This window comes from Manacus vitellinus, unplaced genomic scaffold (genome assembly GCF_001715985.3).
Source record: "Manacus vitellinus isolate BGI_N305 unplaced genomic scaffold, ASM171598v3 scaffold_1_pilon, whole genome shotgun sequence".
NCBI classification, from domain to species: domain Eukaryota; kingdom Metazoa; phylum Chordata; class Aves; order Passeriformes; family Pipridae; genus Manacus; species Manacus vitellinus.
Window position 1 is genome coordinate 23,655,001 of NW_021939396.1, and position 72,089 is coordinate 23,727,089.

Below are 72,089 nucleotides of genomic sequence, written 5' to 3' on the forward strand. Positions count from 1 at the left end.
AAGAACTTAAAGAGTTCTATCTTAAATACACCAGGTGAATAATCAGAAGATAATGCCACAATGCAACATACAGGAAAGCAAATCAATGATTCAGTCTGTGTTAAAAAATCAGTGTCCCTTCCAGAATGGTCATACTGTGGTATGACATCCACTGTGGTAAGCTTCTTCTTTGAATATATACAAACAATCCCCAAGGAGGACCAGCACATCTCTTTGAGATAATTTAAAGCAAACAAATAGCTCTTTGAGAAATCACAGGGGAAAATGTTGAAATTAAAAAAAATTTAAATAAAAAGACAGCTACGTTTTGTAAGAAAGTCATTAAAAGAAAGACCTATGATAATTTTTCCTCACATCTTACAGTTCAAAAAGAAACATAATATTGTCTTCAACAAAGAATGCCTACAGCTAAGAAGAAATTATTCTGCTGCATCCATCTCAGTACTTGAAGGGAAGAAGCAGCCCCTGTGATATGTAGTAATGAAGTCCAACCACAGAGCTGTGAATATGGGACAAGGGCCAGTCTTCATATAATGAGTCCCAAGATTATTTAGGCAGGAATATGGAACACTTACTCATAGAATCAATAGGTCATTACGGTAGCAAAGGCAGACAAAGAAAATAATTTGGGGAGAGGTATTTTTTTATTATTATGTCTTCCGTACTGGGAAATTTTATTTAGAGGAGGGATTGGCATTTATTACCTTGCCCTGGATGAAATTACTTCAAAGTGGTGAGTTTTGTTGAAGAATTGAATTAGGACAAAATTTCCTTGGTGGTATGTGATTATGGACATTTAGGGAAAAGAAGATTTTGTAATATTCAGATAAATATACAATAATGGTAATACTGCAAAACCTCCATTGATAGAAATATTTCAGCTCTCTCATTTAGACCATATATAGCTTCTTTCCTTCTCTAAATATACTTGTGATATAATAGCTGGAAAAGATTACTTTTCAAAGACATGTGGAGGAATGTCTTTCAAAAGTTGTTTCAGTTTCCAGTGTAGCATTTTGTTCAAAAAACCTGAAGGAAAATTGGCAGCAGTGATGGTTTCTCCTTGGAATCCTCAGTCAATGAGTGAGAATGGATATGCCATTTGAACTGTACTGATACTTAGCTTACATGCTGCTTATTAAATAAATGCCATACAATGCCTACAAAGGGTTACAAAATTAGAAAGAGAAATTATATGATGAATGTTTTAGGAAAAAAAATTGTTCTTTCTTTTTGTGTGTGTGTGAAAAGATGCAAACAGAATTATATGGTTAATTATTCAAATAGCTTTAATAAGGTTAGCAATTCTAAATTCGGAGGAAATGCCTACAGTATTTCAACAGCAAGATTAAGAAGCATCCATCAAATACGAAACTGGCTGTAAGTATAATTAGCTCCTACTTTAATTTGACATTAAATTGGTTCAAAGGACCCAGGATTCAGCCTGTAGTGAGCAATGGCAACTTTTCCTTGGTTCTTTGCGTGACAGACTAAGCACCAAGCAGAAGTGACCACCACAAAATGTTTTTGTTCTAACTACAGGTAAGAGATAATTAAGCAGTGACTGCTGTTATCAGAGTTTTCCATGCAAAAGATTCAGCATGCTCTAAAAAGGTATCTGTCGTGTGACTACAATGTCGCTAAGTTATGACAAGGAAATATCTGTGATGTGACAGTGGCATCGTGCAACTGTCAATATAAAGTAAGTGCGATGGGATTGCTCTGTGCTCTGAAGCAACTGTCATGTAATGGGGGCTGTGACTAGGCTGTAATAGCAGTGTGACTGCAACGTGCCAGCACAGTGACTGATAGGTAACTCCTGGAAGAGATGGCTCACAAGTAAAATTGGCTCTAATAGTTTTGAAGTGCTGTGGACCCCATTTGCAGTGACAGCACTGCCCATCAACTTTGGTGAGCTTTTAGTCAGTATCTCATGAGACACCAAGCCAGCTTATTGCTGTGTGTCTGGCAGCCTTAAAGTCATCCTGAATAAAATATTATGATACCTGATCAGATTTGCACTGCTGTAAGGGAGCTGACTCTAGGTATAGCCTCATGAATAAATGCTCCCCAAGCCAAAGGTGGGCAGCCCTCTCAGGTGGCCAAAACATAGGATCACACTGGGCTCCCTGGATGTCATGGTAAGAAGTCTTACCCCCAGGAATCCCTGGGATGCTGTTATCCTTTGGTAAGCAGAACAGAGACCTCACTCTCAGCACGGTCCCCACTCTCTGTGAATGCTTTGGACCTCTCTGTCTGTGAGGTTATGGCCTCTCTGCTGGTCAGCCCCCCCAGCTCCCTGGAATTAGACCTCAGCAATAAATGTTATGGGCACTTGGCAAGTAAGGAGAGAGAATATTGCAAATTAATTAAGAAAAAGGAAGAATTATTATATTCATATCACAGATGGAGATATTGATGTTCAGATTAATTGATTTGCCCTGAAGCTGTGCAGCATGTCATTAGCAGCCTTGTGATTACAGTAGTGTTGGTTGAAAAATGATTTCTGTGGATAGTCTTCAGCTTTCCAGTATATCAAAGGAGAAACCTGATTCTCTAAAGGATGAATATATTTTTTGCAAAATGTAAGCTGTTAGAGACTTTCTATTACTTTTAGCTTTTTGAAATTCTATGTCTCCTCCCCTCCCTCAGATTTCATTATCTTTTAGTTTGCCTCAAATAAGATTTGGAACATTACAACTAAAATGAGATTAAAACAAAACAAAAACACGAAACCAAAAAATCCACCAAACTAAAAAAACAATTAAACAAAAAGAAAATGAAAAAAGAAAAAAAACAAAAACAACAAAAAACCCAGAAGAAAAGTTAAGAATGCTTTTAATTTCCTTTTATCTTTTGAAAGTGCAATGGCCATCTTTGCTTTGAAAAAAATTCCAGACAGAAAATTAAAAGCTGCTTTAGAATGCCAAGTCTGCCTTATTTAAGACAAAGGTATGGACAATTTTACATCAGTGACACTGAAGAAAAAGTCAGTGATGCTATGAGAGGCCAGATAACTAATTTGAATCCCCCTCTTGATAGTTATCGTTTAAGATATAGCCAGCAAACTTATTCTTGTCTTATAATGTAGTCATCATAAGAAAAGTAAAATAATCTATATTAAAGGTAACAGTCATTAGCCCAAAATAATATTATAATGTGAATTATGAACTATATCCTGTGTATCACTTGACTCAGATTTGGCCAATATCTCAAGTGAATACTTCTGCTAAATTTACATACTTCTATATTAAGTGTCTGACGATGCGTTTTCAGGTCTAGTTTTTGCTGATTTCTGTGCTATGTTCTGGCTATATTCTGGTTTGCCTAATACTCACTCAGTGGACCCAAACAGCTCTGTCAGAGTGCGGTTTGTAGCTTAGCAGGTATTTTAGAAAATGTGTTAATTTGAAGAACATTCTCTGCTTGGGAGACTGTGAGAAGTGGACTTTGGACCCAGCAGACTGTAAAGGCTAGGGAGGAACTGTTACAGTCTGTTGTGCTAATCCCTTTTACAGCCTTTTGGGTCAATAATCTGAGCACTAATGTTTCCTTAGATCTATTGTGTCAGTCCAGCTGCCTTGCATTCCTATTAAATTTATGTGCTTAATATCTTCAGGAGATTTTAGTGGGGGAAAATATGATGTGCAATTTAAGCTGAAATTCAAAGAAATAATGTAGTCAGATTGCTGTCCCCTTGCATTCCCACCTTCAAGAATCCTAAATATGTTATTTTGTGTAATGGATCATTGGTATGTATGTCATTGTATTCAGGTCACAAATCAAACCAACTGTGTTGGAAAGGAATGCAAACATCACTCAAGTGAAGAATAATATTTCATACTAAACAAAGGAGGACAGGAATAGAAGTTTATCCTATCTGAGAATGGTTCTGTTTCTGCATACCAATGCCTTCTATCAGCAGAAACACCTGCAGCCGCCATAAGGTCCACCTTTCATAGGGAACATTTTCATCTTTTCCCTTTTTCTTTAATATAAAGGAGCAAAATAAGTATACTGATGTGCAATTAATTGTAAAGGCTTTCTGCTGAAAAGATTTGCTTGTGGTTCAGCAGTGTAATCATCTGTTGGGCATTTGCTATAAATCATGGGTGTCTGCTGTTGTCTCCACTAATTAGTACACTAACTTATTATTAAGTCCCTTAAACATTATACGAGATCTGGGCTGTGCACAGAATTACCAGAGGAATGAGAACACTTGAAGTTTTATTGCACAGCTACAAAGCATACAGTAAATATCTGGGTGGTGGGCAGTTGTAATGCATAAGACGAGATGGAATATATATCCTTTAGTAATTGCTCTACCCATCCATAATTATAAAACCCCTTTATTTTTCAGCCTTTAGTGTGTCTGTTCATTCACTCAGGCACTAAATAAAGGTCTCAAACACAATAATTCAAAGCAACTGGTACAGTAGTAAGTGAAGTTTTAAACAACAGTAGACAAGTTGATTAGAGCCTTTGGAGATGCATGCCCTGAATAAAGGTTAACCTTTGTGAACTTTGAATACAAAGCTTTCAGATGAATTTTATATGAAATCTGGTGACAAAGAAAAGCACTATTCAGCAAAGGCTGATTAATTGAGTTACACTTCATTGTAAACCCCTGACAATGATGGAAAATAAATTTAGCAATGCACTTTGTAGCCATACATGTTGACGGGATCTCACTAAAAAGCAAGAATCAGACCACATAAAGGCCCTGTTGAATACCTCTGAAGATAGTCTGGTGAGTGAAATGTAAAGCCAGGATTTACAAATATTACGTAAGTGAACACTGTTACTGCATTCAGGCTGAAAAATCCTGTTCAAATCCAATAAGTGGTTTAAGATGTGTAAATAGAGGTTTCTGCAGGGAGTCAGGCATTAGAAGCCACCTGGAGCATGTGGTAAAGATTGTATCCATCAATACAGCAGCTGGGCTGAAATTATAAAGAGAGCTGCTTTCCATCATGCTTGTTTTAGTGCATACATTTCTCCTGTCACTAGCACCCCAGGAAAACTACTAACTACAAAAATGAATGGTACCCATTACCCGATATTCATACTTGTGACAACAGAGACAACAATCACAACACAACAGTAAGCAAAAAAACTGATATCCAAATTATTTTTAAGTTGTTGCAGTGGAAAGACCTTGAGAACCAGTTGGTAATATTTTAATAACACTGTAGTTAGAGGAATGAAGCAGGCATCTGGCATTCAATCCAAAGTTTCCTTCTGCTCCACACATTCCATCAAACCATGCACCAATCAGTTTAAACAAATCAAGATCAGTAAAAAATTGTTCCAAGAAGGGGAATCTTACGCAAGGTTCAATTGTGTGCCAGCACCAAGGAAAATGTGACAGTAGATTTCATTGTGATTATTTAAGAATAGCACAGATTTACCATAACTGTGTTCCCCATGCATAAAGAGTGCTTTTTAACCCCACATTAGTGTTGGACTGACTGTAGAGGCAAAGTAGGTAGCTTTTTGTCCGAGATAGTATCTCAGGGCATCAAAAAAATCATCTGTGGCTTCCTTCCCAAACTGTCAAGAGTCATGGATGAAAGAAAGGTGGTCTTTAAAGTACAAAAAGCTGCCATGAAAACAATGCGCAAGTGTCACTCCAAAACAAGCAAGGAAAGTGTTAAATTCCTCATTGTAAAGTCAGTGGTAAAAAATAATAATAAAAAAACAGCAAACTGTATTGCAGGTGTAGGGACAGACTGTGCCACTAAGCCAAAGCCCAGGTTGTGAGTGGTGTGGAGTAGCATTGTTCCTCAGCAATTAAAATGAACATGCTCGCCATGCAAAACTGCAATGTGTTCCTCCCTCTGCAAGTTGTGCCCTCCTTCTGCCTGTGCTTCTGCTCCCTGACACCACCAGCCACAGCAGCAAACCACAACTCACTTGTGTTCCAGGGAATCTGGGGGACTGCAAGCATCACTGACATCTCATTGCAAATAAGGGCATTAACAGTGTTCCCTGAATGATTTCTGTCCTTCTTCTCACTCATCAGTTCAAGCATCAGGAACTGCCAGTCCTGTATTCAGGTTATTATCTTATTCCCTGTGGATTTTGAGGGAATACATTAATACTGATTCTGAATGTTCAGCAAGAAGCAGGTTGTGCAGCTGGATGGATGAGATGGAATGTGTAGTGGTTCCCATACAAACCTGATGCACAGGGTCAGGCAGTGGGGCATCAGTCCTCCATTCCAGATCTCTCAGGTGAGCAGCAGCTGTCTAGGGAGAGAGGACCACATCAATTTCTTACCTTTATTTCTTGTCTGACTTCTGGATATTTATGTTTCTCTTTAATTGTTTATTAAGGGAACAGCAAGTCTACTTTCAAACTTTGCCAGAGTATAGCTTTTCTATAAAATAATGCTACATTACATATGAGGAGAGCCGATAACAGCCCAAGACTTTCACTCTTTACTTTGCTTTGCAGCTTACATCCTCAGTAGCCAGCCTCATTTAAATGTGTTTAATGAGGATGCCACAACCTTACTCTGTATGATTAGTGGACCAAACCAGCTGACATGTTTTAGGAATTCTCCAACACACTCGAGTTAACATCAGTGATAGGGATCTCAGGCTGTAAGTTGCTACTTGAATAATCCCCTCCCACATCCTCCATGTGTACATAGATTTACTGTTTAACCTCCTCTGAGCTCCCTCCAAGCCTGATGCCTTTGTTTGATGACTCTCACTCACCCCAACAGCAGTGATACAGCTTTCAATACCCCGTTATTTTCTAGAACTTCTTTCTGAAGTACTGGTGGAGGAGGGGTGGAAAGAGGTTTTTTTTCCCTCTATCCTTGCCTCCAATCTGTAGATCCTTTCACTCAGTATAAATCTGTATCTCTTTCTGCTACCATGGTGATTCAATGAGTTTGAGATTATTTTGCTAAATCTACCTCTCCCAAGAGACGGTGGTTTGATTCTCGGTGTTCTTAGACAGGTCAAGAATCACATTAGCTCAGGGCAAAATTGCTTACAGTACAAGGAGGTGAGTTTCAAGATCTTGGCAGAGCAGCAGAAAAGACTCGCTCTTGATTCTTGTGATAGACGTTGCGATGCTGCCAAATAAAAGCAGTTTTTGCTGTAAGAAAACTCACAGTGGTATTGCTGCAGCAAGGGACAAATTGGGATGAAAACAGTTCACCCATGGTGTAGGACTAGGAAGAATAAGGCACGATAGCATCAGGCACAATAAAGGACGAGATGGCAGGTGAATGACATGCTTATTTCTCATCTTTGAAGCCATTTAATTTGAGACGAATTGTTGTGCGATAGCTACTCAGTAGCCCAAAGGCAGAAGCACATTTATGCTTTGCATATCCGTGACTTGTGTTGCACAAACAGCAGTATAAAGGGCCACTGTTCTTGGTTTGCATGTGCACACGATTAGGTCCATTCACAAATCCACTTTATTCTGCCCTGTTATTTATGTATACACCAGTTAGCTACACAATGCAGCACATGGCTCTTTCTGAGCAGGCAGTCTGAAAGTCTTAACCTTCTTATCTTGAAACAGAACTGTGTAAAAAGCAGAATTTTTAACCACATGGCAAAGATGATTTGAAAATAAATGTTCTATTTTGAAATGCAAATGATTAGAAAACTACAACAAGTCGAATCATCTTCCCAAAAATTATTACAGGGGGCTGCAGAACTTATGTTATATTACATCTAATACTGGAAATATTCTATAAATATTTTCAAGATGATGGCTTATTCCTTTTTAAGTAAGATACACCAAGTGGAAGATTCCACAGAACTGACTCTTTGTTTCTCACCATTAAAAGTTCAGTAAAAATTGTTTTACTGATACCTAACTTGAAATGTTCTCAATATGCAAACTTCACATTGTGGCTTATTTGTGTTTTAGTATCTTACACATCAAGTGTGTGTTTTATCTAAAAACTTCAAAGCACTTTGCAGGCAATAGATTATGATACAGTCCAGTGGTAATTATTATCTTATCAATTTTATGAAGAGTTCTAAGAATCCAGATCATATCAACTGATTTCTAAACCTCTTCTCAATCTCTAAACATATAACAAATCTTGGCTTATTTTGAAGTTCATTTGAGTGGTTTTATTCATGACAGAGGTTTTCTGCATCTTAAGCAGTACCTTTAAATTGTGCCACCAGTTCAGCATAAATCCAGGAAACCCCTTGCAACAACCAGGGTACATAAAAAAGTGTTCATCTGATCAGCTGCTCATCTTTGCTTATATTGTCATACTTGTGTGCTACTGTGGAAAGAATGTTTTGAAGTAGGTTGCATTTCAGTTTATAGCAATAGTTAGTCTACCACATCAGGATGCTTACAAGCTTTTTCTTCTGTGATCATGAACTTTAACTTCTTCTGTATGAGTGCAGAATATTACAAGGAATTTTATTTCTTAATGTTTGTGTAGTACCCTGACTTGTTCCACATGACTTCTTTCTTCATGCTTTATTTTTAGCTGGCAGCCTTGTAAATGCAGACTTGCCAGTAAGTAATGGTCAAGTTCAATCTCAAAAAAAGCAAGGCTTTTAAAAGATAAATATGTTGTCTAAGTATTTCAGGGAAAACAACATTCTCAGATGAAGCAATGTCAGATTTTCTGGTTTCTGTGATTTAGAAGAACATGAGAAGGAAAAAAATCAGTTTAACTGTTTCCATGGAAGTTTGCAATTTTGTTAAAACAGTTAAAGTCATTAATTTGTGAGTCATTCAGAGCTGCAAACCACATTTACCAATATATGACAGTTCATATCTGAACTCTCAAAGGTAATGGTGCTGTAGGTTGTTTGTCTTGGAAAGACATTTTTTTGGTCATAATTTTTACTATGTACATATGTTTTTACAGGAATTTTTGTCTATTTCTGCTATTCTGAAGTAAAACTAAAGGAGAAAAACTGACACTGCTGTCTAGCCCTGAGAAAGTTATTAAGGGATTAGATTCCCTTGTCTAGGAGTATGAACCAACTTTCACATTGCAGCCCGGACTGGGGTGGAGTGTCTTGCTGCAGAGAGGGACCGTCATGGGTCCAATCTTCTGCTGCCCAGCACTAACATGGTTGATCCCCTTTATGATACAGTTTGACAAGGGGAAAACCATGATTGCATTTCACAGTGGAAAAGACAGTTCAGAGATCCATAAAAAGTGCTCGATGGCTCAAGCTTACAAACAGGGAGGACCCCGAGCAACCAGGTCCAGATTAGATTCACAGTCCCAAAATCCATAAAACTTGCCAAAGCAAGGGGAGGGGGAAGGTGGTAAAATATGAAAAAAAAACCACTTTAAACTAAAACTGAAGATTTGCATCTAGAATTTTTACTGTACCTAGAAGTCAGCTTCTAACCTGCAAATTATAGTAATTTTAAATACCAAACTATGTGGGAAAAAGATTATCAGAGAGAAACTTTATTTTCCAGCATATGAATAGCCTTTTGACTGAAAATTGAATGCAATTCAATGCAACCATTTCCTTTCCTCATCCACTTTGAACTGTTCTCTTTCCTCCCTCACTTGCTCAAGTGCCTAGATTAAGCTACATGTGAGCAATTGATGGATGACTCAGAATCTTGGCCAGAAATAAATCTTTTCTATGTCTTCTTGTCATTGTTTCCCTGTGTGTCCACTTTAGGAAGCCATTTGGTGAGCAAGAAAGGAAAAAAAAGAAAATCTTCCTCAATCTGTAGACTTCCCTCTTAGAAAAGCCCTCTTCTCTTACCCTGCTGCAATAAGATTGACCTGAATTTTTATTATTCTTTGATAAAAAGTTGAAGATGAAAAAGCATAGCCTACTCTATCACAGAGGGGAATTTGTATAAAATTTGCTGTGCCTGAATCAGTTCCAAAGTTGTTATCTCTGGATTGAGGTCCCATCTGAGCTGAACACAGTGCTTATAAAGCCAGAAACACAGGAGCTGAATTATTCTGAACTGTAGCATCAAGAGTCCACCATCACCACATCTGCAAAGTAGCACTAGACACCTGTACCTTTACCTTTTCACGAAAAGGTTCTTCAAGGATGTGAGTCATCAGCTTGATGTGCATTTTGACTCAAGAGACACTTCATAACCAAAAGACTGATTCTACTCAGAAAGAAAAATTTGTGAGTCTTCTTACTAACTTCAGTAACAGCTGGATTTGGATTTTTTTTTCAGTATTTGTGTTCAACTTGTTTCAGTGTGAGCATAACCAGTGCAGATACGTGTCTGATAAAATCCGTATTAGCTGGGAGGATGGGTATTTTTATGCATCAGGGATTCTGTTTGTGGGGGGGGTTTTTGCCTGTCATGCCTGTTAACTTCCAGTAAAAAGCTCAAATTCAGTTTGGACACATGTTGAAAGTCAACAGAGATATTTGAATTGTGCTTAGGCTGATGCAATCTGATTTTTGAAAGCTGATATTTTTTCTTACTCTATGTTGCCAGGCCAGAAAGAGTCACTAAGAGTGGACTTCGTGTGAGAATCATTCTAACATTAAAAAGTCAGTTTGCTGGATCATGCTTTGTCTATTGCAGGATTTTGCAGAAGTTTACAACTCACTAGAAATGCAATTCTACCTGATTTTATATGAATGTTTTAACTGAACAAACATCCTCTCTACAACTCTAAGCTCAAGATCTTTCTCAGGTATATGGTTTGCTTTGTTAGTGCAAATTTTCCTTTCTCCCTGGACTCCCTAGTCACTCCTAAATAATACAGACCATAGTACATTCCAATTTTTCCAACAATATTTCCTTTTTTGCATTTATCTGTTTTTATTTTTAGCATTCACAGTGAATTGGCAAAAGTTACAGCTGACATTAACACTTCCTATAATGAGGAAGGCGATCCCAGGGGGAAAAAAGGTGGAACTAGAACTGTCTGATTTCAGTTAAGGTTGTGTATTTGATCCATACACTTTAGTTCTGTATTAAAGTGACAGCTTAATTGGCGGTTGTGGCTAAATCTAATTAAATCTAATAAGGACGATGAGCCTTTTTAGGTTGTCGTGTAGATACCGGCAAGTTACATCTGTATGTTACTGTATTATGTTTTAGATATCTTGAAGCAGAGGAAATATAAACATGTCTTTACTGTGCATGTAGGAAAACAATGCCCTAAAACATTACAAACATGATTTTTAAACAATATTTATAAATTATATTTTATTAGCCTAAATATCAACTTCCAATTTTCAAACAGAGCTTGACCAATTTTACGTATTTTGAATAAAAACTAGTACAAACAGATGAGGAAGATGTACTTAAAATTCTTTAATTAGAACAATGTTTGCGTCTGTCACGGAAGATTCTGTCAGGGTTACTCCCTGAAAAACTGTGTTTTCTGTCTGTAGCACTGCATTCATCGAGGTTACCCCTGTATTTACATTAGTTTTCTCTTTGCTTATTTATCTTGGAAAGATGTAGACTTTCTTCACTGATGATAAGTACTGCAAAGTGCTTGTTGCTATCTATTGCTGAATTTCATTCTTCCTCCATCTAATCTGATCCCTTTGTTCACTTGCGTATTCACAGGGTAAAAATGCCTCAAGGAGGACAAAGTCAGCTGAAAAAAACATATGGGATATGTTCCAAGAGAGCAATACTTTATAATTTAAAATTAGCTCAAAACAACAGGGAGTTATGTGAAATATTTTGTGACGTTTAGGTGGAAAATCCTTGCCATACATGTTTTCTGTTCTTCAATACTTATTATCTGTAATAACACTGTAATTTATCTCCTTCCTTGTAGAAGAAAAAAATTAATAAATAAAATGAATGTATATGCATATATTTGTGTATATGTGTATGTGTATCAAAACATTAATATCTACATAACTATGTAAAGAATCAAATTCTGTTCTCATCTCTACAACACATCCCAAGTGATCATGAAGGAGGTATACTTAGCAGAGCTTCTGCACTAATTTGCCTTTTAAGGGGTTTGATCTGAGACATATTTTTCATGCATGCTCAAAACTCATCGGTCCGACTAACATCAACGATAGTTTTGTTCTGAGTGTACAAAGAGAAGATAATGCCAACTAATCAAAAAAAGTGGTCTCACGGGTCTCAGATTGGGTATCCAGCATCAGTAGACACTTTAGGATTACTATCTATGCCTCATGTCCCCAGCTGAAACATAAAGAGTAGCCTCTACGTCATTTCACAAGGTTATAACGAAGATAAGTGTGATTAAACAAGATTTGGATAACGTTGTGATGAGCACTGGAGAAATATTAATCATTCTGATTTTAGAAGGTTGTTTGAATAGTATGCATCAGGGGGCTGCAAATGGGACAGGAGGAAGAAAAATTGCTAGTTGTTCATTAACTGAGGAAGCATGATCTACTTTCTGCCCTAAGTGAAATCAGGATGCCATGCAAAAATGGTTTGTGATGAGGTTATCAGAGACTTTATTACTAAACTTACTTACAGAAAATGCATTTTCTAACTTTTAAGTCCTGACTGTCCAAGCAAAATTATGGTCTTTGACTGGTTTTTAAAATATTTCACTTGTATTAGAGACAGGCAATTAAAGTGCAATTTCACTTTTGCAACCTTGTGATCTGTACATAAGTCATCAAACACTGTTACAAGTATTTTGTCACCTACACTTGATAGTTTTGTTCAGCATTAGCTCTGCCTATTTTATTTGCTAAGATATTCCAGTCAAGCGTTTCTTGCCTCACGTATTAGCACACGTCACCATCTGTTCTTGAAGTTTATTCCTTCTTTTTGAAGATGAAAGAAAGGTTTATTTCCCAAAGTTTGCCTCTCTTTCCTAAGTATCAACAAGGTTCTTGATAGGAACTCAGTCTCCCTGCAAATCTTTCCTTACTATCCTGGACCATCACCACTATGGCGCTGCCTCTCCCATCACCCTTCTTGATGCACTTAATGTTCCCCTGCTGCTCTGATCAGTGACTCCACATGCAAACCACCTATTTTGTAGTTTATGGAGACTTTGAGAAATGAATAGTATGCCCTGGTGAAACTGCTTGGCTTATTTTCTTTCTAGGATCGAATAAAAGGCCACCCAGCTATATATTAAAGCACACAGAAAGTGGTTTCTCTTGGCAGAACATTTCATGCAAATGAGCTAGGGGGAAACAAAATCCTTTATAGCTTTATTGTTAGCTGGAGACTCATCTGATGTGACTACAGACCTATTCCAGCCTAGGGTGCTTTCCCTGACCCTGTTTTACCAGCTCTGTACTTGGAATTCTGATGGACAGCAACTGGTGCATGCTGCAGACTGTAGTTCTGTGAGTGTGTTTAGTAATGAGCACACCACCACAGAAGAAAATTGGGCCAGAAATCATAGTCTGGCGGCAAGGAGATTTCCCTTTCATTAAACTAACAGCAGAAGCTCTACTGAGATTTTCTCTGCAAGCTGTCACTCTTGGATGTTTCTATAGACTTTCCAAACTGCTAAGTTGCAGTAAATAGCAAATAAAATAATTTGGCCCAGTTACCATTTGGATCTATGAAGTTTTACATCTCAGAAAGCTCCTAACAATCAGACAAGCTCAACAGATTTTTAAAGAAGTGTAATCAAAAGCCTGGAGGATGTGTTAGAAGTATGAGTTCTGCCTGACTCTGATAGTGCAGAGGAAGCCAACTGACAGTGCATTATAAAGAATATATGTCTCTGCAGCAATGCCTTTCATGGAAGAGCACTTGATACTTTCTGGTGATGAGCAAAGGGATTGAACAGTGTGGGTTTAGTATGGCAGTCATGCACTCCCAGCTATGTGAACTGAACTCAAAGAGGTAACGGACAGCTGAAATTTTTTACTGACATTTGATGGTTGCTGCTACCTAAAGATCAGTAATTTTTGGACCTTTGTAGCTAATTTGTTGGGTTTTTTCTGTAGCAGGTCAGTCATTAGAACAGGTGAATCATTTGCTAATAAGTTGTGTTTTTCAGAGATAAACGTTTGTCATTGGATATTTGTAGTTTTTTACATTTCATTTTTGTTAAGCACAGTATGAAGCAGTAATATGGACTTGTACTGTACAGGATGAGCTTATTCCAGGGATGATTTTGCATGAGTCAATGCTGATCCTGTTTTAAAGCATGTTTTAAAACTGCTCAATTGGACTTACCATCAGAGAAGACACAGTTGCTGTATGACAAGGGTGCCTTTGCTGTGTTGCATGTATAGTTCCAAATTCACAGCTTGCTCTTTGGATCATCCAGAAAGACAGAGGGAGAGAAAATGCTGGGTATATAGACTGTGATTGGTTATTTTAACTCAATATAAAACATAAGAATACAAGACTTCTGACAGCTTTAAAGCTCAGCAATCTCCAATATGTTGATTCTGCTATTCTATACATTTAATTTTCTTTTTAAAATGTATCATATTTCTCCAAGCAGTGATTTGCTTTTCAAATTATCATTGCCTAGCTAAGACTTGTGTACCAGGTGCCATGTAAAAGCATGTTAAAAGTAGATAAAAGCAATTTATCCTGCCCTCTAATTAGAGATGTCTTGTCTTTACCACTGACAATAGCAGTATGCAGCTGTGGCAGAGGAGAGATAATAGCACCAGAGCAGGGAGAAATTAAAGATAGGTTATCATATGTTGGCTGATGTAGAGTGTCATCTCTCCATTGCATAGCTAAGATGGTCCTTAGGAAGAATACTAACTTAGCTCTTGGCCTGACTCAAGCAGATTTATTTTAGTTATTAAATCCAAGGTAAGATTTTATTATAATGAGGCGAAGGGGGCAGAATAATAATAATGTCTCCATTAAATACACAGAAAGCAAATGTTACTCGTTGTGATTACTGTATCAATAAATACATACACACCACCTACCAGGATGTGCTGGATCTTTATGAGGGTGGGACTAAGATTCATTCTGCCCTGCATAGAGTTCCCTTTCAGATGAAGTGAATGAGTGTCAGGGGGGTCATATAGCTGGATGATGACCCAATGGCATGTCTCCTGGATGATATAAAGGGTACCTTTAGTTCAGCAAGAGGCTCAAAATGAATGGGAAAAGGGTGGCATAAGCCTGTACAGATATTCTCATTTTTATATCCTGGTACCTCAATATGCTGTGTACAGGGATTTTGCACTGGAAAGATGATGTGGTAAAAAGAAATCTCCATCAGGATTAGGACTGAGTAGTGTCTCAAAAAACTGCAAAGGGGTTTGATAGGAGGGACCCAGCAGGGAGAAACTGAGTGAGAGTGGAACTGGATAGAGGATCTGTTTTGGATTTAGAAAATAAATTTCTCCACCTTATATCGATACTACTGGGGTAAAACTCCTAAGTCCTTCCCACAAAACCATGGTCTCCAAACTGTTCAAGAGGTAAAGAAGTTGTTCCTTGTCTTCAGCAAGATGCTAACATGTGAGTCATCATCTGTGCACTTTGTCCAGGTGAGAAAAGATCTAAGACTGAGGAAAAAACTCATTTCTGGGGTAAAATGTCATGATGGGGAGAGGCTGCACTCATGGCCATGATGGTGAATTAGATCATGGCCCGGAAATGGGCTGGATCATGTTGCAATCACCTACACTCACACAATCACTACCTTATGTCTACGCTTCAAGAGTTAACTCCTGATCAGATCTCATGGACTGAATGACGTGGAACATTGTACTGAACAAGCCTTTCATGTCCTAGGTCCTGATTGCAAGAGATAGATATCACACAGCTTCCCAGTGTTCTAGATATATGTGCAGACATAATAAAACTGAAAGAATGCACTTTACCTCCAATAAGTTTTGAGACACCAAGTTGGGTGAGAGTGTTGATCTGCTGGAGGGTAAAAAGGTTCTACAGAGGGATCTGGACAGGGTGGATCCATGGGATAAGGCCAGTTGTATGAGGTTCAATAAGGCAAAGTGCTGAGTCCTGCAGCTGGGTCTCAACAACCTCTTACAGTGCTACAGGTTTGGGAATGAGAGGCTGGAAAACTGCCTGGCAGAAAAGGCCTCATGAGAACTGGTCAACAGACAGCTGAACATGAGCCAGCAGTGTGCCCAGGTGGCCAAGAAGGCCAATGGTATCCTGACTTGTATCAGGAATAGTGTGGTCAGCAGGACCAGGGCAGTGATTGTCCCCCTACACTTCGGCACCGGTGAGGCCACACCTTGAGTGCTGTGTCCAGCTCTGGGCCCAAAACTTCTAGACAGTACAACAAAGCTGGTGAAGGGGCTGGAGCGCAAGTCTGATGACGACATGCTGAGGGAACTGGGGTAATTTAGCCTGGAAAGGGTGAGACTCAGTGGAGTCCTTACTGTTCTCTAGAACTACTTGAAAAGAGGTTGTAACAAGGTATGGGTCAGGTTCTTCTCCCAGGTAAAAAGCAGTAGGATGAGAGTAAATGGTTTCAAGTTGCACCAGGAGAAGTTTAGATTAGACATTAGGAAAAACTACTTCACTGAAAGGTGGTCAGACATTGAAACAGTCTACACAGGGAAGTAGTGGATTCGCTATCCCTGGAAGTGTTGAAAAGGCATGTGGATATGACACTTGAGGACATGGTTTAGTGGTGAACACAGTGATATTAGGCTAGCAATTGGACTTGATGATCCTAGAGGTCTTTTCTAGTCTTAATTATTTTATGATTCTATATTGAGGCACAAAAAGAAAATCAATTTTAGCGTATAGCATTCAGAATCAAGAATGACTTCTGCAAATCTAAACATTTCCAGAGTGAGTAATGTTTGCATTGACATTAAATAAGTTAGGGAAAAAAAATATTTGTTTAGAACATAATATACATAAAATCATGAGTCTCCCTCTATTGCTCTTGAAGTGTAATGCCTGAGTACAGTGCTTATCACTCACCTCATGCTGTGGTATTTCAGGTACTCCACACAGACATTTTTTCAACTCTGACCTGTTTAGCTTCTAATTTAACAGAAAAGAGATCAAGATATACCCTTCTATTTCTCTTGCTATATCAGATACAGACATAAATTAAGGTTTGTTGACTTGTTTAGTTCTCCTAACACGTTAGTAATGGCACTTGCAGTACTTGTAATTTTCTTCAAAGATCTAATGACTAATATTTTAGTGCTATTGAGCAGAGTTGGAGGGGAAAGTGTGGCCATAAATCAGTTTAACTGATTTGATATATACTAGATGTTTCTCCAGATTTTTCACCTGAGTAGATCCTATGCAGGATTCACAGAGATCAGACTCATTCTATATTAAATAAAATGCTGATGTTACCTCTGAGTGTAAGCAATTCCTTTATAGAGATAATGCCTCTGAAGAAGACTGGAAATAAATCTAGTATACATGCTCTCATCTGTGGTACTCACAGCAGCAGAGAATGATCTCCTCAGATTAAATCTGAGCTTTGTTTTCTGTTTTTAGAGAACATGAATTTAAGCACTGAAATCACTGATTTCATCCATTCTTACATCAGCAGTGTAATGCAGAGAGTAGGTTCAAAGGTCTCAAAATTGTATTTATGTGGTATCTAAAGTATTGCAAAATTTCACCCTGTAATTTTATATTTATATCCTGTGGTTCTAAGCTTTTCAAATCCTTTTCTGACTTTATAAAAATAATTTTACATGTTGTCTAGTGGGATTACAGTGTGTACTGCAGAACCACTAGGCTTTCAATTAATGGCCTCATACTGCTGCTTGTTCTTACTGGGGAATTGTTTAGTTTCTCCGGGACCACAGCAAATAGCAGTTAGGTCACTGATACTGGTATACCTGTTAGGTTACATTACTTAATAGACATAATTTTTTTTTTTTGACTGCTGTTATTTCCTTTTGTTTGCTGAGTAAATCTCTGTTTGTAAGAGTTTATGATGCTGGCAGCATCAGGAATAAAAATTCTTACATGTATCTAAGTCACTGAAACTGTGACTTGTGTGACCCTCTGAGATATCATGTATTCCATAGGATCTCTGCCTCCTAAAATTTGTTGAGCATATGACGTAATTGCAGGTCATCCTCTCACACAACCAGTTTAATGACTGCTGGTGTCACCATGTTTCCTCTTGCAGCCAACACACCTCTACAATGCAGGTCAAATGCTGCAGTAGCAGGGGAAGAAGAAGAAAAGAGGTGGGGGATGTATCATGTGAAGTGAATGGCAATACATAGAGTTGTCTTTAGTGTGGACGGATGGGAAGCCTCCATGCCTCTAATCTGGGAGGGCTGACATTACATGAAGCTGATGGAGAATGGATGAGTGAGCTCACAGGACAGTGACCAGAGGTAGGGAGCTTACATGGAAGTCCATCTGTAGAGCAAACAAGTGGAGGTGGAGGAGAGGAAAATAGAGCTGTGATGGAGTGGTGGCACAATGGTAGACCAAAGGTAAAAAATGAGAGCCAAGGAAGAAAGGGAGAAAAGTATTTAATCAACTCACTGGCTGAGAAAGGGAAACTAGGTCTATTTTCTTAGGCTGGGACAATTGAACCTTGGTGCACAACAAGGACAACGATAACTTTATGCCACTTCAACAATTCTTTAAAACGGTGTGTTTCTCAAATATGAACTGGCTTCTAAAGATGTCAGCAGATGTTCGTCTGAGTCTGTATCCTTCTGTTCACATCAAACTTGCCAAAGAAACACAGTAGGCAAGTGCCTACAGTAAATGACTACTGAAGCAGTAAAATACCCATGACCTTCCTGATTGTGCTTCTAGACCTGCCATGGATGCTGCCACCCTGGAAGAACCTGGGTGTCTGGGGCTGTGGTGACTACTGAAGGTGAGTGGATTCTCCTGCTAGTATCAGTCCCTACCCCTACCTTCCCTTGTTCTTAGTAGCGGCAGGAATGACAAATTTTCTTCCACATTGGCCCTACTCTGCTGCTTCCAATCCTAGGATTCTTGGTTCCTTGCAGCCCCAAGGATCATTTGAGGAGTGAAAACCAACTTTTCATACTCTCTAAAAAGACATAATCCAGTTTCTACCCTTTTCTATGCTTCTTACATTGACTGTGAGAAGATGCTACTTAGTCTGGGAGAAGAATATCCTGTGAGCAGAGAAACTGCCTTTGCAATTACTTCATGTCCCTGAAGTGTCACAAACAGAAGGAGCTGAGCTAGTTCAAAGGGGCTATCATCAACAAGGTCCAGAGTTTTGTATTTGTTAGCAAATTCTTTTCTCCTGTCTAGAAGTCAAAAGCAGATCATTTTGGATGTGAGAGAAGATGTCACTGCCCGTATCATGTATATATTTACACTTTTAATGTATATATTGGGTCTGGCAATGAGGAATCCAAACTGGTGACTCCAGCTCCAGCCTTGGTTTGTATTGTTACTTTGCATTAATCTCTGAAGTCTGGGCTTTTAGAATAGAGTGTGTGCAAACTACAGACATCTTTGTGGGGCTAATTTGGCATACAAATGGGGTAACAGCTGACCAGGAATATATTGGATCTGGTTGTCTTTGTGCACAAGTAGATATTTTGTACTTACGATTCAACTGCACACTTGCCAGATATAAGGCTTCATTTTCTGTAAGTGGGAGGCATGACTTTCAGAACAGAATGTTTAATACCATGGATTAAAAGTAGTGAGAAAATAAGGTAGCAACTAATTTTCTGCAATGGTGGGCTTTGAGGTTAAACAATTCTATTCACAAAATGTTTTAGATTTTGTACAGAAGTGTAAATTTTAGAGAGCAAAGCTATATATTTATAATTGGTGAAATGTAGTATTTTTGTGCACAGAATATTTTATTGAGCTCTCTAATGGACTAGGTAAATGGATTGCCTCATAAAAAGTTTACTAAGGCAATAAAAAGATCAAAGACATTTTTCACATTGCATCTCCAAACATCTAAACCACCAAAGTTTAAGAGTTGTAATGTGACCTTCCAGCCTTGAAAAACTTGCTACAATGACTAATTGTTCTGCTTTGCACTTTCAAAAGGTGATGACTGTATAGAAGTTGAGATCTAAAGAAGAATAGGAGTGAAGCATGTGTGTGAGAGACAGGCAGAAAACCAATTCTGTAAACAGCCTAAGGCAGAAAGTTATAATCACAGGCTGTAATTAAGGCCTAATGAAAGAAGAATGAGCATGACATAAACAAAAGGCAGAAAAGTTGATTATAGAAGGAGGGTGGAGAACATAACAATGAAAGGCAATGTCCTAATACAAATAGAATAAAAAGCACATATAGAAAAAGAAGAAGTGGAATCTTGTGAAGAAAGCAAGATATGTGTGCAACTCATTTACATTGCAGGAGCTGTAATCAGTACTTGCTTGGGATCACATATGTATTTTGCTCCTGATTGCATCATCCAGGAGACAAACAGGCATGCCAATTGCTAGCAAATACAGCTTTTATCACGTAGACCAAAGCATGATTTTGTCCTCCTCAGTATTGTTATGTGTTCATATAAAGTGAGTGTATGAGCTGGCATTACACACAGTGAAGACTAGGACTGAGCAGCCATATAGAGAAACAGAGTTTTGGGCTGGCACATCTCAGACAGACATCATCAGCTTTCCTCTGCCATGACTTTGGAGAGAAGCCACCTACATCAGGATGCTTCATCACCAGTCCACCTACCTGGTACACACTGGGCATGCACAGGACACTGACACAGGCTGTGGAGCTCCTGAGAAGTCTCTCACAAGAGACAAAGTTGATGGGCTGGGTCTCGCTGGCAGAAGGGAGCAGATCACTGCACAACAATGACCTGATAACACTGCAGCTGGAGCCCTGAGCACAGAAGGGCTTCTTGTCAGGCTCTGTTTTTTCTCCACAGCAAACAATCAGATTGCAGCAAGGGCACAGAAGGATGTTAAAGCTGCTCCTGGACAGCAGGGGAAAATGGAAACTGTTTTTCTTGAGGCTCTCAGGAAGAGAATTGCATCACCCAAAGTTTGGTCCACAGTTCTCAGAGCTGTTAAATGCTGGCCATCTTCTGCAAGCTCTGAACCTTCTCAGCTCCCCAGGGTTTCGGTGAGAGCCAAGAATACTCAGTACTTCTTTACACAAAGCACCCTGAAAAGTCAGGCTCCTAGATGAAGTGCCTCTCGGACAGTCATAGGTGTTCTTTCTGTCTGCTCAAGCATGCTTGTGTGTTCAACAAATCATACATAATAATGTCAAATTATTAATAACTTGTGAAATTTCTGGAGTGCTTTGGGAATATTTTCCTAATGTTTTATGCAAAGTACTCTGCTTATTTCTTTGAGAGCTTTTATTTGCTTATTGAAGCACTGATCACTTCCAGGACAAAATTAACCTATTTAATATAAAAAAATCTATTCGTTTGTGCAATTGGAGTTGTAATTTTTTTCAAAAAATTGAGTGTATTTCTTTTTACTGGAGGAAAGACCACACAGGCTTTAACCAAGTGAAAACAGCTGTGTACAATCTCTGGTACTCGCTTTGCAGGATCACATCTGTGTGGTCAGCATGTGCTGCAATACTGTGAGCAGATTATTTATAGATCAACTGTTTAGATGTGGTGATCTGTCTGAAAATGTCAGTAGCTGCTCTGTTTGTTCACTTGATCATTGCATTATATTAGGTCTTATTGTTAAAAAAAGAGTTTGAAATGCAGATATGGGTTTTGTTTATTCTCCGTCTCCCAGTGTTCACTAAATATTTGGCCAGAATGTTTTCCAAATTTCCAGTCCTACTCTGGGAATGACATGAAGGATGCATACTCTGTTTTGCTTGTGAAATTCAGTATACCAGAAGGTCTGTATAATGCCTGTTTCCTACTTTATTTCTATTTAGACTGTGTCAGGAGTTCTGTGTTGCAGTCTCTGTGTTCCTGCAGAGGATAATGCTTAGCATGTGTATCCAAGGTGAGTTTCCATTGTAGTCTATCAGATTGCATCAGACTTTCAAACAAATTCAGTTCTGGGACTGAGTATTTCCAGAGCTTTGGCTGCCTCCTCTTTTCTAATGAGAATACCTCATGTACTTTATTAGATAACTGCCTTGAGAAATATATAATTTTGCAGGATCTCATTCTTTAATAGGCATTATACTGCTGAGGTTGTGCGATAAAAAGTTTTAAACGGATAATGGATAGCACAGTCTTGTGAAATTGCCCCTGAAAAAGCATTATTTTCTCAGGTCCATTCAGTGGAGAAATATTGAATGTAAAGACATCTGGTTTTCTGTCCTCATTTTACAACATCAAGAAAAGGCCAAGTGGAAGAGTTGCACCAATACTACAGTTTGCAAACGTATGTGGTCACTGTGTTGTTTCCCACACTGTGATTCGAAGGCAAGCACATGGAAGAGTGCCAGAGATAGGTGAAGATGGGTGAAGACACAGGTCAAACACGCATAGAAGTACTGAGAAGTAGCTTTAACTTTTCTTCATTAATTGAAAGACTAGTATAACATGAGGATGAAATTATGAAGGTATCCTAGCAACCGTATTTTCGTAACAGTCATGGCCTGTAATATTGCAGTGAATGCCAGACACATTTTATTAATTCAAGAGAGTGAGAGCAGATAATTTTAATTAATAAAACATAGCGGCAAACTCCTAATGCAGGAACTTGATAAACCTCTTATTATGGGCACCATCACTAGAGTTCTGTAGAGCTTTTAAGGTTTCCTAAATCTGAAATTATGAACTAGTCCTAGACATGTTAAGGTGATTCTAATGATATCCTTATTTTGTAATGTAAGCATGTTTGTACCAGGACCTCCTGCCCTTGCTACTAATAAGATTATAAAAATGAACAACAGGGGGAAATGTTTCCTGTTCAGGGGAGATTTCAGTGACACCTGACTGTTGCCTCCTGAGCATTTCCCAGCCCCACTCCCAGCAAGTGAGGTGACAGGGCAGGGCACAGGCTGACTGGGAGCGGGCAGGCAGCACAGAGCTAGGGATGTGTGCTGCTCTGCCAGCAGCAAACATGGGTGTTGCACAGTGGCAGCCAAATTTTTTCCTGGGCCAAGCAGCTGTCATTTAAAGAGCAACAAATGTTTTGTTGTAGAGCAGATGGAATGGAGAGCTGACCCTTTAATTTATTTGCATGTATGTGTGTATAAAGACAAGATTCATACAAAAATCAAAAGTAAAAAAGAAAAAACAACAAAAATCAAAAGAAACACTTAATATACCCAGGTTATTCCATGTGCACAATGGCAGAAAAAATAAACTGAGTGAGTCTTTCAGCTGGTGTAATTCAGGTTAGCTTTAGAAAACTTATGTTGCTACAGTGGATTTCTGCCAACTTCTACCAGCTGATGATCTGGCTGATTATGTCTGTTAATTTGTTTGTAACATCCAAAATGCCTTCTTAGATATTTTAGCTCTGGAGATGATTTGCTGAATTCCACATGCTCTCAGATGATTATGAATTTTTATGCTCTGAGTGAGCCAGGTCAAACCACTGATGCTGGCTTTCCCTGTCAGTGTGTTCCATCAAGATGTTTCTATTTGCGGTTCAGCCAGAGTGTCTGGGCATGCAAGTGCCAGCCAAATTTGGAGTAGGCACATCCCTCAGGTCTCTGAAAAACATCTTCTCGGCATGAAACTCATCATTGTGTTCTGTTGTGAGTCCCTTAGATCTATATATCATCACAGACAAGGGGACTATTTCTATGGGAGAGCAGGTTTGGAGGGATCCCAGACCAATGCCAAGGCCACATCTTTTCCACAAATTGCCAGGCACTGTTATCATCATTACTTATTTAAAAACAGGACGAAAGTGGCACCACTTTGTGGACCAGATCACCAGGTCATTGGCTGGCTGTGGACTACAGTCAGGGAGCCACTGTTGCAAACTTATTTATGAACCAGTGGAAAGCTGGGGAATTGCCTGCAGGGTATGTTTTCTGTATTGGATTCTCTCTGAATTTTGCATGTTTTGTAAATACTTACCAAAGATCATTTAATTGTCAGAGGTGCAAATGGGTCACTGTGTTTGCAAGGGCTTTGTGAGTGAGGCAGATATATGGAGACGTCCCACATAACAGTCCTGAGGTTCAACATGTATCATATACACATCTTTGAGAGCCTGTAGAAAGCATCACAACAACACACGAGGAATCCTTGCAATGGTCAGAAATGCCCATCTCAGTCTATGCACAGTTTTTGTGCTAGTTGACATGCTATTTCCACTGTCACAGGATATCAAATTCAAGAGGTTTTTGTGGGGATTTTTTTGCACAAAACATCCATGATAGCTTTTTCAGTATGCTGCATGAATGCTGGAGGCAGCCTTCCCACACTGATGAAAGAATACTGGTGCAAACGTTCTCACAAGTCTATATTTAAGTGAGGATTCACAGCACTTCTCCTTTTGCTTTCCCCAAGTATTTCCTCAACATAACATAGTTCACATAGAAACACACAAAACGGAGGATTTAAACCCAGTCTAAAGGTGAGATTCTGCCACATGCAGTAGGTGAGATGAGACTTCATAAAAGGCATGAAGCTCCTACAGTGCAAGGCTACAACAGAAGGCATAAAGCTCTTTTACATTGTGCAAGGCAAGGGCTGTTGATCAGATTAGACTCAAAATGGTATCCTGTGAAACTGGACATGCTACAATTGGTGTTACGGATTTCTGGTTAATTAAAGAAACCAAAGCAACACTTACTTAAGTTAAAATAAATATTATCTGTATGAAGATTGCTCATTCTCAATGTAGAAGGCCAAACTATGACAGTTTTCACAGACAAGATCTACAAACACATAGAAATTTGAAGTGCTTTTAAGGCAAATCATGGAAAACCTACTCCAGTTAACAATTTGCCTTCACATCATTGTAGTTTGATGCTACCTACTTTCCTGATTTTCTTTTTCTATTCTTTGCTATAATGAAAAATGAATTATCATATGCATTTTAGGAGCTGAACCGTGTATTTTGCGTATTCGTTTATATTTAGATTTCTGTACATTTTGGGACACAGCTTTTGTTTTAGCTGAACCCGATTATGGTTTAAAATATTTAGCTCATAAGCCATTTTGTCCAACTTTTTTTTTTTAATTAATTTCTATCATGTCTGTAGGAAAATTCTAGAGCAAAACTATGTTTTCTACACTGGTTTGAGCTTCATGGAATCCGATCTGCATGCTTGGACTGTTGGCTGAGGCAATGGCTATGCCGTTGGAGATGATGGCTGAGGACGTGTGGAGGATGAGTTTCTTCCAGGGGATGGAATAGGGCCAGGGATGACCCTGGGAAATTAGAGCCATTGGCATAACTTCATGTCTTAGAAAAAGTACCCATGACTACATAGAACACAATTCAAGGACTGTTTGCTACATTTTTCATTTTTAAAGACTGCAGTCATTTTATTTGAATCAATTCTCTTAAAGTATATTGGATTTCATTAAATTTTTTTTGGCTTTTGTGTGTGTGTGGTGTTTTCTTTCAGAATTTTCTCAGGGGGAAGGAAGAAACACTGGGGAGAATAGCTAATTTGTCTTTCTCTTTCTAAAGTAGACTTTTGGAGCCCTTGGCCACAACTCAAATGTAATTGTTAAAAATTTGCTGTTGTCCAGTAATATTTGTATTCTATACAATATAATATAAGATATGCCTTCTCAAACTGCTGTTCCAACTAAGTAACTTTGCAGTTAGTTTTTATTGTCAGAAGGTTTCCAGTCTTCTGGAAATGGTGTGGATGAAACCTGAACTCTCCTTCTCCCCCTAGCATTTGTGATACCTTAGTTTGTTAAAGAATCTAATTTATTATTTATTTTTATTATGTACAAATAAAGCAATATTTTATTTGGAAATTAATTATAATAGAAATATGTAACACTTATGCTTAATGCTTACAAGGTTGTGTTTTGTGGTGGTTAAATTGTTTCCTAAACATAATTGTTAATGCTCTATCAAACGACCAAATGTTTTTGTGAGGCTGAACATCCTTATCTCCAAATATGAAAGATTTTATAAGTCAGTTTTATTTTGTTGATTTGCAAAATGCAAAAAGGCTATTAACACTTTAAAAATGTGAATGGAATAATAATGTTGATCTGTTTACAATACATTTCATCACTAACTGCTAAACAGAGAAAGAAAATAAGTTAGAGAAAAGATTGTGCACATTTTAACAAGTACAGATTATTCCTTCTTATTTTATCAAATCTGTTTTTTAAATTTCCCCATATTTATTAACATAACTTAAATGTCTAACAGGTCCATTCCCAAAGAACTGTATGTATTTTGAGGTGAAATTCTAGCCAATGCCAATTTCTGTTAACACTGTAATCAGTTAAGATGCTGTATATGCTGAGAGACACTGTCTCCTGGAAAACTAGTCTTAACAGAAAAAGAAAATTACTAGAAATAAAACCAAAAGCACTGAGACTGAAATATTTGGTCACAACTGTGAAGGCATCAGCTGAGTCGAAATGCAGAAGCTGATCTGCCCTCTGCACTTTAGCACAGTGCTCTATAGAATTTTGGTCTTTACAGCTCCTTTAGAGGGATCCTTGGCACTCAGAGGTGGTTGAAGAGCTGATGGGTTAATTCCTGCCACAAAGCTGTGAATTAAGCAGTTTTCCTTCAGAAGTCTTCCTGGGTTTGCTGGAGGACTGATCATGCAGCCCCTTTTGACCAAAGCTTCACGTAAACATGACCTTAGTTGAATACTTTTGTGGATGGCAGTGGTTTTTCACCTCTGTCTGTCCCCACTTTGAAGACAGTTTCAGACAACAGTGTGAACGGAGAGAGATGGGAACCCTGTGAGATGGATGCACTCAGAAACAGGCGCTTGCCATATCGACTATATTTATTTTCCACTGAAACATGAAAAAATGCAATGTGAAATGAAATTTTGTCACTAGCAGGGAGTGAAGCATTTTGCCATTGAATGGCTGCAGTATAAGGGAGATGGCCTTCTCCTGGAATGAGTGGTGTGTCACCAGCCCCAGGAAGCACAAGCTGAGACCCCTGTTGCTGCCTTGAGCCATCACCCAGAGAGTCCATACCAGAGCTGCTACTGACTGCTCTAGTGCCAATAAAGGTCCCCCTGAAACCAACAAATATTGGTGATAAAGTCATCAGGAAACAAGACATAATCTCTCATGTCTGTCTGGCATAGGTTTTATGCTTATTTCTTCTAAAGAGTCACTTGGTTTGTTTGGACACTGGAAGTGTAATAATTATGACATGAAACCTTGACAACCTTGTATAACTCAGATGCTGGCAGATATTCCTTTGTAAATTGCCCAGATCATGAGACCTTGAAATTAATTTATATTTGAACTGTAACTGCTGTGTAACATGATGCAGTTTGGCTGGCAGATGAAGATGGTACTGGTGTCCCTCTAAGTAGCAACTGAATACACAGAGAAAGCCCAAGCTGGATTGTCATAATTTCATTGTTCGTGAGACCTACAAGGGTCTCCACTATTTAGTGTTGCTTTTAAAGACATAAGCTATATGCCTTAGAGGTATACTTCTCCCTCCCTCCTTCCACGGTCTTCCTTTTTGATCTAGGGCATGTTTCTGGGTGGCTGGGATTATCTTCCCTTCATTTAATTCTTTACAATTTTTAAGTTTTGCAAAGTTTTATGTTGAAAGGAAAAGGAAAAAAAAAGACAGAACAAAACTGGAAATGACTGATCAGCTTCCAAAATGATCTGGCAGCTGGTAAGTCTTTTTTTTTTTTCCCTTCACACTTTTCGATAATCTTTGCTTTAGGTATAGTATTAATAATAAAAATAATAGTAACAGGAAAACAACTCTGGACCTTTTGATTGTATTCAACTTTTTTCAATGCCCACTGGCACTATAAACATTTTTTGACTTCTGCCTTGGGAATAAACCTTCTAGGATATAACATCTTTGTATTCTATATTTGAACCTACACCATATTATAAAACTTTTCAGAAGGCACTGAGGTTTGGCAGATTGACTGATGTCTTTTTTTAGCTGTTTATGATATTGAAGTCTCTAGTGTGCTATCTTGATGCTCACTGGGGGAATAAACATTTGAGTGTCCCTTTTTTTCCCCAATACTAAGACAATATGTTGCTAATGCAAAGAATACTGATTAAGGTTCCCAAAGAGTTCGGGCACCCAAATCCCATGAAAAGTAATTCACCTTAAAAAACTTCTGTTATTCTCTCCCAGTTTGTGATTTGTGACAGAATTCCGATAGACTGAATTTAAAAAATGCAAATTTCTGAAACAATCTTGGAAGAATTCTTGAAACTACGAACATGTTTAATACTCATGTTTAATGTTCCACAATGTCCTATGTGATGTTAAATACAGCAGTGGAACAACTTGCTTTAGCCCAAAATATCAGCAATGGGTTTCTACTATCTGTGGATTTTGATGTAAATTTTATCTTAAACTTTAATTTTTGAGTCTGTTGCAGTGCAAAAAGAGGCATGGGTGAGTTTCCTGATGAGCCCCAGTGGGTCTTGGTTAAGACTTCAGTGAAGTCCTTGAGAGACATATCTGTCTCAAAGGTCTGAGAACTTTTGCTTATGAATTCACAAAACATAAGAATTTGTATTGTTGGTGACATGATTTCTCTATTTGGTGCTAGTACCTCTCCAAATTTATCCGCCTCTGCAATCTCTGCCAAAACTCCTCTCCAGCAATAAAACAAGGAATTTGTTTACTTGGAATGCTTAGTTTCACACTGCAACCCAGAGGGTTCTTTGTCACAGTGAGAGTGGCCCATTGTCCTTGTGTTTTTTTCTCTGATGACATGAAACATGAACAGAAAAAATGAGGAGAGGTAAAGAATAGGACACAATCTACAGGAATTATAAGTGCAATTGCAGGTATTCTTAGAAGAAGAAAGATCAGTACCAGCCTCATTGTTGGCAAAGAGACACATACCAATCATCAGACATAAAACCTGGTTCCAACAACACAATAAAATCTCTGCCAGTTTAAAGAGAGAAAAGTATTGCGTTAAAAAAATCAAAGAGAGATACAGCAGCAAAGTATAATTTGTCAAGTGCTCTGCTGCTGCGCAGTGGAGTTTTGGTTTGTTTTGCAGGAATTTATATTGGTACAAGTTTTGAGTACCACTTAGTCAAGTGAGCTGCCTCCTCACTTGCTTATGTATACATATATCAGGCATCAAAATCACGATAATAATCACAAGTTCTTGCTTTGCCCAAAACAGTGCTAAAAGAAGTATTTCGGGAGTCACGGTTACGATTCTAGAATAACTGATTTTGGCTCAACGGCTTAATGTAAATAAATGTTAGTAATTGTGTCACCCTGTTAATTAAATTAACTTTTTATTATATTCTAAGATATTCCTATCCCCCAAATCATCAGAAACTCTAGCAAGTCCTAGCTATTTCTGGTGCGTTGTTCCAGAGGACAGGAACTTTCTCTTTAAGACAACTTCTCTCTCAGAGAGAACTCAGACAACTGATTTTCTCTTTAAGACAACTATATCTGTCTGCCAAATAGATAACTTCAGCAATTCCTCAAGAAAAAACTAAGTAACCTTTGGAACATGAAAAATTATATAGAGATGCCAAGTATTATTAACCAAATGCTAGGTATTATGAAAAACCGAGTAGATATACAATGCGAAGATATAGAGATTATAAACAACAGCATTGGTTAAACCCAGGCAAGAGACTGTTTCAATTGTATTTTATTATTATATGTTAATACACTACTTAGTAAATCTCATTTTTATCCCTTACTCAAAGTGTCTGCAGTGGGATTCACATAGCTTTGCCATTAAATTCAGCAGTTTGTGTTCAGAAAAGTGCAATTACGAGCTATGCAAAGTTGCCATCATAGGAAAGAAGAGGGATGAAGTGGCTTGTGTTCAGTTTTCAGGGCTGGGTGAAGACTGACAGTGCACTTACCTGGTTAAAAACTAACTTTAAATTCTCTACATCATGTCGCAACCACAGCCAAACAAAGTACCTGAGTACAAAAGTGTAATTGTGTTTGTGTGCTCAAACCAAATCCTAGGTAGTAATGCCTCTCCTTGATCCTGCACCAAGGAGACCTCCCTTCTGTCCTGCACCAAGAGGAAATTCTTGCCATGTAAGTTCAATGGACTTACCATGTAAGTTCGTACCTGGGACCTCTCAACTAAATATATGGAGATCTGAGATGTGACTGAAAATAATGGAGAAAAAAACCCAAACCATAATATGAAGGTCAACCAAATAAGTTTGTTTCTGAAGTGTATTGAAGGTAATAGAAAAAGGTCCTATTTGCTTCAGGCTGCTTCTTTTCCCAAGGTTTGCAGCCTTTTTTCTCTTGATTTCTTTATAAAACAGTAAAAAACTCAGTGACTAACGTAAAGAAGTGATAATAGATTTTCTTGCATTATAACAGTGTGTAGCATAATGTGAGTATTGAACAATCAACTTTATATTTGTACAAGCTTTGCTTTTAGAATTTCTTGAGAGGAAATGAAAAAATGTTAATTTCTATTTTACAAGTATTCAGAAATATTATTTCAAAGTATTTACTTTTGAATTCATTTTGTTCCTTTCATTTTCAATAGTACTGTTTAAAAGTTATTCTCTTCATCTGTACTGTTCTCTATGTATAAACTTTTCCTTATAATAATTCCTTGACAGAATATATTTACTGTTCTTCAATCAGCTGGATTCTCACAACAGAGCTGGTATAAATCACTCTGTACTCATGACCATTTCCTACGAAGTCATCAAATACTTACAGCTCAGAGTTATGACACTCTTGAGGGATTTACGGCCATCTCAAGACTGCAGAGAACCAAAGGGAGTCAAAGATGACAGTCCTGCTTAGGTGACGAAGCATAAAGAAATTTCTCGATGCTGTAGACTTGTTAATCACAAGCAGCACTTCCTAAATCAGATGTATTCTAGGATGAGAAAAACAATTCCAAAAAATTTCTTTCTTCTCTCATGGTGACCAGTACAGGGAAATAGTATTACTTAATAGAGGTAAACATATTTTGAAATGCCATTTTGTGTACTGCAGTTGAATTCTAAGTCCTGTCCAAGGTAACATGAACAAATCATGTGTAAAGATTGTCATCTGGCAAATACTGTCAGTCTCTATCTTCTAATAGAATAAATATATTTAAAGAACATGGATGTTAAGTGTGTACTAAGTTCTAATTCTACTTAAATAATATATGTACTTCAAGAATATGTGTACAGACATACTAAATTCTTCCCAGTAGCAACAAAAAAACCAAAATAAAACTATAAAGTCCTATTTTTGCTTCTACATATAATGCTATAGTACTAAAATTGTATAGTAAGTTCTATACCAGCTAATGAAATTGAACATCTCATTATAATGATAATTTGAAAAATATCCTCAATGTAAATACATACACGTTGTCTTAATCTAGTATCTTTCTCTGCCTGGTACATTTAGTTTCTTTTACTTGCATTTCATTTACTGTCACAGAGCTAAATAGCATGACTTGAAAAATTTGATCCAGACAATCCAGCTGAAAAAAAAATAATAAAAAAGGAAATAAATTCTAATGCCAGTATTAATGACATTCAGCGAGGTTTATGTGAAAATAGATCTGTCAAAAATTGAATTGATAAATCCACAAATTGGATTGATAAGAAAAGTGTATTGAAATAACAAATACCTGTAGGAAATCTATTCTCCCATAATATTTTGGTATAACACAGTATATGAAATACATACAGCAAGTATTACACAGGTAAATCCTAGATACCAACAGAATGTAAAAGGCAATTGTGAATTGAAATCCTTGTCCAATCTGAGATTTTTAGTGGGTCCCTCTAGGAACTGTTCTCTGTCTACACACACTGCCCTTAATGATGGTAGGAAAAACAATATACAGTCACTGCTGGTAGCATTAGCAAAGGATTAAAAAGTAGAAGGTAAATAGAAAATAATAACAGGAACTGATAAGATGTGCTAGGTTGACTTGTTTGGGAAAGTGAGCTCATTGTAACACAACTGAATTTCAGGTCATGCTTCTAGGAACAAAGAAACCAATCTTAAAACAGGATTTCCTTCTGGAAACATGTGGTTCTCTTTGGACTATGAATGATAGAGAGGATGTTAGTATAAACACCCAGGTGTACATGAACTACCAGCATGATGTAAAGCCACTTTGGGTTATATGAACTGTAGAGACAACGTTACCATAATTATGGTAATACTGTGATTCATGTTGGATATGTCATTTCAGTATTGTTGACTGTACTTCAAAAAGGAAACTGGCAAATTTGAAGATGTGAAGAATCAGTGCAAAATTAGTCTGGTAGCTGGAATAATTCTATACTGCACCGATTCTTAGGAATTCAGAACTTCTTAGTATACTCAAGGCAATTTTAAGGAATAACTTGCTATGTTAATCTAACAATGAGGAATATGAGTGAATGTAAAAAATAGTGCAATTATTGCAATTCATTGCGCAGTGACTAAGATCGGAGTACAACTTTTAAGGTGTTTTAAGAAAACACCTTATAGAATTCAAGGTGGTTTTTTGTCTTCACATTTTCCTTGACATGAATGTTTTTAAAGAAGCTTGAAAAAGTGCGTTTCTCAATGTACCTTAAAAAAGGGAAAGGTCTGACTCAAGACTTCACCAATATGATTGTTTACTTCCTGCAAGGCTACCTCTGACTGCAGAATAGCTGTTTCATTGAGGAAGGAGTTCAGAAACTGGGTTGTGTCAGTGCAGTGCCCTGCACTTCTTCCAACTTCCTGGTCTTGCTGCATTAAAACTTGACTCCCTGGTTTTACTCTCTTAGGTCCTTGGAGACTACAATAGGTTGCTGTTCAGTGACTGTCTTCAGAGGGACAGCAATTCAAATGTATCCCTTTCATAAGGCCTTAAAAAATAATTAATTTTAAAAAGAATGCATTTTGTACATAATTTTAGAATAATCTATATTTTAAGGCTTTGTTCCTTGATCTGATTTTGTTGGGTTTGTTTAATATTCAGTGAGATTGACAAAAGCCTAATTTATTTTCATGCCATATGGAACACAGAGTTCCATACTGGGTATAGTAAAGGCTTGGGACAGCAGTGATAGGAAAGAAAACTTTTTGACTGGTAAAGTGGGTGACTGTGCATGAAGTCATGGAAATAAAAACAAGAAACATATGTATGCATGTGCTTAAATCCCTAAGGTGTTTTCACAACAGGACCATTCTATAAAGGCCTTTTTTAATATGTTTCTTCATGATTCTGTCTTCAAATGCCATCTGACCTTAATAAAACTGCCCTGGCTGCTTTACAGGGAATAACGTACTCTTCCTAGTGGTCTCTTGCAAACAGCAGCCTTTTTATAGTGTTCTCTGATAATCTTTCAGAGCAGAACCCAGTTCCTGATAAATTGCTGCTATTCTCCCAGGTTGATTGTGAGTAGTTATTAAACAGATAACATGGTGTAAAACATGACCAGGAGTTTAAGTATGGAAAGTTTTAGACAAAGTTTATCTTTGAGTAGAGAAAAATTATTCTTCCTTCATATTATTTTTTGTTTGGTTTTTTTTTTAATAGGAGGCACTACTCCTAAGGACGATAAAATATTTTGTGTATTCTAAATATTCTGCTTGGCAAATGCACAGATTTTAGCAAATATTTGCAATAGTGTTGTTTACAAGTTTGGTATCACCAATTAAAAGATGATTTTGCAGTATTTTTCTCCAATTCTTGGATTTTTTTTATAATTTCCTGTCCTCTGTTGTGTGATGTTTCTTTCAGAAGGTGTTATGTTTTATGTAGTAAAATGTGTATAAAGTTGTATTGTATTGCTCCATATTTTCCCAAGATGGTACATTCAGAATAATATTCAAACTTCACTTTCAAATACTGCAGTTTGATAAGGATATTCACGTCTAAGGATATTGTTTTAGCCCACTATAGATGCTCAAATTAAAAATAGTATTTAGCGCAGCCTGTGCAGTGTTAAAGTCCACAGAACAGAGACTGTGTCTGTGACTTTTTTATTTGTATGCAGCTGGGTATTTTTCTCTCCTATGTTTACTGAGGGTTAAATGCTGTAGTGAAGCAGAGAGGGGCATTGTGCAAAAAAATTTAAACCCAAATTCTTGGTTTCTTCTGCACAGACTTCATATTTCTGCTTGTAGAGGAATCTGAGGCAAGGCTTGCATAGGTAGCTGGAAATCTTTCTGCCAAGGTGCTGCAGAACCTAAAAGTCATCAAGAATCAGTAACCTTTGGCTTGGTTATACTTATGCAAAACTCCGTTCACACACTTCACAGATCATCTCCTTTCTCTAAATGTCTTTTTGTTGCCAATTCATATGGAAAAGGTTTACTAATTCCACAGTTGTGAGGTAAGACCTGTGGAAGCAAAACAGCTCATTTGGCTTTTGTTGTTGTCTTTCCCTGTTGCAAATGTATATCTAGTATTCTGCTCAACCTCAGCCCTCTTGCATTATTGCTTTTTTTTTTTTCTCTCAGTGAATATCTCTTTGGACTGTTTTTTCATGGGTATAATATCTTGCATTTTTCCAGCCTTAATCTTATTTTCATGCTCCTCTTCCTAACCACTTGATGTCATATTAAATATTTTTTTTCCTCTCTAGCATTAACAGTTCCTCCCACCTTAGTATAATCTTTGATTTTCATTTATGTGCTACATCATAAATGATAACATCAAATATGCCTAGACTGAGTACTTACCCCTGCAGTACCCCAGATGAAACCTCTCCTTCCCCTGAACTGATACATCGTCATTTATCATTCCCCTTTGTAATTCTCCTGGAAAGGTTAGATCTAATGGGTTTCTAAGCAAACACATAAAATCTTAACTTCCCTATCAGAAGTGAAGTGGTGGAAGACAGAGTTAGGACTGTCTTTCATCAACGTAATATTTATAGCCAAGCAAATGAACACTTCAGCTCTGCAAATCCTAAATTTGTTGCCAGACAGTATCTGGAGATTGTTTTGCATGTTTTGATTAAATGCAGATTCCTTAAACTTTTTTTCTTTTTTTTTGACAAAACTGGAGTCCTGTTTTTGTCCTGCTTTTTTTCTTGTTCTTTGTTTTATCTGGTAAGGGTCTGTGATGAATGAGATGTCCAATTAATGACCCACATCACTGAGTGTAAAAACTCTCTTTGTTCATGAATATAGCAGCTCACTTAAATTAACTTTTTACGACAGTTCTGAGGCAAAATCTAAACCTCTGCTCAACCTAGGCACCTGGGGAGACATGAAAAAATAATAATTCTCAAGCTTTAAAACAACTTGGCTTTTCTATATATGTGAAATTTTTTGAATCTTTCAGTCTCACAAAAACTGCACCTAGAGAAAAGAAGTAATATATTAATAAATAAGATCTGCCTTTTAATATGTCCGGATTGATTTACTGCTGAAGTCTGTTTCCATGCTACTGGAAAAGAACATGCTTTATTCACAACCATGTGAAAAAGAAGGAGCTGCCCATTTGCAATATCTGTGTAATTGTATTATCAAAATGTTGATGGAAAACTAACTACTGGTGTGATTACTGTTTTTGAAAAAGTTTCAGTCCTGACTCTACTGCTCTCAGAAATATTTTGATTTTTTTTTCATGGGTTTGTGACAGAGAAGAAACCTGTATCAGGAAAAGGGACTAAACTGAAACAACTACGTGGGTTTTTTTTCAAGCTGAAAACTCTTGCTGAGTTGCAGTCACCTTTTGGTGCTCCCCAGAGGTCCCTGGGACACACCTGGCCCATGGGAAGGTGTCTTATGTTCCCCTGAAGCAGCACTTGGCCCATGCAAGGGAGCCAGAAATGAAACTTTGAATGAAGCTACAGGTTTCATCAGGCTTGAAAAAAACAAAATAATTACAGAATTCAATAGTACTCATCACTGTAGCTGAATTTCCCATAACCCTTTCACATGACTTTTGCAATCAAAAGCTGAGAAAGGATGAAGGTATTTTTCCTGTAATAATCAAGTTTTATGAGCTCCATCAATGTTTTTTGGTGTTGCAGTGTTTAATCAAAAGCAAATCACCAACAATTTTTTATTTTGAATTGCTGCAAAAAAGGTCTTACGTTAAAGAAAAAAATAAACATTTTAACTTTTGTTGGAGTGTCCCACGGATCAGGTTAGTGCTGGAGAACAAACTGGCTCAGCTGCCTCTAGGAGTAGCTTTGTCCGTGTTAGTCCTGTTCAGCTGTGAAGGGCTTTCCTTTTTCGTAACTAAATTGGACGTCCCCTAATCTTAACAACAAGCCCACATCCCACATCCTGCAAGGCTAGTCCTGCACTGCCTTCTGTGCTCCAGCCAAGAGGCACTCGGCCCCGAGCCAGCTCCCACCAACCCGGCAGTGCGGGACACACGACAGGTGCCTCTGCCACCCTCAGATGGGTCAGACCAGGCCATGTTGAAGTGCTGATGATGCTCAGCAAAGCTTCTCTTTTGTGTGCCAGCAAAATATAGAACAAAATGTGTAACATACGCCCCAGAAACAGACTGAAGTCAGATGTAACATCTGAATTTGAAAGAGTTTAATGATTAATTTGGATACTTAGGCAACAAAATCTTATTGTCTTCCCCGATTGATGATTTCATCTTCCCAAATGCATCCACACGCTTGATACCTAGTACAAACAATAGGTATTAATTATACTCCCTTACAATAATTCCTTAATAATGAGTTAAGATCCATTACAATTTAAACACTAATCAGAGTGGGGACTGTATCACAGTTGTCCCTCTCACAGTAGAGTGGTGTAATCAGTCTGATGAAGTGGTATTTTCATTCTCTTTTGTTTCAGAAAAAAGTGTTCTCTGAACTGGACATACCTGAAAAAATCTTGGATTGACCAATCTTTGGCAGAGCACAGTCCTTTAAGTAGATCGTGGGCTAAACCTTGATTTCCCACATTATCTTCCATGGGTTATTCTTTCCAGACCAGACTGAATCTTTTCTCTTAGCTAACAAGACAACCAAAAGTCATGTGCCATCATGCTGAGTGACAGTGCCCAAATAATCTGATCAGTCGTGCTTATTTCCAGCTATAAATCTTAAGAATATTCTGAAAAGTTTTAAAAGGGTTTATAACCTTGTATTTCTCCTTTGTTGCATATTTTAGTGTTGCAGTTGCAATAGCCCCTGTGAAATGTTTGCTACACATTACCTGTTATGTCTAAGCAAAAGCTGAGAGGCAATCTGCAAAACAACAACAAAGATAGAAGTGCAGTTGCATTTTTTAAAAACATCAGTGCAGAGAGAGGAGGATAAAGTTTAACAAAAGTACACAAGCTTAGAGTGGGAAATGGCTGGATTGAAGAATAAATATTTATATTCTGGATATTGGTCTTGCCCTCCATTCTGGCACTATTTTACACACCAGGTTGCAGAACAACAGATGGGTATGAAAGGGAAATAGATGGAGAATTAAGATATTTCAGAGGCGACTGTTGCAAGCAATTCTACATAGTGCTGTCACTAGAAGCAACAGTACAAACCACCTTGTGACCTCAACCAAGTCATGCTCAGATTCTGAATGGCTGGTTGTCTGTGTCTTCCTTTGCAAGGCTTTATTTAACCCATTGTCTCAGGCTGTGAGCAACAGAACAGCATTTAAAGATGAATCTTGGTAGCAAACTGCAGACAGTTTTCTAGTTCATGTGGGTAGGCATGGACAGTGTTATAAAGCATTCTTGACAAATAATATAATACTTCATTAATAGGCTCTATATTAGCCAGAGGAAAATTTTTAGTAACTTGAGAATCCTGATAGTTAGTAGGGCTTGAAATATGATGATGATTGCTCTAAAAGTTGCTTTATTCTGCTTCCCAGAAGACATTTCCTGTCCAGAGGAGTAACTGGTAGGGTGAAATATCAAAATATTCATAAGAACTTTCATCAAATATCAAAAGCTCTGTGTTTCCCTAGAGGAGGCTATTTTCCCTATCAAAGGAAATGAGAAATTGTCCAGAGTCAGTGTTGTTAGAGCACACCCTCCTGCTTTCTCCTTTCTCCCTCCTCTCTCCCTCTGAGGCCGCAGCTCTCAGCAGCTCTTTCTGCATCCCAGTGCAAGAATCAATGTGAAAAACAACAGGCCATCATAACCCAGCCAGGTCTGTCATCCCCTGTCAGCATGTTCCCACCACCTTTAAAACCTTGCCACTAGTTTGTTTACTTTACCCCTTTTTTAAGTTCCTTTCTTTGAGGGGGAAGCTGGGGTAGTTTAACAACACACTGCTGCCAAGAGGGAGGTCCTCCTTTTTGTCTGCTCCTCTCTCAGTCAGGCTCAGAATCACAGAATATTCTGAGCTAGAAGGGACCCACAAGGATCATCAAGTCCAAGTCTTAAGTGAATGGCCCATACAGGGATCAAACCCTCAACCTTGACATTTTTAGCACTACGTTCTAACCAACTGAGTTCTTCTTTCTCTGGGCCATGTCTGGTGCTTGTCAGGCTGTCACTGGTTCAACTTGTGAAGCCAGAAGGAGAATTGTCACTTTTTTTGATCACCTTAGCTGTCTTTCTGGTGAACTGAACTAGCTCAGTAGAGGGCTGACTTTCAGAACCTGTGCATGGAAAAGGAAAGAAGGTGAGGAAAAGAAGGAGACTATCATTAAACACTGGTCTGCAAATAACTTGTTTTAGGTGGTGAGGTGTAACTTTATCCTAAAATTCATTATTAACTTGAGTGAAATTAAAAAAAGCTAATGTAAAACCCAGCATAAAAGAGCCTCATGCCACTTTGTTGTCCATGCATTGAGCTAATCTTCATAAGAAGCCAAATTTTGTGCATTGAGTCCCACAGTCCTGAAGAGATTGGTTTTTGAAATGGACACCCTTACATTGTGGCTCCCTTAGGCTCCCAAAAAATCCATTTTTCTCTATTCTATTCAATATGAGTATCAATTTTGCCACTTACTTTACCTTAGATGCCTCTGGATTTGGCTACAAGAAAGAAGATTTGAACTTTCAGTGTTTATCTGTTAATGGCATTAAATCATTGCAGCAGAATAAGAATACAGGCTTTTAGACCTGTGACATCCTAGTTCTTTTGTTCATTGTTGAAAACAAAGTCCTCTTTCCCACCTGCTATTGAGTACCTTCTGGGGCAGTCTAAGTTGGTGTGACTATTTACCATCACATTAAAAATAATGTGACTAAGAGATGAATTTTTGCTTATAGAAGTGTGTAGCAAGATTAATTTTTCCTGTCCAGAGAAATCAGAGGGCTAAGATGTGCTGCAGAATTGCTGGCTTGTGTTACAAGTTGTATGGTCATTAATTCCTGAGGAAAAACGTAGCCCATGCCAATCAGTCTCTACATACAATATGTGGGAGACACATCACTTATGAGAAATGCTCCTGAGAATACTTTTTAATTGTTACATGTATTGCGTCACCATTTCTACAGAGCACACAAGTCACCTTTAAATTGAAAAAAATATATCCCTTCTTTTTTTCCTTCATTTTAATGATAAAATAATTCTCTTTTCAAGACTGAAAAGCTTTTCAAGGTATGCCATAGAAGGTTCTTTTTTTTTCAGGTGCTTTTCTTGAAGGCACAACTCAACACTTTCCTTTACAAAACCATCCAAAGATCTCTGTGTTGGTCTACCTAGGGTTTTACATTTGTTAATTCCTGGTTTACGATATGTATAGATCCTCCAGCACTCACACTGTTCAGAGAGACTAGATATTGCCAACTATAATATTGCTCAGTGTTGATGCCTGTTGACATAAGAGCTGGTACTATGACAGAGGAGAGCATTGCATTATGATTCAAAATATTTAACATAGCTAATGGGGAATACCCTCCACCCCCACAGAGTTGACTTCAACTTAATTGGACAATTAAAAGTATATTTCCATTGCATGGTTAAGAGAAATGGAAAAAAAAGAGGAAGTTATAATATGGGAGGTGTCATTATTATGATTTTTTAAGTCCTAAAACCATAAAAAGAGTAGTGGTGAACACGTGAAAATCCATTGGCTATGACAGCAGTCGTCCCTTTCTGAATAGCAGGCAGCCACCCAGCTCCCAGGAGGCCCAAATTTAAATGATATTTTAATTGACGAGCAGCAAAAACCCACGTGTTTATTTGTGGGTTAGAGAACTGCTGACCGGGACTGTCATATATAGAGAAGTCTGTAAATTTCAAACAGTGGATAGACTTCATAGTTCCTTCCATCTCACTTGCACTTTCTGAGAGTGTGGAAACAAGCTGTGAAATGAAGGTGCAAATACTTGCTTACCGGTTTTGAACAAGTGCAGATCTGTTCTGCTTCTCAGGGAGGGCTGAACAGTGCATGGCATAAAGCAAGACACCAAACCTCTTGCTCCTCAGAGGTCCCACAGCCATGAGTGTTCCACACCTCAAATCAAAGCAGCCTCGGGGTGGCTTCTATTTGCACTGTCTTCTCTGGATAGGACTTCAGCCTCCTGGTTTCATATCCTGAAATCACAGCTCCAATGAGAGGTAGGCAAAGAAGAAAGGAGACCAAGTGTCCCACTAAGGTCAGTTGAGAAAAGCCAACTTGAACAGAGAGCAATAAGTAGCTTTGTCCCACAGCAGACCCTAGAACAGACAAATGATACACACCTAAGTAGAAGAACTATTTACACATTCATCTCTAAAGAAAAGCCAAAGGCACCCACAGTCCAAAGCCATTCTGGCAGATGAAGTCTCTGTAGATGGTGTTGCTGGGGTCAGATCCAGACTCATGAAGACAGCGAGGGGGACATTCTCGAAATATTGAATAGTGTTGCCTGTTGGCTGCCATTTTTCCCATGAACAAATGACTTCTCACTGTCATAGAGCAAAGTTCTCAACTGAAAGTCCTCAGGCAAAAGCTCTAGGATGCTGGATAAAAGTTGAAACAGGGCTGTCACTTGGTGGTGACACATCACTCACCGTAAGAGACACTATCTTCTCCTTATCTTTTCCTCCCCTAAATATTTTCCATTTCATTACAAGAAAAGTTACTCCAGAAAATATTTTCTGGCTGCTAGACAGCATCAATCATGCCTGAAGTGTTGTTAAAAGCCATGTGGGAAAACAGAGTCCCTCACCAGTGTCTGAGTTACTTGTTCTCTCTGAGTGCCCTTCCCTGGTGCTGTGTGCAGCTCCACCCTGTGTGTCACAAGCCTGATTTGCTGAACTCTATTGAAGCACTCCTGCAGAGGAGGCATTTAGCCTTCCTTGCAAGGAGGATGGTCCTTGAAGGGGAATGTAGGGGCAGAGTAGCTGGAGGGAGAGGCAATGTTTCACACTGCAGGAGGGACACAGCTTTGGGGAAGGAGGCATCACAGCTGCTCCTGAAGAGGTATTTAGTGAAAGGTAATAACATTTCCAGTGGCCAGTGAAATGAAGGGAAATGTTTAGATCTGGTTGAAGAACTAGATAGAACGGAGATTGAATAATATTACCTTTCTGCAGTCTCCCCAAATCATGGGACAACAATAAATCCACCATCAGACGCCACAGAGAAGATCTTTAGTTGTGTTCTCTTTAGCTCTGTTTTAGTGTATCCTTCTCAGCCCTGGCTTAGCAGGACTTTGGAATTATGTGGTATTTCTGCCACTTTACTGTTGTGTTGCTTTGATATAGATATTTTCTTAAGCTGTAAAAGTAGCCTGTAATTCACAGTAGTGCTAAAGCAGCAGATAAAGGCAGATACTCATATCTAGATAAGACTGACTATTATTTTTCTGTACCTTGTTTCATCCCTAGGGACCAAATATGTCTATAAAACATTAGAAAACTGTGAAAGCAATGTGAGCTCCTAGGGGTGATAATGCTATATAAACTAAATAGGATGAAAGAGATCCTGGTAAGTATACAGGCTTGTCTGTATCAGTTACAATGGTACAGATATAATTGCTTATAGTTCTAGCCTCAAACATGAAAAAAGCCTGCCATTTGGCCATTCCACATTAAATAAACTACAGATAATACTTTGATGTACTGATCTTCTTTTCCTTTGAGGGTACCTATTTAAATCTGGTAACACCTTGCCTGTAATGATGAACAGTGAAGGTCTGAGTCTGCTTTCAGATTGGCGAGCAAGGTCAGATAGTGATCCCAGCACTAATGAAGTTGCACAAAGCCTTAGTGCTCCTTGCTTCAGAGAGAAAAAACACATAGCTCTGCCTAGCACCAGCTCACAGCTCTTGAAGTCTGCTTAATTTCACCTGAAGTTATCTCAAATAGCTTCCCCTGCCCCTCCCCAGATGATCCTCTCCTCTGCACAAGCCAGATCTGCTCTTAACAACTTTTGTTTAATACAGTCATGTGAGCTGGTAGCATAATTTATTTTTATGACACTTTTACATGAACAGATTCCCTAACATATTCTTAGTTGAAACAGCGAAACCTTCTGCCAGCATAGTTTGTTTCATCCAAGGGACAGGTGAGGGATACTTATTGATAAGCATCACATCTGTACTGGAAGGATCTCTACGGAGGAGAAGGAGCTTCCGCAGCAAATCTTTTTATTTCCCAAGAGTAAGTCCTAAGCCAGGTTTGCATTTGGCTCTGTCAGAATTCTAGCAAGCCCTGTTGACAGTCCAGTAGATACAATACATATCTGCAAAACTGAGCTTTCAAACTGGTAAAAATCCTCTGCCTGAAAATGACTACCCATAAACTGAATGAAGGTGTAGAAGCTGCCATTCAGCAGTTTGGTCATCATTCCATCAAGGTAGTTTTGAAAAACTTACTTGTAAGTTTATTTACAGTAAAGTAAGTTTACTATCTTTACTTCAGATAAAGTATTTTCAAGGCAGGTTTTCTACAGGATACCTTAAGAATAAAGCCTTCAAATTTGTGAACAATTGTTTTCACAGTGTACAAATGTTTTCGAAAAATTACTTTATTGTCTCTGTCCTACTTACAAATTACTATATAGGGATAAGAAATAATGTTTTGGGGTGTCATGCTTTTTTTTTTTAAGTTTGATAATAGATTTGAAAATTTATGGACAGAGCTTTGGTTTAGATCAAAGAAAGCCTTAGGCATTTCAGCAAAGAAAAATAATTTTATCAGTAAAACCTATTATTAATAAAATAATGTTGCCATATATCAATAAAGATGAACTGAAAAACTTAGTTATTTCAAAATGCTAGCCAAACCCACAGGGTTGGGGGGGGGTTAAGTTTAAATTGATTTTATTTAAAATTTGAAATAATTCCAATCTCAGTTTTTATGGTAAGTGTATTACTTAGTAATAAATTAGTTCAGTACAGTTAGCTTGTTCTTGCTTTTTTCGTCTGGTTTTCAAAACAGAAATACTGCTAGAGGTTTTTTGGTTGGTTTATGGCTGGTTTGGTTTTTTAATAAAGGGGTTTTTTATGGTGATATGTATCTAATAAACAAAAGAGAATAATAGCAATGACACTTTCTTGACCTTATAAGGCCTTATGCAGAAATCTTTTATTGTTGACTTTCCTTACAGCAAAGCACCACAGAGTTTGAGTTGCTATTTTATTCCTCCAGATAAGAGAGCTGTGTTGTTATTTCACCTAGGTTTTAACTTTAATAACAAATAATTTCACTTCTTTGATAAGGCAACAGTACAATTTGCTTTATCCTTGTACTAGCACTAAGCTATCTGATACTTTCTTTATTCTCAGTTCATACCAGCAGAATAGTCCAAATACATCTGAAAGATAGATGGCAGTTAACTTTTTAAAATACTCTGTATTATCTTATTTAACAGTTACTGACAAAGACACTTGGTGCAGAGTTAAACTCTATTGCATTTAGCCATTGGAAAGGTTGACTGTCACTCCAAAGTAACATTTGAATATGGATTGAGTGTTGATTTCAGTGGGACTGACTTCAGTCTCATTGATTTAAGTGGGGTTTGGGCACTTCTCAAAATCCCACTTGATGCCTACGTACAGTGTTAAATGTCAAATTGTTTTAGAAAATCCTGTGTCTTGTATACTGATATCACATTTTTAAAATGCAACACAAGTTCCTGTGTGATTTAAGGAGTTTTGGAAGTTCAGTCTGCCTGACAGCTCATTTAGGGGAAGGGCATGTATTATCTCCTTTCTTGGACCTTGAACCTATGTAAGATGGGACAATACTTGATCGATCTTCCACCACTAGAAATTATCTGGTATAGAACTTGCTTTTTGTTCTCTTGCTTTTTGTTCTCTTTTCTTATTTATATACACAGTTTAAAAATCAGCTTTGGAAAACAGAGTTGTTATCACAGCACAAGTACCTACAAGTCAGTAGACATTAATAACCTCTAGGTATATGTGCACAGGCCACAGGGGTGCAAATTGTAGAGATTATTTTAAGCCCCTTCACATTTTGATGAAGAATGAAAGCACATGTATAACTTGGCTTAGTTAATATAGAGTGATTTGGTAACTCTGAATTATCCAGGGTTTCCTCATTTTTAAACTGCTGTCTCAAACTTATACCTGGTTTCAAAATACTTTCAAAAGGTGTGTTTTGATCTAGAATTTGACCCAGTAATGATTTATGTATGTTTGGGAAAGTTCAGAGAAATTTGTGCTTTGCAAATTCTAACATACCCTAGAATCTGAGAATGTCTCACTCTTTTGTCTGTAAACATCTTTGTTTGCAGGTTTCCTTTTTAAGGTGCAGTATTTACTTATTTATTTATTTATTTGTGTCACCTAAAGTCTCAGGTCCGAAGAAAAGATGGAACAGAGTGTGATAGCTGGTTACTTTCCATGTTCTTTTATTGGTATGATAATTAAGGTCAGAACAAATAATATTTGCATGTGGTTGATATTGGATGTTTGGCATGTCTGTGTACTATCATGCAATGAAGACAGTTTTACTGCTTTTCACAACTAGTTGTGTGCAATATGCAGCACAGCATTGACAGATGATCTAGTAGTAGACCTTCTCTGCACATCAGTTCAATAGGAAGGGTGAGAAAACACCAGTTCTCCAGCTGGATTGGATACTATTCTTTCATAATATCCATATTTGATCAAACACCATGGAAGAATGCACATTACCTATGCACATCTTATTACTGAGGTATCTCAAAAAGAAATTTGTTAATTTTTTCACTCTTGAGGAGTGAACTACAAGGGTCCAATGTATACAATTTTTCCCAGTAGGAAAGAAAAAGAGAGAGGGAACATGGCTGAGCCTACAAGCTGGTAAAAATGTTAAAAAGAAAACAAGATGGGGTCAAGGAAGCAGTTTACGTTTAATATATTTCCTTTGGTAGCACATGGTAACAGCCATTCCACCTGTGCCTTGGCTTCTCACACCACAGCAGCCAACTGCTTGCAAAAACAACGAAATAATAAACTTCTTATAAAGAAATTAGCATATGTATTTATTTTTTTCCTCTTTTTTGCTGCCACTCAATCTAACTTGCCTTTCGACTTGCCTGGAAGCAGCTGTGCTTCCACTTTTTAATTGGAGAAGCAGTGCTGCTTCATATGAGTAGCATTGGCTTTTGGCAGCTTGAGATGTGTTAAATTCAATCAAAATACCCATGAGCAGCAGAGAAATCAGACATTTTTTTCTTCCCACTCATTACTTGTGAAACCTGAATCTTTTCCCAGGTAGCAAGATTTTCAATTTTTAATTCACTTTTTAATATTTTTTGCATATAACCCGGTTAAGTTGAAGAAAGATAGCATTTTATATATATATGAATTTGTGTAGATGAATGAGATTATTTTAAGCAAACCACTTATTTCCCACCACTCATTTCCCAGGCTGGTATGTCATTGTTATGAAATGTCATGTCTCTTTGCAGACTGCCTGAAACTGATTGACATAACTGGAGAGGATGTCTTGGAACTATTTCATGGGAGTTGAGGGCATTTGGAAAAAAACCTCACTTGTCTAAAAAATCACAGTTTGAAAGAGGGGAGGGAATTAAATGTCTCAGCATAAAAAAAAATCATGGTTTTGAGGCATATAAGTTTTTTTTTAAAAAACTGTTTCATTTCCAATTCAAGATGATATTTCAAATTAGGGGAGGAAGCAGAATGCCCTTATTTCTCATTTTGACACTGTTTTCATGAATAAAATAGTGGATAAGTCTAGTCATTGGCTAAATTGGAAAATATTTTAACTGTCTGGAGAAAACAGGTTGCATGATTTTGTCAAGGCCTTGTGCATACTTTTATGAGCAACATCTCTATACATCAATCTAAATATTCTTCTCTGCACACATTAAGTTAACAAGTCTTATCTCTCTAACTAATGTTGAATAATGGAGAAGGGACTGGCAGAAAGAAGCAAAATCTGTGTCATAGATTTGTATGCTAAAAAAAAAGTTGAAAAATCAAAGTTAAATTATAAAACCTGTCTTGTTCATCTGATGTCAGAGGAACATGAGACTGGGACAGATCACAGAAGGAATGTAGCTGAAAGACACATGGCTTATTAATGATCATTTAAGTGTTGTCAGCTGCAACATCCTGCACTCAGCTTGGATAGCTCTTCTGTAATCTATATCATATCTATACCATCCTCCCTATGGAATGTTTTGACATCCAGAATGGCTTAATTCTCAGAAAAATTATCAGTAGGGATAGTGGGGAGAGCTGGGGGCACATGAGTGGAAGGGAGCACTTGTGTACCATCAAGTGCAATGAGAAGACAAGGTAATGCAGGCAGTTGCGCAAGGAAGATGCAGACAGATATACTGACACAAAGAGAAGGGGAAGTGGAAATACAGACTGCTTTGCAAGGAGTGTCCTGGTATCACATTCAAAGCCTTCAGCAGCTTTGAAGCTAACTATCCTTGGGACATGGTGTAGAGTGATAAAGCTTGCAACCCCAATCTACTAGAACATAACACATAATCAGCGTTGTTTTCTTCTCCAGACTAGACCACCCATCCATGTGTCAGAAAGGTACTCTTGGTGGTGTTCAGAACCTCTACATAAATACACACTTAAATAATTTATTGAAATATATATTATGTAGCTGTTATACAGGAACACTTTGGGTTGTCATTGAATATGTATAAGGCAAACATTTTCTCTTAAATGATTGCCTGTGGATCTGCTTGGGTGTGTTGTACCAATTTGCATTTAGGACATGCACTCCTGCAGGAAAAAAAATCCAAGCTACAAAAAACTAACGGCAAACAAAAACCTTTTCTGTAAATGCATAGGAAAAGTGATTTTCTGGTACAACACAAATTTGTACATTTTTAATTTTTTTTTAATTTGCAATGGTAACATTAATTAGATGAACAGAACAATCTCCATGCATTTTTCATACATATATATTCAAAGCATCTCAAAGCAGAGTGCAAGAAAAAGGTGGAAGAGGGAGAAAGCAGAAGGGAAGAGATGCAGATGTGGTCTTTATGACTCAATGTTTTAAATTCTTTTCTATTATAGTTGTAAAATCTCATGAGACCCTGTGTGTCTGCCAAGGGTGTAAAGGAGGTGAGAACTTGATCCACATACTTTTCAAACTGATGAAGGAATCTTTTGGGATTGTATAAATCAGTGTCTCTCTTCTAGAAGACAATGATTGATTTAGATTTCTTTCCTAGACTAACAGATCCTGGTTCCCTCTAGAATCAATGGAAGTAGTAAGACTGCCATTATAATTATTTAACTCAAATGTTGTGTCTAGCTCTCTTTGAGTGTTTAAGGGGTCATAGGCTAACTGGTCTGGCAGACCTTGAATTAATTGCTCTGACTCATTCAATGCTTTCTTGAATTTCTATTGAAGTACCCACTATTCATTCATCTTAGATGTCACAGATGTCACAGGAGATAATCCCTCTACATATATATTTAGTCCCCTTAAGCATATTCTTTAAAGGGAAGAACATTCACCCACAAGACAAGACAGCTGGAGTGAGGTGCTTGGACATATTTGTTCTTGGTGTAGCTGTGTCTTCAGAGAAATCTGTAAAACTCACTTTTGCTTCAGTGGGAATAGAGACTGCCAAGCCAAAATGCTTGTCTGAGAGCTGTTCTTTATGTCCACTTTCAAGTGTCTCAGCTGAACTGTAAAACAAAAACACCTCGATGCCCAACAGAAACTAGCATAAAATGAGCAGACTAACTCTGCAAGCCAGGATCTGGTATTTGTAAAAATATCTTTGGTCAGAACAGTGTGTGCTAAAGAGAATGAGGCTTCTGGTGAACTGATAAGGCTGATGAGCACTTTCACACCAATTTCCCTGCCCAAGGTAGAAATTGCCATGCTCATTGGGGGCAGGACAACTTTCTAAGCAAAGGCAAACTCACTCCAGCTCTGCAGATCTGACACAAATAAAGTGACTTCACTAGCAACTATAATCACAGTAGTTTCTCAGGTACAGTATTTTAAAATTCTGGCAACTACATCTCAGAAATTCATAAGCAGCCAGTGTATGTTACTGGACTCTCCAATATCTGAAGTCCTACTGAAACACAAAATGGTGGGTTGGAATACAGTTGCCTGATATGCTCAGGTAGCTGGATGGTCCATAACTCGGCTCACATAGAGAACTTAGGTACTGTCAATGCTGCAAAGATGAAACAGGCCCTGCTGAAAATGTGTGGCCACAAAGCAGAGAACAGGATGAAACTTCTAGCAAATACGAGACGTCTCTAGGAATGTCAGTCCACTACTTGCCTACAGAACAAGAAAATAAGTAGGTGTGATAGATTTGATGGCTGTTCTGCAAATGGCACCTCCAACATTTTCCACCAGGTGAAAAACCTGACTGTGAGACATTTCTCAGGTGCCCAATAAAACCTTTAAGAATCTTGTTTTGGAATAATCTAGGCAGGAGTGAACTTGATTTTTTCCAGATGCTTGTCTAGCTCTTTTCTCTGTTCTTTTGATATATTCATATGCAGTTCACTTTCTCACTTTAATCTCAGAGGTTAATTTCTTATTCAGAAACAGTCCAAGGGAGCAAAAGTTCTCTTAGGGTGGTGATGATCAAGAAGTAGACTTAATTCAAGAGTGTTGTTTCTTCAGACTTATAATACTAATTTATACTCTAATGGTGTGTATGGGGTGTTAATGAAATGCCTTAACTACTGTACTCTAGATCAGAGGCATGAGTACACACCTTGCTACAAATCTGTTCTGAGGGTTGCTACCAGTCAATGGAACTGTAAGCAACATTTGACTGCACTATTTAGGCTGAGGAGCTGTAGGCCATCAGATGTTAGCACCCACCCACCTCTCTCTTCTGTGCTTTTAGTTAGAAAAGTTAGCATACCCCAGGTACCATAGTAGGCAAACTGTGCTCATGCCAGCCACGTACTCTATCAAAGTTTTTAAATTGTCACTTCTGCAGATACTTGGCTTTAAAATAAAAAATTTTTGTAATTTTGTTATATGTGGAAAAAACCCCACTCAAACAAACCAACAGAATATGTGAAAGGAGAGCATGGACATGCCAGAGAGAGAACACTAAGTAAAATGGTAAGATTTGAGAAAGAAATAGCAGACAGCTAAGTCTTTGGAATGCTTTCTGTGCTGCGTGTTCATGCTATAAGTCAGAGATATTTGAACAACTGAATTCTGTGTGCACAAAGGCTCTGGAAGTGAGCTGTGTGCTGTGGAGTGTTCTCCATTATGCCCAGTTACTGAAAATAGTGAATTAATGTGGGATGGGTCATTGTCTTGTACAGCATGAAAGAGATTCCTATATGACTTCTTTGGTGTGAGAGATTGCATGGCAAAGGCATTTAAAGTAGCTATGTAAGGATCTGACCATACCCTTCCTAACTAGGACTGCACATGCATATATTACTTCGTATGCCTGTATTGACAGAAAATTACACTTCAGCACTGCATGCAGTCTACATATTCTAGGAATGATACCATAGGCAAAACAAAGGTAACCCAGGGGGTAAGAAAGAAATTATTTCTAAAATTCTATAATCCTTTTTATCTCCTATCCTAAAGTGAAACATTACCTCCCTATGAGAGATAATACTCCTTTTTTTCTCTTTATTTATGTGAATTCATCCATCCAGAAGAGAACGGAATTAATTTCTTCAGAGTTTATTCCACACAGGTAGTGATTGGAGAAAAAAACCTCATTTTTCTTCACTACAAATCTATACACTAAGGAGACAAATGCATCTCTTCACTGACATCTGGTAAATATAATAGCCATAATAATAAACAATGGTATAGGTAACTGGTGGAATATCTTCAGGAAGAAATAAGTAGCTAAGATCAGCAAATACATGTTTCACTCAAAACAAGTAGTCAAGGTAAGATTTCAGAAGTAAAAGGGCTCCAAAAACAGTTCTTTATTTACTTCAAATAGAGATGACTGTTCCGCATGGGTAGCCATCAAAATGTGCCTGAGGAGCACAGCTATTTCCTGATGAGGTAGTTGAAGATTTGAGGTAGCCTTAAAGAGTAGCAGAAAAATGTCATTTAAATATGCTTTTAAAAAGTGTAATGTGACTATACCAAAATGCTATGATGGTATCATATCATATGTCAGCACTGCTGACCAGATTCTTGACCGGAAACTGATGGTAGGACTGTCTGTGTCCCCCTAGGAAACCACAAGTTTCAGCTTACCTTCTCTGCTGGCAAGAAACCCTGGAAGCATGGGTTAAGACATAGTTATGATGCGGTCTTTGGAGCAGGTGAGACCACAGGTAGCAGAGCTCATTTCATTATAAAGTCCAGGACTTTCCCAGAGAGGATACAGGGTGGAAAGCTGGTGGGTGGTGAATGAGAAACTGAGCAGGACAGATTAGAAGGCAGATTTCTATTCAAGCATACCTAGATGCTGTTGAAATGTTTTAACTCCCATATAGGAGCTAGCAATATTATGGTTTGAAGGTTTCCCTGGCTTTCTGAGTGTCCTAAATAAGTTGTAACCTAAGCTCAACAAAAAGTTGTTGAAAAGCCCCCATAACAGCCTGATGCCAGTACTTTTAATGAAGTACAGGCTTATGTACTGTCCAGTCCCAAACTACTAGGAAATAACTTCACAGCTTCCTCTTGAGGTGTTTTTCCATGTCAGGATTTTCCACACTGCTTGTTACCTCTGTGTAGATCTTAATCTACAGCTGCTCACTGAAACAAGGAGGCACAAATATGTGGCTTGCTCAAGGTTGTGCAAGAAGTTCAAAGCAGCACTTTGAACCAAGCTCAAGTTTTGAGCCTCTTATGTATTACCCATTAGGTTTTCCTTCCCTTTCCTCTGGGAATGGAAACAGACCACAAACACCATACTCCTTAGAGCAAATTATCTGCTTTGTTATTCTGTCTTTCAACCTTTGCCATAAATTCCACTTCATTAACATTGGCTGAAACACCTCAGTGAGTTGCACTGCTTGGGTTATAAAATGTGTCTGGTGAGTAGGCAGGAGAATCTCTTTGGCCACAACCATGCAAAGGGGCAGAATCAGGAGGCTCTGTCTGTTCTATCATAAACTGTCAGTGAATACCAATGAACACAGATTATTTATTTTTTAGTTGCTTACCACTGTATCGCAACGTCAATGTCTCTCACCACACACTGTGGAAAATGATTTTTCACTCTCTGTCAGTGGACAATGGTTTCAAGTGGACAGACTGTGCAACACTGGAGGTTAAATCCCATCTGGATTAAGTCTTTCCTCTCTGAGTCATGCCTTGGAGCGATGAACTAGCCAGCAGTTTAGACCATCTGCAGATCATTACTGGTAGGTGTGACAAAGGAAACACCTGAGCAGGGAAGCAGAGTTTGCAGGCAGGTGTTGCTGTCTAGGGAACAGGTTGAGTTCTGGAAGGCACCTGGAAAACCTCAGACCACCAACATTTTTAGCAAGGCATGACTGTGCACCTCCTGTGCAGTGCTCTGATAACCCAAGGACGAGGTGCAGCAACAGGGAAGGGATGCTGAACTTTCATGAAGAATGTAAGAAAACGGATTAATCTTTCTCCTGTTTTGAAAGGTATGTGGTAACTGGATCCTGAAGTATCTGGGCTAGAGATGAAGATACCCCCCCCGGATAATGAAGTTTGTCCCAATTTTATATCCCGAAAGCAATAAGGTATTATAACAGTGTTCAAGTGATGCTTGCTCTGTTCTGTTGGTGAGCCAGTTCCATAGAATGGGGGATAGAAAAAAGCTACTGGATTTCCATTAACTTCAAATACAGTCTGTAGCAGACTAGCATAACAAGTAGACCAGGTTAATAAAGGTGGTGCTGTTCGTTTTTTTTTTAAATGAGTAATTGCAGCTTTCCATAGGAATATGTTGAAGTGCTGAGAAATGAACATTCACCAACTCCACACAGCTGTTATTTACAAAAATAGATAAACACCTTCCTTCAGTGGGAGGTTGTATTTGCTGCTTTATTTATCAAGGCACTTACAAGAAAAAAAATGGTCGTTTGTGTCTGAGAGCATCAGGGAGAGCTGGAGGGATATATAGGAAAGCAGAGATTTGGAAGGTGGTAGATAATCGGCATAGCTGGAGAACAAGCTCGTTGCTTCTTCTTTTACTGTGAGGTGAGCTTTACAGCTGGCTTCAGATATCTTCCACTGCTATTGATTCAGGAAAGTCTCAGATTCTCAGAAAGCCCTGTATAAAATGGATATAGTGGGATACAGAGTCACAGGCTCAGAAGACTGGTATTACTTCAAAGCACCTTCAAGCAAATGGGAAAGTTTAAGTTGTAGTTTGACTTCTCATTTCAAAATTTTATTTTACTTGCTTGATTTTTTCAGGGTGGACCATCTAAAATGCAATGCACAGAACCACTGTCCTTCCAAAACACTGGCTTTGCAGAGGTCAAAACAGGTATCTGTTTTTTGTTTTATCTATCTCTGTGCACTGTAATAACAATACATCTGAGGTTTTATTCCACTGTAAGTGAGGCATAGGAAATGAGGTGAATAAAGGCATTACCAAGGGCAATAGAAAATAGAAGGTTGACCTAGGTGTATGTTTAGGTAAATTAAGGAAAAGGAATGTGAGAGAGATAAACAAGCATCCAGGAAGAGAGCAACTGAATTTTGCCACTACTAACATCTCTTGAAAGCTACTATCAGCAGCACTCAAATCTCTTTGACCTGAGGAAAGCCAAGGCAGAATGCACAGTTTCTTTATGCTCCTAAGCAGCTTTCCCCTCAGAGACAACTGTGTGATCTACTCTTCATAAGGATATTTGAATGTGAAAAGCAGGAATTAGGTGAAATAACCTTTATACTAAAGCACCTCAAATACCTTGGGTTCAAAAGCTTAAATTGCGCTTGAATGTTGCTGAACTGCTTTTCCATTTATCAGTCAGAAAAGGGACAGCAAGAGAGAACTGAAGGAGAAAATAGACTGGGACAGAACAAGTACTGTGAGGAAAGAGATAGACAAATAAACTCTGACAAGATACTCAAGTAGGAATAGAATGATATAACACAATGGGAACATGGTCTTCAAGACTATATGGAGTAGGCTGTTGCTTCAAAATGTTCTGCTACTCCTGAAAGCATAAATTCATCAATATCTTTAAAAAAAAGGGAAAAATAAGAACAAATTATATGAAAAAATCATTATTATTTAAAAATAAGGAGGACTCACAGAATTAAAAGTCTTCACTTTTTTTTCCACAAACATTCACTTCCTCTGTAGAAAAAATACAAACGTCTAGCAGACTCCTGTTAGCATCTACAAGGTAGCAGAGCAATAAATAACCATGCAGAAGGAAACAAACATACTAGGATAACACCCTACAGAAGTAAATTAAGGTTAATAGGCCTTCTGGATAAAGCAAAGAAGTAGGTGTCATACATCTTGACTTTAGTAAGGATTTTGACACTGTCTCACATGATGTTCAATAAAAGTAAATGAAGGATATGTTGTCAGAATGTAACCACATAAGAAACCATTATCACCAGTTCACTGTCTGACCAGAAGTTTGGATTCTTCAAGCCCTTTCTTGGGCCTAGTTCTATTATTTTGTCTAGTTAAGATCCTAAACAGCAGAATATTAAACATGTTCATGATACCAAGTCAGGGTCAAAGATTTTGGAGGATGAAAATGATCTTGACAAACTGGGGAAATGGCCTAAAGCGAAGAGGGTGCAGCCCAGGGTAGAGAAGCAGGCAGTGTGCCCGGGCTGAGATGTGAGCTGCAAAGTGGTGCAGTGGATGGCAAAGTAGTTTTTCTTCAGTGAAGGAGCTGGGAGCCAGAGCAAACACAAAAGGAACATGAGTCAGGAAGGTCAGGCTGTTGCCAAAACCCCAAACATCATAATGGGTTGTATAAACAATGTTGGCATATGTAAGAAACATGAAATAGTCCTTCTGCTTTCTCACCTCAGTTGGAGTGCTGGGTCCAGTTTGGGCACTGCATTTCAAGAGAGATGCAAATCAATTGGAAAGAGTCCAAGGAGAAGAGCCAGAGTGATCGAAGTTCTGGAAAACATGAGAAAAGACTGAAGGCAGTGAGGTTGTTTAGTCTAGAAAGAGCCAAACTGAAAGGGTATATGATAAGTCCTCATATGTTTAAAACGTATCTGCAAAGAGGAAAGCAATAAACTACTGTGAATGTCCAAAAGAAGTAGTGAGCTTAACTTTCAGGAAAAGAGATTAAGGGTAGACACATGTTTTCTGTGATAGTATCAGAATTGATTGGGTAGGAAGCCTATACAAACTCCACTGTTATGAGAGTTGATAAACAGGTTGGACAAACATCTGTCAGGAATAATTTAGAAACAGCTGATCCTGATTTGGTGGAGGAGGGGTCTAAATGATCCCTTGAGACGCCTTCCAGACCTATTTCTACAACATTATATTAAATGGGTAGAAGAAAGGTATAGGTTTAAATGAATTAGGACAGGTGATGCAGAAAAGAGTCTGGGAACAGAAATATTTATTCATAGAGCTTACAAAATTTCAAGTTACATGTGCATGACCTTCCCTTCTTTAAAACAAGATGTTCTCATGGTGTAGGGGCAGATCTCAGACTCAATTAACATTTCAGGCACAGTACAATTTGGAGGCGTACCCTCTATGTTGAACTGTACCAGCTGACCTTTCTGAAAAATCAGGAGGTCTAAGGCCCTCCAAATGGGATACTGATTAACTACTCAGTTTGGGGTTTTCTGGGGGTTTTTTTGTTTGGTTGGTTTTTTTCTCTTGGCAGTGAGATAGTTGTATTTTATTAAATATGCTTCTGGATAGGTCAGGACTGACATAGGTGAGATTACTTACCTCTATATATTTCACCAAAATCTGATTCCAAAGCAGGACTTTTTTTTTTAAATTATGGGTCTAAACATATTTGGAAAAATAGTTTATTTCATAAAAGGGTAATAATATATATATAACTGTGTCATCTTCTTACGTAAGATAATTTGTAGTAGTCACTTTATCAAAAAAAATCCTCACAATATGTGACCATCATTCTGTATCTTTACCTGTCTTTCTGTTCTGTATTTTCCTTGGTGTGTTCTGAAAGCTCTAAATAAGCTCCACAGTGTGTACAGTGTCCTTCATCTAACCAATTAAAATAGGGTTTGGTGAAAATTATGTAGGTTTTTTCAGAATTTTTACAAGTCTACACATTGGCATTAAAACTCAAAGTTGTTCGATCTTTAGAAAAAAGTCCCAATTCCATAAATTGTCTGAAATATGTAGAAATGCAGTGTATATAAGACCTGCAAATTCAGACCCCTGCAAATGACTGTGTGCTATAGATCTCTACAAATGGCTCATGTTGGATGCTTGTGAAATACATCTACCAGCTACAGACAGTTACCTTAAAAGAGATCTGCATCCAGGTAGATGGTTTATAGACTGTCAGGCCACACTGCTGGTTTAGATTTGAGGAATTACTTTGGAATAACAAGGCGGGTTCTATTTTTGACATTTCAGCAATGAGACCACTTGTACATTATGACCCAATTTGATTTACTGTAAGAAAATAAGAGTGCTGTAATTTGTAAAAGACATTTATTACATGAGTCAAAAAAAGAAAAAAAGGGGAGGGAAGGGGGAGAGAAAGCAGCTTAACGTCTCTGTCCATCCCCATCTGGTTTTATTTTAATCTCACTCTAGTCACATATGAAATTTTGCTTAGCTGTCTTCATTTTCTTAGTCAATCTTGATTAATGGCCTTCAAAGTAAAAATAATTGGCCTGCATCAGGCTTGTTTTATAACTCTTGTTCACAAAGAATGTGAAAGGCTGGAAAATGAGCCTAAACAGAAGGAATGCATTACGTTAGCCTTTGAGAAAGAGCAGTCCTCCAGTTGTGTTTCACTGTGTATTTTTATAACAGGCGCCTCCTTGACTGTCCATGATATTGCAGATATGTGGTGCCAAAAGCTTTTGTATACTTCATCAGGCTGACCATGTCACTTCACAATCTCCCCACAGCCGCGTTGGAGGCAGAGCCAGCCCTGCTTAGCAAAGCACCTCAATGCCTGCCCCGCCGAACCACCATGGGCTGCACAATGAGGAGCGGGCGCTCCCAGGAGCTTTTGTGCAAGAGGTCCATAACTGCTCTGTCCCACTCTTAAAGTTTAAGAGAGTTGCCATGCAACTTAGGGAGTGTGGATCTCACCTAATCACAGAAAAGCAGTCACATGTTGATTTTAGCTGAGATGAACGTAGCCCTGTGGCTCTATAATTGCCTTTATTTCCCTCCAGTGAAAGCAGTTCTGGTAGAATAATCCACCAAGTTGATTAGAGATTTAATATTTTTAAAAATCTGTTATGTTATGAAAGATTGCATCAATTTACTGAGCTCAATTAATTTTAAGATAAAGAGAGAATACACTTATAATTAATGGAACAAAAAAACAAAACCAAAAAAACCCAACCAACAAAACAAAAACAAAACCAAAAAGCCTTTTTCTTTGGTGTATCAGGAAAGGACCTGATACGGGAAGGTTTTTTCTGTTAGACAAGCATTGTTTCCAATTTGCATTCTTGCTGTCAGCAAGTTAGGGAGATTCAGTCAAGTCCTCCCTTTGTGTAATGCACAAAACATATTATTGTGCTTGTATTCTTATGTCAAGATTATGTCCTGCTCACAAAAAAGGAAGTCAGTTTTCTGTTATACATCTTAAGGGGTGAAAACTATTACTTTGATACTAACCAAACAGAAAGAAAAGTTCTGTATTTGAATTGTGTATGTTAAGTTAGTAGTATTTGAGTAAACTCATGACAGTCTGTGAAGTTATTATACCATATACTTACTTCCCTGTACAATTTTGAAATAGGAACAGTTTATGCTTTTCCTGATGCTTTTCATGCAACAGCCTCAACATATGAACTGAACTTCCATTAAGCTTCCTAAGATTTCTCTGGAGTATGCATGTGATATAGTTATGATACTTTTGCCAGATATGGCTGAATCCAAACTTGGTCTGGAGACGAACACTTTTCCCAGAGTAACTGAGACCAGCTGCTGAGTCCTGTATCTTCTCTTCTCCCAGTAAGGCAAGCCGGGGTTACACAGATGGTATTTTCATGTCAGTGCAGATCGAGCTGTGCATTAACCTCATGGCATGGACCAAAATCAATCTGCAAGGCTGCCTGTATTTGGTGGGAGAGGAATGCGTATTTTCTTCTTTTCAGAAAGTGGCATGCAAAATACAGATATCAAGACATCCCATTCCCTACACTTTAACATTTTCTGTGCTGTTCTTTTAAAAAGTTAATGATATGTTGTAACCCGGACATCTGACCTTCAACAAAGCACTAACCTACCATGACGCTCTTCCTTGATGTCTCACCAGCTTGGAAAGTTGGTCTTACAGCAACTACTAGACCCAGGGCAAGTAGCCAAGGTCCATGAAGAGCAGAAAAAAAAGTGCCTTGTTTCTCCCCCCTGCTGGAATGTGTCTGATTCTTCAGCAGCAGAGTCCTCTCAGACCCTAAAAATTTTTCTTCAACAGACTTCTTGGCCTATCTGAGAACTGAAGAGAGGGGAGATACTTTTGCCAGGCATGAGATTGAGAAAATGTCACCAGCAGGAGAAACAATACTACTAACTCCAGAAAGTTTAAAACTTCAAAATTACATCGGTTCCCTCATGTTCCATGGACACATTTATCAAGAATTAATTTTTCCAGCATTAAAAGCTTTGGTTCAGCTTTGGCTTGAGCTATATTATACCATTGTGGCATTAGACAACTATAGGATACATCTATCTACATGAAACTTCTCCATCAATCTCTTATGGCAGCTGTATTTTTCACACGGGAGAGATGAGAAGCTGCAAACCTCAGACAGGTACTGTCCTTCTTGCACTCCATTTACTTTTCTTAGGATCCACCACGGTACCTCCCCTGCTCATTCTTTGTCTTGGAAAGTTTTAACCACCTGATACCACTGTGTTTGTGGATGATGTTGTATTTGATGATTTGCTGGTGCCCAAATATTACCTTTAAATCTTATTGGCATAGGAGCTCCATTCATGGCTGGGCTTCGCGAACAAAGATTTGGGAAGGGCTCTACCCACGTTTGTTGCAAGTGCACTGGTGGCTAAAAAGGTCAATATGAGACAGGCATGTCCGGTTGCAAAAGGCACAGCAGAAAGACTCCTTAGGTGGTAAATTCTGCAAGACACGATTCTGCGTTGCCTTTTCTGCTCAAGGGTGATCCTGCGTGCTTTCTCAAAGGCATCAACAGTGTTCCTAGGAGCTCCAATGGCACAATATTGTGTGAGTGGCACAATACTGATTCAGATACTTAATTCTAAGTGGCAGTGGAAATCTGCCAGGTACACGTCCTAGCTGGCTATATCAAAGCAACAAGAATAACAAATATGCTGATAGTGGTGTATAGATTAGAGAGGAAAACCTAGAGAGTGCTGATCTAGTTTACAAGTTCCTACTTATATACCTTTGCTCATACTACCCCTTCTTTTCATGATTCACTTCAGCCACCTGTTTTTCCTTGACTTTCAAAAAAACTAAGCTCTTTGGGATAACCTTTCCATGAGTTTTCTTTAAAAATTGCTGAAGTCCTTAGAATAAAAGAAAGTTTTTCATCTCAACTTTAAATGAATTATATTTCTTTTTTAGAACTAACTTTTTTGCTTTGTGGAAATTAGATATTTTTGTTTTTGTTTGCTCCCAGTTGACTTGAAATGAAATTTTTCTTTTGGATTACTTGTTTCCATTTGACCAGCAACTCTCCTAGGCAATTATTTGCATAGTTCAATCTGTGACTGCCTATGTGAAGCCATCTGAGTTTTCTGTTCCACTTGTAGTGGAAAATGACTAAAAATATCATTGCATTGTCTTATAAATCAGTGGTATATTATGTCTTATACTGCATGCAAAAGGTGTAGTAGAAGTAGGAAAGGTACCCTAGACAGGGGGAGCAGATATCCATAAGTATGGTATGGCTTTTGTATGCAAAGAGACTGAACAGAATAAGACTTTTCAGCTTAAAAAAATGTTCTGAGGGTATGAAAGATGTACATGAAGTCATGGATGTTTCAGAGAATGCAAATAGGGAATTCACTGTTTCTCGCAACAGAAGAATGAGGGGAATCCAGTGGTGCTATTAAGCAATGGGTTTAAAAGAAAGGGAAGTATTTCTTCTATGCTAGCCACGATCTCATTTTGTAAGACACTATGCTGAGGAGACTGAATTTTGGAGAGGATTAGTAAGAAATTAGACTTTCCTGTGGTTTGATCAATTTGAAACAATTTTGAAACAAACATCAAAGGGAGATGGGAAGTTCTTCCCTGCTGCTGCTGCTGCTTCCCCACAACTGGTCTGGAATCACAGGCAGGACCTGGCTGGGGGCTGTTGTTCCAGTAGGCTGTCCAATACACATGTTGGTCCTGCCTGGCTAGGGACAGAGCTGCCCTCAGACAGGGGCAGCCCAGCATCAGTAGCCTGCTTTTCAGATGTCAAAGAGGCAAACCACTGAGTCAGTGACACACGTGTGGTTGCAGGCTGGGCAGAAACACTTTACACACGTGTGTGGTGAACACAAGTGTGTCATAAGCTTTGAAGCAACAAGGGAATAGAAATGCCAGAGAAAAGTAATGTGTAGTTTGGTATGTTTGCACAACATCTGCCTGAAGATGAAAACCAATTATCTAATTATTGGCATTTGGAAAGGAGGAATCGCCATGCACGATCTCTGTGAGAGCGCTCAAGAGTTATCCCACTTATTTAATTTTTCCCAGAAAAGGTTATCTGAAGGGAACTGGTGCACAATGAGCAATGTTGAGACTCATATGCATGTTTCCATATAATATTTTCACAATTCCAATGTGGCACGTGAACCTGTGATAGAAGTGGGCAGCAGAACAGTGAGAATGTGGCCATTGTGTATCTTATAGTTTATAAATTAATTTTGATTCCTTTTTTCTTTTTTTTTTTTTAATTCTAATTGGCATATCTTCCTTTCTGAAAATTGATTTTTCAGTTCAAAGCAGCATTCAAAGGAAAATGAAGAAACTGAAGACATTTTGAATGCATTTACATACTTCTAAAGAACTAATCCATTTTTTCAGAGAAAATGAGAGACAAGTATTTACATTTACTTACCTCAAAAGAAGCTGTGAAAATATTAACACATTCATGCAATTTTACTTATGCTAGCAATTCTGTTTTTTCCGTAAGAAATCAGCACTTTTTTTACATCTGTCTAGGACACACATATCTCGAATTTGCAGTTAATAGCATGAGGTATATGAGTACGTACAAGCAGGTTACAGCTGCTTGACTTAGAGAGTTGGCCTTGCCTTGCTCTTTGATCATAGGAACTTTTTGCATTATTAAAACCTAAGGATTTCAGGTTTGCAGTGCTGATACACTTAACTATACTTGAGCAATGGACATCATGCAAACACTGTTAGCAGTGCCAACAGCCTGTGACATACAGTCATTTCTAGTTCATTTAAGGTTCAGAAATGAATGCCCCTTCATGCTAAGAGTAGATCATTCACCTCATACAATTTAAAATGTTATTGCAGCTTGTGGTGTTGTTGGTATAAAATATCATAATATGATGCTCACCTTGGACATGGGAATGGATATTAGTCTGAAACTGCTCCTGTTGGTTACTCAGGCTGAACCCTACCATGTAAAATTACATTTGTTTGTTTGTCTAAAAAGGTTTAGGATTGCACATCATCTTTATCCATGGTAAATGTTTTGTTATATACAGTATACTAATTATTGTTGAACAGAAGTGTTTTTCTATCCCCAGTAGAATAATGGAAATTATACTTCGAACTGCATAATATTCTTGGAAAGGGAATATAGACTTAGTAAAGAACATCATCATTTTGCTATAATGATAACGTACCTATTTACATAATGATAATGTACATATTTACTGCCAAGAATGTTTGTTCTGCATTAGTGTTCATAGTGTGGCAGGGAGAATTGCAAAATGGAACTTCGATTTGTGTCTGGTGGCTGTTGACTTGCAGAGGAGCAGAGAACGGAGAGCATGGGATGGTGTGTTTCTGGAAAAGAAAAAGAAAAAGGAGTAAGCCTATGTGCTAGGCTTGCATTGTGTGTGAGATCAGATCTGCACATGCTCATTTGCTTTCTTTCTTTTTTTTCTGAGGGACCTTGTCTGTTAAGTAAGTGAAAATCCTTTGTGAGATTCCTGGCAGCAGGCATCAAAAGATGCTAGAAGTCTATGTTAGCTGTGTGCTCTTTCTTTGAACACATTCTCAAGTAATGCCACTGTTGGAATCATTTAATCTGATAGATGAAAAAAAAAATCCACATTTTTGGTTTCATTTCAAAACCTGTAAGTCTCTGTATACATCTAAAGAAGTGGGAAATCTTAGTCTTGGAGGAGATAGAAAAAAAAGTTAGGAGACACTGTTTGGTGAGCTGTCATATGTTTTCTGAACTTTTTGTAATAGGAAGAAGTCTCTAAAGAGCCCTTTTCTTCACTCCTCTAACAAAGGCATGTCCCAGTTTATTAAAAAATCATACACAACAATGCTGCCTGCCAGGTTTTATAGCCCTAATGAAAATTTGGTCGAGAGCACAAAAAATATCTGGAAAAATGCCTGAAATTTCCCTGTCGCAGATGTTTCAACAGAAGGTGCTTGCATGCCATTCGTTAATGTAACGCCATACGGGACTCGGCATGACCACTGCAATAACCAGTAAGTAACACACGCAGTGTGCGCATCACTGCGCCAAATTTTCCGTCTGTTGTGTGGGGCTTGTGTCCTGTGGATTGAGACGTACCTTGATAAAACTGTATTGTCATTGAATGATAATATTTGTGGATCACTCTGCTAGAAAACATCCTATCAAGAATGTGGGAGGTCTGTGTAGAGTCGGTGCAGCTCATTGATATTGCAGTCAGTTAGGAAGGATGGGAATGTTAGTATTTATGCCCCTTTTTTAGCCTATCTTTCAGATGCCAATTTACAGGAGCAGCACTTCAGATATTAAAGCACTTTCTCTTTGAAAGAGGTTGTTGAATTTTAATCTCAGACATTATATAATTAAAAGGGGCATGTGAAATACAGTAATTATCGATACAGTGGGAAAAAATTACAGAGATATAATATTCTCCTGGGATAATTGTTTTTTATTTTGTAAGTTTAAAAGAGGAATGGACTGAAAGGAAAAAGAAAAAAAATTCCGAAGTACACTGTACTCAATCAGCTCCAGTTTTGTATCCAGAAAGCCAGAGAAGCACCTAAATAATTGGAGACAAATATTTCCCTCAGCACAAAGATGAATATTGTCTTCTACTCCGGGGAGGAAAGATGTAGAGTATACTTTATTGATTTGTCTATGTCAGAGGAAGGTGATGTGGACTTCTCCTACTGGTAGAGGCAGGATTTGTGTGTACAAGTCATCCATGCTGTGATAAGGATGTACACGAGTGTTTCTCGTGGATCAAACCCACACCCTTAGAAACACTTCTGCAAGAGTTAAATCTGCTAATGATGAGGGGTTTGAGATGCTTTCATGATTTTTCATAATCTTCCTCTCTTTTCAACTGTATGATTTCCTGGACAGTTTCATATCTATTTTGTGCCACAATGATCAAAACAGGAAAAAGTACTGCATCTGATTTACCTAGAATTTGGCTTTGGGTTCAAGATTGAGTAAGGACTGAGATTCAACAGAAATCAAGCTTTTCCTGTCAGCTAAGAGAATCATAAAGGTACTATCAGGTTTCATAAAAGTTTCTAGGAGATTTCATTCACATTTGAAATGAATCTGGAAAATCTTTGTGGGTTTGATAGAGAAGCAAAATCACTGACAGAGGTTCAGAGCCTGGGGTTGTGAAGTTACATTCAGAGAACTTGAGTTTACACTCCATATGAAAGGCAAGGCCTTGGTCTGTAGTGGTCCTACTAGAGTAATACCCTACTCCAGTAAATCCAGTTAGGCTACTTATACTCTTCCTTTATTTTAAGTGTCACTTTTTTTCTCTTTAGATAGAACTAAATATAGATGTTTCTAAGAACATATAAACCATAAGAAGCAGAATTAGAAGTGATATCTTCAGAAAAATGGAGACCACTATATCATAATAGGTTGTACTTTTTGTTTGCCCTGCACCATAGGACAGTGCTACTGTGGGGTTTTTTTTCCTTTTTATTTCATATATGTTTTCATTTATAACTTTTTATTCATAGTTCAAACCTTAGACCTTCAGGCTGGGTCTCTGCCAGTGGGCTTTCATGACATTAAGGATTCAAAGAATGCCCAGGACATTCCTATTCAGGAGAGTGAGTTATCTTTTAAGTGTCCCATAGCCAAGTTCAGGTTTGCTGATGCTGCCGCCAGAGAAGGAAGAGTTGGGGTGCATCTGGTTTTGGCTCCTTGTGGAGTCATCAACTGCCCATGCTGTGATCTTGGCAGCAGAGAGGAGCAGGCAGCCCAACTGTCTGATGCTGGTCTCCATCCCAGTTTGCCCTCTTTGAATCATTCTTCCTGTGACAGGACTACCCTGACCATTCTCAAGTTTGTGCCATGTCAATGTTGAAAGATCTTGAGTCTGCTCCACCATCAAAAATGAGATTTATAGAGTTTAGGCATGCCAAATGCACAGAGTGTTCCTAGGACTTCTGCATGAAAATTACTTAAAAGCCAACATAATCTTGTCATGTGGACAGTTTACTTAATGTTGTCTCAGAAACAGTATGTAAGTAAGGCACACAGAACTGCCTTTAAAGCCTTTGCAAACTGAACCTCAAGAAGTTTGCAACCCAAATATAATTGTATGAATGGAAAAAATGTAATTATGCAACCTTTCCTTTGATCTGGGAAGAGATCAGCATTATTAGAATGGATTAACTGCAATAAGTCAATGATATCTGTCACCTGTACAATCATTATTATCTATTTTTCCTGGATGAAGAATTGATTGAATTTACAAATCAAATTTCCCTGCATTTTAGCAACACCTTTTCTGGAAGTTAAAGAAAATTGCTATTATAGAATTGCTCTAAGTAAAATAAAACTATGGGGAGGTGGAGCAAGAGGAGGAAAAGAGAGGAATAAGAAGCACTTTGATTAATACCCACCAGGCTAAATCATGCTGTAAGTGTTGTGTTCTAGTCTGGTATATCAGAAAAGAGGTGTGCTGTTTTATTCCTCTAAGCATGTATTTATTTCCAATTTGTTTTGCCTTTTGTAAGATTTCTCTTTGCTTTTGTAAGCACTCATCTGCTCTATTTTCTCAATGGCTTCAGCAGGTAAACTCTTTTTTATATTTTCTCTGGAAGTACATAATTTTCTTCAGGTGTTTTAATGAACTTAGACAGCATTAAGGGATCAGCAACATCACAGTTGGAAATTACATGCACCATCCATGCCCCAACCCCTGGGAATTTCTTGTTAAGCAGGATGATATTTTATATCTCCACCCAAAACTGCAGAGCCACCAAATGCATCTTCATCTTCCAACACTGTTTGCAACTAAAGTGTTTGGGGACCTTGGAACGATCCTCTATGGGATTATGTTCCCTTTATGGCAGAATATGTACACTTCAAGGTGATGAATCTGGCAGCTACAACAGTGGGAAAGACCAGTTGCAGGAGCCCTGCCCAACCTGACCATTTACAGAGGAGTGTAAACGCAAGGGCAGCACCGGAAAGGCAACCAAGAAAAATCATCTCATAAAATACGACATTGCAAGCCTGGCTAACAAAAAGAGGACCCAGACACCTCCAACAGAAGCTTGATCTTGCAAGATTTCAAGTAAAAGTTTTCTTTGAGCAGAGATATTAATGCCGCACCAAACCAAGGTCCTTGCACTCCTCTCAGGTGCCAGATTATAGAGCTCAAGAACATTTCTGATTTGTTGATTTCTTTTCTCTTTGGAATCAGTTGCCCCCCCACAACTTTTAGTAGTGATAATGCTGATAGGCTGATTTTTAATTATGATAAGGCAGTGCAGTTTGTTAGGGTATGTTTTTTCAGGAGGAATGAGTCTCTTAAATCCTTTGTGCTTTTCTGTGGTACCCCTGTACTTCAGGTATGTTGATCTGCTTCAATGTTTTTCATTAGCCACACCAAAAGTTGGATTTTTTTTGCACAAACTTGGTGTGCATTTGTGCATGTTTGAGAAAGTAAGACAGGAGAGAGCAAGGGAGGATTAGTTTCATTCATTAACCCTGAAATTGCCATTAGATTTCCAAAATCAGAGGCCTGCTGTGTTACTGTTAATCAACACAAAAATATTTACTCTGTGGCAGCAATTTTCTCAAATACACTGCACTGTGGCAAAGTCCCTATGAGTCACTTTGACACATCATAATTCATTTGCTGAAAGACCATTTTGTATATAAGAACTACCATATACACACTGTAAATTTCCAGTTTTATAGTATGCTCATCTTCAATAGCATATAAAGAATCTCATCTATCTCTTTGCTAGCACAAGGCTGTTCCTTTTAGGGTAATCAATACTGTCCTGTACATTTCCGCAGGATTCCAGATATGATAATTTTGCTATTTATTATGAAACTAGGAATGAGGACATTTATAGATTTTTATTCTGTTTCATCTACCCTACACTCAAAAATGTCCACAGAGAATTTTTTTGTGTCTGTATTTTGCCTACTTTATTCTCTGCACCCAACAAGATTCCTTTTAGAACTCCTCATCACAGCTCAGAACTTCCATCTGCAATAATATCTTGTTTTTCTACATACAGGTGGCCAACTTCTCTGACTGAGCCAAACTAAACATCTAAAGCTGTTATTCTTGGAAAATAATACAGAATACAAAGGGTTTACTTTTTGGACAAGAAATAACTGGCAAGGAAACTAGATAGCAAAAATAAAATTGGTTTTACCTTGTCAAACTGCCAAAATCATTATAGATTGGTATTGCTCATCCTTGTTTAGGTTCTATGCAAGACAGTGGTAAAATCCTATTGGTACTGCCTGTTATAAAATGGCCTGGTAGAACAAGCAGATCTGGACTAGCTCACAATTATCTCTCAACAAATCATGTGATCAATTGTCATTAGCCTCTATGTGCATTTTCTTTCCACTATTTCATTTTATATATTTCTATTTCATCTCTTCAGAGCATCTCACTGTAGGTAGAAACTACCTAGGAACCATTATTTATGTGTTGTAGATCCAAGGACTTGGAGACCATGATTTTTAAGCCATTTTCCTAAAATCTTCTTGAAATATTTCCTTTACTGTTCAAATACTGATATTAAAAGATCAGTATTTGAAAGGTAAATATGAGAAACTATGAGGGAAGAAGCAATGGAAAAATGAACCCTTCAGATACTCTGTATATTTATGTATATGGTAGAAATATGAACAAATTCTGGTCTGTAGGACAAAAAACAAGAATAGTAAAAATACTGTTTAAGAATAATAAAAATTTTGGAAGTTGTGTTCACTGTCCTAACAGTTGAGAGTTTTTATTTGCAATTTTCCAGATGATATTGCCTATCTGATCTAGCAGTATTGACATTACTCCTTGAGTATTTTGGTGCTGCAAGGGAGCAGTTCAGAAGTTCTCTGTTCATTTGGCTTTTCAAACATATGGTAATAAAACATGTACAACTGCACAACATATTTACCCCATCTGCATATTGTATTCCAACTTGCTAGCTAACAAATGGGGTATACTACATACCATTTCCTAGTATAACAGAAAAGTTACAATTGCTAAAGAAATTTGTGCACAATATTAAGGTTCAACCTGTTAGTATTTCTGGATTTATTGTAAGGTTCTACTGCTCTGTAAGCAACTCAAACATTTTAAAAGTTTAAGATTGTTCGATTGATGGAGCTGTAACTTAGGTAGCCTTCATTTATTTGGGAAAGTTACTCTTCACTAACCAGATTTTACCTCTATTTGCTAGAGATGTGATTTATGTTGCAATGGAAAGAAACTTTAAGGCTATCAAGTCCACAGTCTTTATGTTGTAATATACTAACAGACCTGAGATTAGCTCAGTTGATTACAGTATGGTGTTACTAATGCCTAGGTCATGGGTTTGATCCCTGTACAGGCCATTCACTTAAGAGTTGGACTTGATAATCCTTGAGGGTCACTCTGAACTCAGAATATTCTGTGACTCTGAATATCTTCCATATTAAGAAGTCTTCTTTGTACTCTTCTTATTTACCTCTTTGAGGTAGCCATGCACCAACATAATAGAGAGATCTTTCCCAAATATGTACATTAATATTTCCCCTGCTGAAAACATGATAATGTCCTCATACCATATTTACCGCCCCTTTTTTGTTGCTGTGTTTCTTCAGTATCATATTGATAGCTCATAGTCATCCTGTGGCTGACTGACACTGCCAAGCCCATCTCTTCTGTCATCTCCTGCTGGTGACTTTACATGTCCTAGCAAGCTGTTGTCAGAAGCAGATGAGCTGCTGTGGATTCAAACCTGTGCAAACATGTTGGTTATTGCTATGTGTGTGCCTCCCTCCATCCAGCACCAGAGCTCACTGGTCTTACCCCACCACTTTGCTAAAGGAGCAGTAAATGAGACACCATGAAATATCATCTCTGCCCTCATATCAACAATGGAGATGACCTTTTCTTGAAGAGGTGGACAAGGTGTGCTTCGTTTACTCCCGAGAAGTGCTGTACCATAAGTGACAATGTTTACCAGTGGAAACCAGCCACCCAGTGCTGGCAGTGTCCCAAATTGTTGCTACTCCAACCAGCCACACGCCTTACTTGTCACTGACGGATTCTCAGTGTGTATGCAGTAGATGACTAGTGGTGGCTTTGTGTTGCCAGGGCACGATGCCACAGAGCTGCATTTCCCCTCCGCATGGCCTCCATTTGCCTTTTTCCGCATGATTATCACCCATCTGTTGCCCTCTGCCATGTGTGGGAGGGCAGCAGATGGGCCAGAAAACTGGAACACAGGAAAGCAAGTTCTTCTGAGAGGCAAGGAGAGAAAGAGTACAGTCAGAAGAGAAATCCTCAGCCTAGCTCCAGGCAAAGGACTGCTCCACAAGTGGGTAACGTACATGGATGGAAACATTAGAAAGAGCAATTAGGCAAAAAGCGTACCAGTCAGAAGGCAACCAAAAGGATTTAATGCTTTTTGCTTCCCTCCTGTGGAACCATCGGTTTCATCCAGTTTGTTGACTTACCTGTAAGGACCATGATATTTATTTACCTACGCAATACATTATCGCAAACCAATAGTTTAAGACATATGTGAAGAATACAGCTTTTTCCAGTCTCTGGGTATGGCACTTCAACTTAGAGGCTACATGGCTTCTTAGAGACCAAGATCATCTCTACAAAACCATCACAGTGCCCTCAGCATTTGTAGCCTCTACAATAGACTGGTAAGGAAAATAACAGTCAAAGTACTGTTGTCTTTCCTCCAGGAAAAATAACATTTCATAAGTGCGTGTCACCAATGTAATGGAGATCCTATGGGTAGTATACCAAGTTATGTTTCTTCAGCACTAATTCTACTAAGTTCTCATCCTCAGATGCTTGCTGACATTCCCATTGCTCATAAACATCCTCATTAAAAAGAGTGTAGGCTTTCTCTTTTAATTTATTTATTTTTAGCTAACAATACCAAGAACTACTTTGAAGCAATTGATGTTTTTAGCAGGGGCAGCTTGCGAATCTGCTTCTCTTTTATTTGTAATTGTCAGTGTCATTCCATTTGATTCCAGTGAGAAATTAAAGTTTATGCTCTGAAATGCACTGATGTTAGGTGCTGATTAAATGAATATTTCAATGTCCCTCCAGCATCAGGTAGAAATAATGTATGCAACTCCCATATCCCCTCAGAAAGGAGTGTCAGGAAGTTTTTCTCAGAATATGTGAACACTGTGTTCATTTTTACCTCCATCTCTTCCACTTCTCAGCCACAATGCAGATACAGGTGTTAAAAATTGTGCTTTAAACAGTATTTCTGAGTTTTTTCCCTAATTGTCATGATTTCCCAAATACCGTAATTTCTCATACTCTGTGGAGTTAAGCATCACTGAGTTGTGAAGAGCTGAGTATTCAGCAAGTGCTTAGCACATATGCAGCATTTCAGAGATTCAAGTCCTCACTCAAAAGAAAGTAAATGCAAGGGGAATTCTGAATTACATTGGAGGAGAACTTAAGATACAGGTGGCAGAAATCTAATGACGAGAAATAAAGTAGTGTTCAATGAAAGAAAAGAAGCCATAATTTTAATATGTTTGGAAGCATCCAATTAAAATTAGTGATATTTTCTTGAATGGCTGCATGTGTATGTGTATGATATTTGTAATTAGCATTGATTAATGCATAGCACTTACTTGTGATTAAGGGCTGAGGATCTGAGGCCTTCAGCATCACACAGGATCATGCATCCTCAGGTGCAAATGAACTGCATGCTACTTTCAAATAATATTAGGTTCTAAACTAAAAGTTTGCCCTGATTTATTCCTACAAGAAGCTTGGCAACAAGCTTTGTTCTTTCATCATTAGCAGTAATCAGTGGAGCAACACGGAATTACAACAGGGCTCTGTGTGCGCCGCTGCCCTGGGTGATTGAGGAGAGGGGAACAAAGGGAAGTCCTATGTGAAAGAGTAATTTCCCATCTTTTGTATTCTGAGTCTGACAGAACAAGAACTTGAATTTAGGTCTTCCTTTTCTGTGGCTACTGGAAAACCAGACCTGTACCTTCTCCCAGGTAGGAGCCAAAATGAACATTTTTGGTGAGGTGTTGCTACCAAATGTGTTGGCATTTAACCCAGAGGCTCCAGGAGTAAGAGGTGGAGAAAGACATGATGCAGTCTACTGGGCATGGGCCCCATTTCTGGTTTGAGGTCGCTACAACTTGTTGACACAAGCCATTTTTTCGTTCTTGAAAAGTTTGTTTTTCCTCACTATGCTCCACTGGGAAAAAAAAAATAAAAAAAAAAATGAAACTCTGAAGACTGTGAGAAAGTGGAACTGCTGTTCCCTACTCAGCTCCTCGAGTGGTTGTGGTTTCTAAATCTCACAGAAAATTGACCATGCTTTGGGCCATCTTGCCATGCAAGACTCTGCAGTAAAAACAAAGTGCCCTGTCTCTAATCAGTGCTATGATGCAAAAGAGAAATCTCTGGCTCCTTCCCATGCTCTGTAGTTAACAAAAATCTGTTCAGAGGTTTGAATTGCCATTTAAATAACCCCCTCAGCTGCAATAGTCAAAAGAGTGGAAAATACGGGGGAGTCTTTGGAGAGTTAACACCCAGACCCTGTGAACATGAAGATGATTATTTTCCTCTACAAGGCTTTTTCACATGTGATAAGCTTGGCATGTTGCCTTGGTTAAGTGTCAAACCCTGAATGTTTTTGGTTTTGCCCTGGTGGTCCTGAGGAGTTACTGGAATACTTGTTGGACCTGTTTTATATCACTGTGTGCACTGATAGTGACATTGAGAAGAAACAGGTAGAGGAGTGTAAGGGGGATCTGGATTTTCTCTTGTTCAATTCTGATAGTAGTCTCCCTGTCTGCCCAGGCAGCCCCACAGCTTCCTTCAGTCTTTCTTTGGCTCCTTGACTGTGCTTTTTACATTATTACATTGTAATCTCTTGCTTTTTTTCCCTCTCTTGCTCCCAAGGGATAGTTGTCAAAACTCCTTATCTGTTGATGAATGAAAGGAATTTTTGTCTCCACTGCCTGGAACTGGTTAATGCAATTCTGGACAATACTGCTGGGTCACTGAGTCAAGCCAACAGCAAAAGTTTAAATATATAAAAAAACTTTGTTTGGTGCCAGTTTATATTGTCATCTGAAGATATTTTCTACCATGCAAGGAAGTGAAAAAGATAAGACTGAAGGTAGTTGTAAAGAGTTTCTGGAATTGAAGAATAAACATTACTAAATTCTGCAATTTAAATGTTGGCAGTGGGAATCCAAAAAGAGATGCTTTAACATTTGCACTAGAAGGCATTTTCATTCTGTTGTTGGAACTCTTTTTGTCATTACTGTTCATTAGAATTTCGTGCCAATCACGTTGTTGTGAGTCTGGTGTGAGAAATGGTACTTCTGGACAAATCAAGTTTATCTGAGTAAAGACAATAGACATTGTCCATGAATACAAGACTGAATAACAGTAGCTATGCGCTTTGGCAGTGGCCCAGTCCCAATTCTGTAAGGTCCTGTGAACTTAACATCCGTTGAAATGACACCTTGCAGAACTGAAAGTTAAAGGAATAAGGAAATACTTTAAAACCCTGAAATCTAAAGGCCAACTTCATCTCTATTTTCAACATTTTTTGTTAAGTTACAGTGCTGAGAAAAATCTTGATTCTCCCTTTCTTGAAGCCAGTGAGAAATGTGCTATTGATTCAGGCAGCACAAGGCCAAGCTATACCTGTTTGCTACAGACACAGCACTAGTGTGTCTTAATCCAGGACTAACAGCTCTGTCTGGGACAGAAATATCTTTGGTTGAAGAATTAGATAAAATGAATGTATGACTCCTGAACTCTCCACAGACCATTGAAGTCATTATTAAAAATAATTAGTCATAGATTCTTGGGTTGATAACACCTGACCATATGTAGTCATAGTAAAAATTCATGTATTTGTGCAGAAATGTGCATTACCCCAAGTAGAAGCTTTGCCCCAGTATTTGCACAAAGCTCTGCCTGAATAAACTTGAACAACAGACAATCAGCAAGCAAGTATTCCTTTGAAAGGAAAGTCTTGGCTTGGAGCTCGAGCCAGACTCCTGGAAGCCAACAGGAGTCATCCCGTGGATTGCAATGAGCTTTGTATCATGCCCTTTATTCATAGCAGTGTTTGCAAAACATCTTTTGCGGTATTCACCCAGCTGAAATCATACTGCAAGCATATTCATATGTTATATTCACATAAATATGTGCTGTGATTCATAAACAAATTACATTTGCATC